The following is a 71,591-nucleotide window of genomic DNA, read 5'->3' on the forward strand; positions in this document are numbered from 1 at the left end:
GTTTCTATTGCGAGCACACTTGAAAAATGATGTTGTATTGGTGAACATCCCAAACGACAACGTCAAGCGACAGTTGATTCGTAATAGACTCTACGATAGGGAATGTGTATCAGAGTGTTGCTGTGTTTGTCCATTCGGTAAAACTGGAGATTGCACTAAGATAGGAGCAATCTACCAGATAAAATGCTTGACGTGCAATGCCATTTATGTTGCAGAAACTGGAAAGATGCTGAGTCTGCGTATCAAAGAACATTTGGCTGGTAAAAGGCGTGGAAACACGGTGACACCAGTGAGGCGCCACAAGAATAAGAAAGATGACGGGAATGAATTTAAAATAAAAAGTACGGTAGATTCTAGCTATTCTAGATTCACAAGAAAGAAATATCTGCTAGGAAGGTATCGGGAGCATTCTTAATTTTCTTCAGGAATCCATCTATGAATAACAAAAAAAAAGTGCTAATCAATTATTAATGGCTTTATGCCGTTCATAACACTGTCGATTATAAGATTGTCCCACATGCAGTTGCTTAACACTATTCAGTCATCAGTACTTAAGGACACTGCACAGTACGTACTTTCCCAGGTTGACAATTTGTAAGAACGTCGTTTTACATCAGCCCCACTAGTCGGTGAGACTGGTCAGTTGGTTTTCCTTCTGCTGTTCTCGGGTGATGTACTTCGAACGATATCGAGGCTTGGCAAGGAAAGAAGAGAAGTTTGATAAAATATGCAATAGAATAAAATCAAAAACCTCGAACTACTTTGTTTTGAATCCTTCGATAAAGACGAGTTTGTCGAGACGTCAGGCCAATAATAAAGTTTCACCAAAACCCCGTTGGGACAACAAGAGAATAGAAATCAAGCTATTCATGTTCCGCTCACACCAGAAGAAGCGTAGGAAAACCTTAGGCATGTTGCGACAGCGTTTTTTTTACGTTCGTAGAACATGGCATCAGAGCGCTATTTTTTGATCTCTCGTGTACAGCCACTCTTTGCTGAACCTACTCCACTATTGCTTCTGATGGGAGCACTTTTGCATAATGCTTTTCTTTTAATCGTTCTTGCTTGTATTCCTTCTACTGTGTAGTAGTGCATGAATAGGAAGTAACACGTGCGTAATTAGTTATTGTCTCATAAGCAATAAGGGACGGGTGTAGCGTAATCACTTAGAGGTTCCGTTGCTTGAACGATCGATCGGAGGTTCGAGTCGCCACTCACCAAGCCTTTCATCCTTCTGAGTTCGATAAATCATTACCAGACATGTCTTGGAGGACAAAAACACTGACTTGACCCATCGGAGAGCAGCCGCAAGTCATTGTATTGGTTAGTTGGTTCATCTCAAACGATTCTGAATTGAAGTGAACGCGGTGGCGCATCCCAAGCGGATTGATTAACTCCAGCTTAACAAGATTAACTTTATCCTTTATCCTCATAAGCAATGCATGAATGCATACAACCGAACTTTGAGTGGAGCTATGTCATCGTGAGTTGAGAATGAGTCGTCATGGTAAAATTGGAGCGTCACATCGCCGCTTGAGCACCGAACAACTTGTTTGATTGAGGTCCGAACCAGAGGAAATCCACAATCAAGGTACACTTCAGCAAATCGTCCGGCAAATCCGGCAAATTTCACCTCCCTACCCCTTCTCAACAACAAAACCAACAACAACATAACACCCAGGAATGGCGGAAAGACTCTTGATGCTCAGACATAAAGCTTGAATTTCGGTCAATGTCGCCTCTATTTCTTTAGGCGCCATTTCGAACATTTTCTTCCTCATTTCTTGGATTAGAAATGATTTTCACTTGATTTTTCTAAACAATTAAGACATAAGCAACTTTAGTTCTTATTCTCTTACATCCATGAATGTTGGGATGTCCTTTTGGATGTCACTCTTTCGTATCTTCTCTCCACCTATAGATATCGGGACTTACGTCTGCAAGGATAACCGTGACGCATAACTGATGAAAAGAAAAGCAAGAAAGAGCGGAAAAGTGTGTTCGGGCAAGGGTAAGGCTTTCCTTAGACGATATGTGGTTTCTCGGACAAACACAAATGACGGGGACTATTCACGAAACTTTCTTTGCAGAAACTTCCTTTTCTTGTTTAGCGCTCATTCTATAGGTTCGGTTGGATGTAACAAAGTCGGTAGTAGGTCCGGCTGTAGCTGTTCGATCACCCCAGTGCTAACCAAGCCCCTCATTCCTCCGGGGTCGATAAATTGGTACCAGGTTTCTCCGGGAGGCAAAAAGCAGTGACCTGACAAATTGGCAAGCCCCGCAAGTCATTCTTTAGGTTAAACACGCGTTCATGGACCTCAAACGATTCTGTATTTAAATCGGACACATAGACGAAACCCCGTATGGTTCAATCAACGTCGTGCACTTCATCCTTTATCCCATGACTTCGATTTTATCGTCTGCATTTCTATCCATGTTGCCCTTGATTATCTTTACTGCTATTGATGTTTACTGTGGAGCAGAGTTAAAGGACAATGGATAAAGTGCATGACGTTGATTCCCTCCCTCTCCCTATGGGAATACGCCTACGTGTTCGACTTCAATTCAGAATCCTTCGAGGTTTGTGAAGCTTCTGTGGACCCTATATAATGACTTGGAGCTAGCCGATAAGAAAAGACAATTTTGGAAGTTTGACGCCAATTTATCGAGAAGGATGGGGATGAAATGTTTGGTAGGCACTAGGTCGGTTTCGAACCATCGGTCGTTCAATCTCCCCCGAACTTCTTACCGACTGCGCTACGCCCTACCGAGATTGCGGTTTTTTTTTAGATGGTAGTGAAGAAAAATAGTCAAAAAGCGGTCGAGGACAGTGAGGAACGTTGATCACCCCATAAATACACACGACACCAATACCCATTAACTCCTCAAGATCCCTCGGTTCCCGGATAAAGGAGCCCACTCTGGGGATAAATTTGCATTTTTCAGTTTTGACGTTGATGAGAATATCTAATGTGTGTGTGTGTGTGAGTTTGTGTCCGACAGCAACTTGTCAAACGAGTGTGACAGAGCTATGAATGAATAAATTAAATGTTTATCAGACAGTTCTTTAAAGTCTTTTAATTTTTGACGTCGTCTATAATCTCTTAAGGTGTTCGCCAATTATCACATGGTGCGGAAGTCAATTCTTCTTCTTTTTTTTCTTTCATTCCATGACTTGAATAAGTGGTTGCTGGCATTAAAAACATCCATTAATGTATTTCTGTCAGAAGTTAGGGTATTCAGCATATTTTAATGGTTCACAATCGTTCAGAATTGCTTTTAAGGCATGGATTTGGCATTATTTATCGATATATGCAAGCAGAGGTCACAGTTTACACATCATTAGTCATTATACATATGTATCGCTTCAATTGTAAAATAATTCAGTGTCCACAAGAAAAAAACGAAACCACAATAAGGATAAACTGTAGAGAACTATGACGAAAATCTCCATTTAGAATATTTTTGGATGAAAGGAGAAAAATAGGAAGAAGAAAACGTCGAATGGGCGTGGTCGCTTTGTGTCACACTAGGAGACACATACGTTGTGGATTCATAGAACGTCTTCGGATATGAATTTTAAATTCATCCCTGGCTAATTTTCACCCCCGTCATACGTAGAATTTTTCCTTTCTTCATTACAAAAATGTTTTTTCTAAGCTCTATATGGCTTCCGTCGCAATATTCTGCACATATCATGCGCAAGCAGCTGAAATTTGTTTGTTTTGTCTGTGTAGCGGCGAAGAATATCCAGTAAATACAAATAGACGCACTTTGTGCTCGCTATTTTTATCGTTCAGAATGTTCACATGGAATTTTCTATTCGGGAGCTCAGCTCGTATTTCTATTGCTTCATATTATCTGCTTCCATTTACTTCGATTATCAGCACGTTTACAGCGAACATTCGCCATTCTATCGCTGAAAAATTCCTTTAAAAGCGTATGTCGTTGGGAAATCGGTGAAAATTTGCTTATTCTCTAAACTCAATCAGTTCTGCATAGCTTCTAAAGGTTCCATTAAGAGAACGAATCAAATAAGCTGCAGAACTAGGGGAAAACCTTCTCTGCACTTTGTTATTCCCCTTTACTTCTTTATCTAGCCTATAATATTAGTGCTTCCTTTTCTACTCACCGGTTAAGCGTGGTGAGCCAGTATACCCGCTTGCCGAACTGCCGGTGTTGTACCTATTAATTTTATGAGGGCATCTTGCTGGCTGATGTGATTGGAAGCTAATAATTTTTATAGCCTATCTTACTTTCTTATTTCCCAATAGTTTTATCCCCGCTCTGTCGAGTTTATGTGCTTTTTGAAAGTACTAAATTGTCCCCTGCTTTACTGTTCGCATGACTTATCCCTGCTTATTCTCATTCTACTCTTCTCGTTGCTAGATTTTCTATTGTTCATTTGTATTCATTCCTTGCCTCTTACTCTGGGCATGCCATTGAGCGTAATAAATAAATTAATAAGTAAATAAATAAATAAATATTTAATATTGAATATCTACATATGTAAAACGTCAACGCTAATAGTTTACTGCGTATCGGTTTCCAGATCTGAAAAAGTCTGGAAATTTTTCCACGCTCTTTTCTTCGAAAACTTCTAGGTATTGACGGATTTCAGGCGAGTCGTGTGAAATGAGAAAATTAGTCGTCTTTTCCCCATTTTTCAGTGAGATGCCGGACATTTTACTGTTATTTTCATGAAAATGCTCTCTTATTTGATGCAAGCTGCAGTCAGGTGCTTGCATATTTCTCACCAGGTTGCGGTTATCTTAATATCTGCCAATTTTCTTCGATAATTCGATTTTCTCTCTTTGATCGAACCTTTTTATTAGTTCCCTTCAAATTTGCATTTATTAATGTCGCTCTCACTATTTGATATGCAACCGTTTATGCGCATGCATAATTTTCTCTGATGATTTTCATGCATATCTTCTTTTCGTTACCTTTCTTTCTTTCTTTGGCCTCTCTCCTTTTTTTTTACTTTCGGGTGGAAAAAAATTTAGGAAAATTAGCTGCAGTTCATCCTTCTGATGTTATCGGTTAGGTCTTCGAAGAATTTTCTGAATAGAGTTACCTGATTATCGTGAATTATTTTGATATAATTATTATCACTATAATTGTTAAACTAGTGAAATATATTACTGTCTAAAACCTTTTCGAAATTCTTCGTAGAACGGAAGGAAGAGAGAAATTTTAAACGATTATATTTGTACTTTTCAATATTTTTCCTCAACAAAAACCACCATCATTTCGATGGATTTCGAATGAATTATGCTGGATGTCGTGCGACCATGAATTGTTTTCGTGCAAAGTTCCCGCATAAAATATGGATAAATCTTCGTTTGTGAAATATAAGCAGGATTGACTTCACCTAGAAATTTCCCACGCATTAACTTTTCACATTAGTGAAATCATTTTGTAGTTACGTAGTACAGTATACTTGGGAGCTCGTCACGAATACTAGAACTAACTGAATTCATTTCTTCTAAGATCCTGCAAAAAAAAAACGAAATGTCATAAAACATCCTTGTTCTTACAGACCTCCATTAGCTCCTTTGCTGAGCATTCAAAAATTTTCAATTTTTTTTCTAAATAAAATACAAATTTGTGGTGTTTTGCTTTCATACACTGTTTTTTTTTTGCTGTTTTCATCCAAGAATTGGTGAAAATGATAACCATCAACAACGTGTTTTGATGAGTTATTTTAAAATTTTCTGGAAAAAAACCTCAACCTGAACATGAAAAGAACTGCTGCTTCACTCGTCCATCATCTGATCAAACATCATTTATTTCCAAACCGGATCTCATTGCGTCTGCATGTTACATATTAGTCTCATTAAGATAATAATCGAACTTTGGTCCATCACGGCTCGAGTAATTATGTCATGTCTGTAAGCTCTAAAAATTCCCGTCATTTTTTTCGTTACGTGAACTTGCACAATTATGAGCGTAGACGTATGTGTAAATCTGCGTCAATTAGAGTGTTTACGCTAATACAATTAAGCAAAGATTAAAAATGTCATCAGTTCCTTGCATATCTATGGAAATATTCCTGTTTTTCTTCCCTACATACCGCAATTACGCGTTATTTTTTTATTGTACATTTCTAGAAAATTCCTTTCATATTTTAACAATTAATTCCAAGAGGCTTTGGACGAAAAGTGCTTGAAGAATGTTTGCTGCTTTTTTTCTCGAACTTTTAAGAACAGATTAGCTGGAAAAATTAGTTTAAAAGCCTGTACAAGTGGTTAGAGTAGGAATAGTTGAGGTTTTCTTCCCTGAGCATCAAAAATTTCGCATTTGACGTAGAAAAAAAGCAAGACGCTTCTCCTCACACCTTTAAAAAAAGAAATAACAAAAACCTTAACATTTAAGTTAGAATGATTTTTTATAGGCTGTGCACGAGGTTGTTAAATAATTTTATTGCGTAACGGTTCGGCAAAATCGCCTTCGTCAAAGCTCGATACGGTGGATTCAACTCGCGATTGAAGCGACCAATTTTCTCCACAAGTATACAAAAAACTCTAAGGCTCGTTTTTCAACTACTTAACTGGTGACTGTTCACTTTGGATGATTGGTTATTAATCCAAGATGAGGAGTCGATCCACGTCAATGGTGGAAAAACTAGGTTTAGAGTTCGTCTGCTTACTTGAGGAAAAGTTTGATCGCTTAGATTACGAATTGAATCCACAATTTTAGGCTCTGAAGAGGGCGATCTTTCCGAAAAATTAATCAATAAAATTATTTAACGTTTTTATTTAACAACCTCGTCTAAGATTTTTCAGAAATCAATCCAACATTTCACTATGCCGAGATTCATTGAAAATCGAATTCTTCAACACCTATGTTAGTTTTTCTCTCAAAAGTGTGCTCTCGTGCTTAAATCTGGATCGAAAATGAGGATTTCATCAACTTGTTTAATTTATTGCATTTTCCCGGAAATTTCCCGCATTTTCAATGCTTATTTCGCATAACTACATACCGCTTTTTTATTGCACATTTCCAGAAATTTTCCCTCATTATTCCAAATATTTTGCAGATTTAACATCACCCAAATGAGTGGAGAATTTGAATGGCCGGAGAGTTCTCTGCATGTATGGATGATGGTATCACGAGTACAGTTCTGGTTAATACTCATCATTATTTTCGTTTCGGTTGCCGTCATTGCCAGGGTATGTCAGAGTTTTTTTTTTTCCTATGCTCATGCATTTATCGCACAATCTTGCTTTCCTGACACTGATCCGCACCTATTCGGATGTGTTTTTCCGAATCTAACATTAACAAATAATCTGCTTGTTGTTTTCTTTAAAGGCATCACCCCACGAATCTGAGGTGGTGCAGATTTCATGTGGAGTATTCGTATACGGGATGGGAGACTACGGAGAGGGAGGTGATTCCGTCCATGTCTTGCTAATTGCCGTAAAAAACGGCCCGGAAGATGCGGCGTGGCACAAAACTGGCGCGCTCCAATCGAACCCCTTGTACAAAATGGTGCGCCAAAACGAATGAAGCCGTGTCTTCCGGGCCGTTTTTTACGGCAATTAGGAAGAAATGGACGGAATCACCTCCCTCTCCGTAGTCTCCCATCCCGTATACGAATACTCCACCTGAAATCTGCACCACCTCAGATTCGTGGGGTGATGCCTTTAACTTAATGATGACAGTGCGCTTCTTTTTTTTGCGTGTTTGGCGCCTGCAACAAACGCGTTCCAGGACATATCTAATCAAACGGCAGTGGTAAATGCTTGGAAGTTACGCGATGAGGTAGAAAATAAGACTGAGTGACTTCGAAATGAGTATTATCAAATAGGTTCAGGAAAATAAACGGGTCTACGTACCAGGAACGAACAATAATTTGGAGAAACTGGGCTCGGGGAAACCGGTAACTCGAAAAAGATGTATTGCCTGTTATAAATGACCATAGTCGGATACAAAGGCGTGAAGCTCGATACAGTTCCGTCGACTACTGTGCTCGCAGTGGAGCTAGCGGTTCGGATCTAGGTGGGACCAACATGAACTGCAGCGGCGAGTGGTGCAAGTAAGGGTCCCCACTTCATTATAACCACTATCCTGCTCCGCACCGCTTCGACCGCAACCGCCTACGTAACCACAACGTTCTTCGTGAAGTTTTCATTCGACTAAATTTCAAGACCACCAACGTGCTAACGCCTCCAGTAACAGAAGCTGTGTCCAAGCAACGTGCAGCAACTGTGAAAGCCATTTTTGCATTGAACTCTTCTGCAAAGATGTGTGATTTGCAATATAAAAGTGTACGGCTTCAATCAATCCGCTTCGGATGCGCCCCCACGTTCACTTCAACTCAGTATCGTTTGAGGTTCACGAAAGTGTAACTGGCGCATACATTGACTTGCGGTGATTAGCCGATGTGTAAAGTCAGTGCTTTTATCCTCCCAGACAAGTCTGGTACCAAATTGTCGACGCAGGAGCGATGAAAGGCTTGGTGCCTGAACATCTGATCGATTGTGCAGACAACGGAGCCTGTTACCGACTGCGCTACACCCGACCCCATTTGATTTCCCAAATAGTGCTTGAATTTGTTAGTTCCAAAAGAAAAATAACCACTTCTTTTCTGATTCGTGTTGTGTGTAGTATTGTTCGAGGATAATTAATCCATCAAATACAAGAAATTCCCCGAGAAATTGGAAAATCATAAAAGATAACCGTTGGAAGGTGCGCGGCGTACCGCTGAGCCGCGTTCTCGCATGCGACCAAAAAAAAAGCATGGTTCACCTTCGAGCTGCGGTGTCATCTAAGGACTAAACTCAGGATTTGCAATTGTGTACGTGGGTAGACCGGATTTTAATCTACTTTTGAACCTTATGTGCTTCCGATGTCCGATTTCTGTTCGGAAAAACTCCACAGTCGATTATCGACCTCGTTTTTCCTCATCATACGACTAAACAATGTCGTTACGACCGAACTATGCAATTCCATTGCAGTATACATGTTTTTGGCCCTCTTTAATGTTGCACTTTCCATTTCACGATCACTGCAGTTGTCCTTAAAATATATTCTGAATATGAGAGATGAACCATTAATTAATTTCTGGACCTATACAAAAAAAAGATTAAAAATAGGTTGAGGACTGTCAGAAAAGAAGAAGAAATTTGATCTATGACCTATCGTCGAAGTAGAATTTTGAAAATCACTACAAAATTTTTCCATATTTACGTAGTTCTTGAACAAGAAATGGTTATTTTAGGCTTTAATCACATTATTCCATCTGAAAAGATCGTATCACTTCCAATTCCTCATCTGGATCGTCTTCGCCGATCTTACCACGTTGCTCATCATCCTTATAGACATTATGTCACAATCACTTTTTATTTCTATGAAAGGTTAGTTCTCAAATAACTTATGTTTGCTTATTGGCGATATTTTATATGAAATAAAAACTGTCTATGTAAATGTTGAACGTTACGTGATGGGAATTTTTTGGTGGTCTTAAAAATTATATTTCTGTAGCACTAAGAATATGTTCGTGATTCTCCAAACGATATTTTCCCCTAATGTTAAATCAACAATACTGCAATAATCGTACATTACAGATTATCCCCACCGGTGAAAAAATCAGAAGTATTGCCCTTTAGTAAAAAAAATATCCTTGGAGAAAAAAAAAAGAACTAAACACTCTAGATGAGAAACAAAAGAATTCAGTGAAGAATATTGAAAATACAATAAAATAGTTCGAAAAAAATCCGCAAAAATCCAACTAAAATATAAAACTTTTCTTACTTTCCTTGTATCGACATTCTCTTCTTAAAATCTTCGTTTTTGTGAAGACCTCCCCCATTTCTGCCATTCGCTCGAAGTTGCAGCCTTTGAAGGCTTTTTTTTGGCGCAGTACGCATGAAATACTGTAGATATAGACATATTTTGCTTTCTGAAATCCATACTGTGCCTCAAATCCGCTTCTGATCAACGCTAATATTTTCCCCATCTCTCCATTGTTTCTCAGAAAAATATCAGGAGAAATGAAACCAAGGAATAAGATGGATCAGGATAAATATATTCTGCTAACTGAATGAATATGCAGAATTCTGGCAAATTTTCTTCCAGGAGCTGTAATAAAAAAAGACGCAAACGAAAAAAAAAGAAAGAAAGAAAAAACGCAAGAAAAACCTCTTTTATGGAGAAAATTTTTACATTTCTTGGATTTTATAAAATCGTTGTAAATGTACACATGGAAGCTTTAAGTTCTAAGCGAATAATACATATCTTATTTGGTATTTTACCAACTATTTAGTTAAGTTCATTTTCATTCTTTTTTTTCTGATGAAATTCCTAAGCAATAACTGGTGAGCTGGGTAACAAGATTTCTTCACAAAGATTAAAGTAGCAAAAGGTTTGAGTGTTTTCTTTTTCAAAAGAACCGCTATTATTTCCCTTTTTGCTTTTATTTTTGCAAATTATTATGCTTTATTATTATTAAGTAAAAAATTTTCAGGTCCTATTCTTTGTAAAGTTTTACTGTTCCTCTCAAACACTGCCGCGTGTTTCGTCAATTGGGTATGGTTTGTAATGTTCGTACAACGATGTGCAGCAATTTTATTCCCATTAAAAAGGTGAATTCTTTTCAAATATTCTTAGAAATCTCAAGCACAAAACATTATTAGCTTCATTTTAAACCTTCAACTCCTTCCTCACTTTGCTAGATCTTCGATCAGCAGCTGCAAATGCAAGAATTTTAGAACAAGAATTCGGAAATACTAAATTCTTTCTAAAAATAAAAATAATCTAAATAGTTTCACCTAAACCTTGTTGGCATATCAAGAAAACATAAATACACTAAATCCTTTCTTTCATCATTTCTGAAAAATTATCTCCGTTGACAACTTACAACTTTCTGTTACTATTTTGATGGAAACCTATGTACGGTTTTGCTGCAATTGAATTTTCAAGGATTAAGTTGAAAAAAGTGAAACAAATAGTTGGTCATCTATCATATAGTATGAATTATTGCATTAGATCATCCGTGAATAATGTGGTTTTCTTCTAGCTACATAAATAAAAATCTCAAAGGAATTCTGGCAGACAAGCACCAGAAATTCAGCAGATATATAGATAGAAAAGGATTGTAGTAACGAAGGAAGCAGAGTGGATTTCAAAATGAATGGAATTTTTTGAAAGTTCGACTTTCAATGATTCTCGGCATAGTTAGAAGTTTTGATTTTTGTTGAGCTGTACTCGAAGATGATAAATAATTTTATTGGCTAACGTTTCGGTAGAATTGCCTTCTTTGAAGCCTGGAATGGACGACTTAATTCACAATTTAAAGGCATCACCCCACGAATCCGAGGTGGTGCAGATTTCAGGTGGAGTATTCGTATACGGGATGGGAGACTATGAAGAGGTTGGTGATTCCGTCCATTTCTTCCTAATTGCCGTAAAAAAACGGCCCAGAAGATGCGGCGCCACACAAGGCTGGCGCGCTCCCTGTAGAAAACAGTCCCTGTAGAAACTCCCTGTAGAAAATAGTGCGCCAAAACGCCTGAAGCCGTATCTTCCGGGTCGTTTTTTACGGCAATTAGGAAGAAATGGACGGAATCACTCCCTCTACATAGTCTCCCATCCCGCATACGAATACTCCACCGGAAATCCATACCTCCTCAGATTCGTGGAGTGATGCCTTTAAATGACCAAATCTCTCTACAACTAAACTCCACGCTTACTTTTCTAATCGCCAACTTACTATTATGAAGCTTTGTTTTCTTAATTTTGGAAATTAAATTAAAGGGGAATAGCTCGTTATACGACCTCGTTATTATGAAGTCAGACTAGGAACACCCGACTCCGTGCTCACCTCTTCAACACCACCGTACTTCCTGCTTTGACCTCTGCTTCGGAAACCTGGGCACTTCGCAAGCAGGAAGAAAATGCGGTGATCATCATTGAACGCTCAACAGAAAAAGCAATGCTAAGAGTCTCGCGCTTCACACAAATGAGGGACGGGATTCGTAGTTCTATCCTACGTCAGCGATTGAAGATTACGGATGCCGCTGCGCTTGCCAAGGAAGGTAAAATAAGGTGGGACAGGCACGTGTTGCGCTTTAACGATAAAGATTGAAAAACGCGATATTAAGCACACTGCAGGAAGACGGCAGCCCTGCTGGTTACGCCTCTCACGAGGTCCTTCAGTGAAAAGTACGACTCTCTTTGAGTCCGTCGCGAAAAGAGATCCCATTGGGGAACACTTGAGCGCGATCGGGACATATGGAAGTATTACTGCGGCCCGCTCGAACAACCCTCTAAAGAGGTGTGACCGTTGGTCAGACAAGAGGTCCGTCAAGTTTCAAATTTGATGCTCCTTGTGCCCCACGCGAAAGGAAGAACCACTAGGAGACTCTCGCACGCGATCAGGATATATTGGCGCCCGCTCGAGTAAATCAAGAAGTACCACAAGAGTTAAAATGATCACGTGATTTTCTGTGAAATGACCACGTAGTTGACAGTAGCTTGTACCGTCCACATCTGTAGATTTTTCCATGAATACGGAAAAGTTTTCGAAATCTCCACATCTTACTGTAAAGTACCTAAAAAAAATTCATGAATTGCATGATGTGAGGTGAAGTGAATTTTGAAATGGTTCTTTTCATGAATGTAACGGGTGTTTCTTTTTGTTCAACTGACTCAAAAACAACAAAAATCAACATCAAGGATTTTTTTCCTCAATCCTATCCTATTGTTATATGACTTTGTGAGAATTCATTTTTTTCGGGTTAGTGATTATGGAACTCATTATTTTCACATTACAGAGATCATAGAGGATTTTTCGGGATCTTGCTCAATACTAAGAAACTAATCATTGGTACAGCCATTGTGGCTGTTATCACTCAGGTGAGTCAGTAGTCAAATTCTCATCATTTGTTTACATATGAACTATTTTGTTTACATATGGACGTTTACCGTGTTCGGACAAAGTGCTCGGACATATTTCTGCTATAAACAGCAAATTTGAACATCATGTATCACCAGGCACCAAGAAGTTTCGCCCGTAAGCCGGGCGCATTCCGCGCACAGACGGCGCACGGCTCACGATTTTTATACCAGCAAATTAGTTGTGAATAGTAATTCTCAACGCTAATAACTGCCCAACGCTACCATTTTTTCTGTATTATTTAAGTTAAATGAGAAAGTATTGGTTTAAAGTAGAAGGCTTTTGAGGTAATTTGAAATATCGAGCCCCATAAAAATTTTTATGCGCGTTCTTGCACTTCTTTTAAAATCTTGACCGATACGACGACAAAAGAGATATAAAATAACGAATTGTTAAAGTGATCTGGAGTAATAGGCACCAGAGAATTTCCCTTACGTCCCCTTACGCTTCTTAGCCTCGCAATGCTAAGAGAAATTCCAGAATTCATTTCGAACTTGCTCTCATCAAATCGTAATAAATCCAGAATAAATTCACTGAAAGTGTCAAAAATTGGGAAATCTATCGATTGATCCGACAAAAATTTCATTGTTTTCGAAACTTACGACTATGCCTGTTGCAAACCAACTAAATTTTTCTTACCAATTCAATTTTCTCCCGTAACCTTTTCTCGTTGAAGATATTAAAAGAATTCAAGTTTTTTTAAAGATAGTCTCAGTTGACCATCAACCGTTAAAAAAATTCCCATTACTTCTTTTAAAATGATGAAAAACCCTAAACAATTATTCTGCGCTAGTCGATGGATTAAATTTAATCCAAATTCAATAAAATAATTAAGTGCACAGCGATTACTTTACTTTAATGCTATTCAACCTCTTGGTTTTTATGTAGGAGGAACGGAGCTACACGAGAATTACGTATATACATTAAGTGTAGCCATGATTTGTTCAGGATCGTGGGGATTTTCCTAGCTGCACGCCTATTCCACGTGAATCCTGAAGAAATTGTAAACCTTGACCATTTTCTGACGATTCATTGATGATTCTTACGACGAATCCGCTGGGATTTGTTTTTTCTTTTTCATGACAGGGTTGTTTTTTTGGAGTTTTGTGTTCAATTCTATTACCTTAATAAAATCTCCTCCATTTTACCTCAACCCCATAAATTAAATTCAATGTGGCAGCAAACCAAAGAGCTGCGAATAGGCGACGTGAATAAAAAAAATCCGGAGGGATTTGAATTCTCTTTTTTTAGAACTATACAGATTCTCACGATAAATCTGCTGGGACTTCTTTTCTTCGCGTCCAAAACGTACGTACGGGTTGTTTTTTGGAGTCTGGTGTTCAATTCTATTACCTTAATAAAATTTCCTCCATTCCACCTCACCCTCATAAATTAAATTCAACGTGACAGCAAGCCAACAAAAAGCTGCGAATAGGCGCAGGAAAAAAATCTGGAGGGATTCGAATTCTTCTTTTTTTCATGGAGGGATTTAAATTCTTCTTTTTTTTTCATAGCAGTTGCGAAGCTGAAACAACTTCTTCACGCTATTATCTTTTGTACTTGAGAGCATGGGGGATATTAACACTCCAGAATTTTATGAATATTCATAGTAGAGCAATTTTTCCTTAATACCTCATTTTTAGCGCAGGCTGAGAACGTTGCAAATCTATCTGCATGCCCTTTTTTCCCAATCGAGTGCACTTCGATGAAGAAACTCGGGATTTTTTTCCCACTCAGCTGCTTCTAATTTCCGCTCATTAGACTAAGGGGATGTAATTCCAATCTATGGAGGAAGCAAAAAGCCCATGGAAAAAACAACTCGTTCTAATTTCAATCGCTTAATTTTCCTCTTTTCCTCTTTTTTTTCAGAATTTTCCTTCCTTTTTTTTCAGAGTTGGCCATTGGTGCTTGTTACGGAAAGGTATGTCTCAACTGGTGATGGCCTTATAGCGGTCACATGCGAGAGAGATACCAAAATAATGAGGTTTGCTCTACAATTTCTTGGAATTTACCTACAAAAACATAGCATTCAGGGGTAAATCCATAAAAATTTGTAAATTGTGAATCTGCTGACTTACAGAGAAAGGCAGTGATGGAAAAAATGTATTACATCACCTAATGCACTTTCGTCTACGAAACCTAGCGGTAAAAGAAACAAATTCAATCAGAAAATAAATTCTTTTTCATCACTTTCGGGAGCTATGTACATATATAAATGCTAAATTTGTATAACAAACGAAAACCTGGAGGCTGGGGCGGGAGCAGCAACGAACACGAGCGAAGAAATGGGGATAACATCGAAAGAAAAAAGAAAAGACTGATTTCAAGAAAAAAATGAAACTAGAAAACGAAGTATATATAGGGGAAACGGGACGCCCATTGTGTATTAGGGTCAAGGAGCATCTAGATGGACTCGCAAAATCAAAAACCTTCACCCCACTTGGAGCACACCGTAGAATATGTCATCCAAACTCCGAAGTAGAGGTAGAAGTTCGTATATTATCCTACGAGTCCGAAATCACAGCACGCAGAACGCTAGAGGTCTTTTGGATAACCGCCAAAAGTCCAAAAATGAACAAGAAGGATGAGTGCATTGCGATCACAAACGAGTTATCCCCGTATCAAGACTTATGCGGGTTCTGATCTACGGGGCGGGCCGTGAGGTCCCTATATAAAAACCCTTGTGACTCGTAGTTGTGGTACGTGGTGGTCTGCTGAGTTAACAAGTCTAGCTAATGAGGTAAGTACTAGCCTATGTGTTGCTGTTTGAGTTTGCTTACCGTTTGGGTGCTTTCTGTAGGGTGATGAGGCGCTTGAGGGGATAGGTCACTAATGGCTTTGAGTTTTCCAGGCTCTGACGACGGCGATATCGCCGAAACGTTAGCCGCTGTTTAATAAAGATCGATACCAATCTTGGCTACAGCTCAAGGAAATCAGTTAAAACTAAGAAAACGAAGTGTTTTTTGCATTTTCGAATGTTTTTTCTAGGATTTTAGAAGTGAAAAAACATGTGTGGCTATCATTTCACTTTAGATTTCTCTATCCCATTTCATTGCAGGAGTAGAAATCTATTTTATTATTTTTAGTATTTTCATAGCTGTGTAACGACTGTGATCCACAAGGTGGGGCATAGTCATATTTCACATTCTAATGCGCTACAAAAAACGAAAAGCATCTACATAGAAAAGTGAATGTATTTCTAAAAAGAGTATCACCTTGATCACCTTGACTCCCGTTGATCTTCGAACTGGTCGAGCGGGCGCCAGTAATTCTTCCATTTGTCCCGATCGCGTGCCAGAGTAGCCCAGTGGTTCCTCCCTTCGCGTGGGACACGAAGAGCATCATATTTTTCTTTCAAGGACTTCGTGAAGAAATCTGACCATCGGGTCGGCGGTCTTCCTGTAGTGCGCTTAATATCGCGGGGAACCCAGTCGCTCACGGCTCTGGTCCAACGGTTGCCATTAAAGCGCATCACGTGTCCGGCCCACCTTATTTTACTTTCCTTGGCAAACGCGGCGGCGTCTCTAATCTTCGATCGCTGACGTAGGAGGGAACTTCGAATCCCGTCCCTCGCTTGCGTGAAACGGGATACTCCTAGCATCACTCTCTCAATTGCGCGTTCAATGACGCTCACCGCGTTTTCTTCCTGCTTGCGAAATGCCCAGGTTTCCGAAGCATAGGTCAAAGCAGGAAGTACGGTGGTGTTGAAGAGGTGAGCACGGAGCCGAGTGTTCCTGGTCTTCTTCACTACATCCTCGATGCTCTTGTACGCTCCCCAAGCCGCTCGTCTCCTCCTGCCCAGCTCGGGGGTCAGGTCGTTCATCATGTTCAGTTCCCGACCCAGATAAACGTAGCTGGTGCATTCGGATATGTTCGTTCCGTTGAGCGTGAATGGGGCATCCGAGACCCATCCGTTCCGCATGAACATCGTCTTTTGTAGATTCAGCTGAAGACCGATGCATCCACATGTTTCGTCGAATTCGGTCAGCATTCGTTCCGCTTGGCTGATGCTAGGTGTTACCAGTACGATGTCATCAGCAAAGCGTAAATGGTGTAGCTGCCGACCATCAACCTTCACTCCCATGTCGTCCCATTCCAACTTTCGCATTGCGTTCTCGAGGGTGGCTGTGAATATTTTGGGTGAAATTGTATCACCCTGTCGGACCCCCCTCTTCACGTCAATGATGATGTTCTTGTAGAATGGCGAAATTCCGGTCGTGAAGTTACTGTACAACTCTCGAAGTACCTTAATATACTGAGTAGGGACGCCTTGGTTGTCCAAGGCTTCCACGACCGCTTCCGTCTCAACCGAGTCGAAAGCCTTCTTTAAGTCGATGAAGGTGAGACAGAGCGGCATCTTGTACTCTCGTGATACCTCGATGAGTTTCGAAACAGTGTGAATGTGGTCAATCGTGCTGAATCCTTTTCGAAACCCTGCTTGCTCGCATGGCTGTCCTTCATCCAAGACTTTTTCAATCCTATTAAGGATTACTCTTGTAAAGAGCTTGTAGATGACGGACAGTAGGCAGATTGGGCGATAGTTGCCGATGTCATGTGGATCTCCCTTTTTATACAACAACACGGTCTTACTGGTCTTCCACTGTTTAGGAACCTTGCATTCCGACAGATAACGTGTAAAGAGCCTCGCCAGGGTGTTGATGAGTACTGGCGGAAGGCTCTTCAGGTGTTCTGGTCTTATTCTGTCGGGACCGGGTGCCGTACGATTTCTTACCGACATGATAGCGGACGGGAGAACCTCTGGAATGACTTGTCCATCTTCCCTCAGATGGTGAGGAGGCAAGTGGACATGGCTGTCGAAGAGATCAGAGTAGAAGTCGTAGATGATTTTCTCCATTCCCCTTCTCGATGCAATGGCTGTTCCCTTTGGGTTCCGGAGAGCAGTCATCCTCGTCTTGCGACTGGCGAAGTCTCGACGGGCATAGCGGATGCTTTTCCCCGCCTCTGCAGCTTCAGCCAGCACTTCTGCTCTTCTCTCTTTAAGGTCTTCCTTTATCGCCTCTCGGCAAAGCCTTGCGAGCTCGGACGTGAGTTCTTGGTTCCCTGCGGCTCGTGCTGCTCCACGCTGGCGTATCAGCTCAAGAGTTTCAAGAGACAGGCGCCTCCTGGTGGTTTTAAAACTCTCAGCCTTCTTCGCGCAGTCGTGAAGGTGTTCGACAAGCCGGTCATATTCCTCGTCGATGTTGTCCATTGCAGAATCTTCCCAAAAGCCGGCCAGCGTAGCGAAGAGATCCCAGTTGATGGTAGTCCTGGGATTTCTCTCTCTGAACTTGGCGGCTTTCTCTGCTCTCCTTGTGAAGGGAAATCTTCCTCGGAGGAGGCGATGGTCCGATCCCGTATAGAACTTTGGTACAACACCGACGTCCGTCAGGCAGAACCTTTTATTGACGATGATGTGGTCTATTTCATTACGGTACCCTCCACCGGGTGACTCCCACGTCCAGCGTAAAGAAGAGGGCTTCTGAAATTGCGAGTTCCCATGGATGGTCTTAGTCGTCATGATGAACTCGGCGAGCCTCTCTCCCTGGTCATTCCATTGTAGGCCGTGGGTCCCGATGTGAAGTTCCTCCGGCGTTCTTCTTGGGCCAACCTTAGCGTTGAAATCGCCAACTATGACCTTGTAGAAGGCATGATCTTCTTGGTAGAACTTCTCCAGGTCCATATAGAAAGCTTCGACTTCTTCTTCTTCGTAGCTTGATGTTGGAGCGTAAACGACGAAGATAGTCAAAGCTGGTATTGGGCCACATCTTCTCATCCGCAGACGTCCGATTCGGGTCGTAAGTTGTTCAAAAGAGTCGATGTTCTTTGCCATACTCGTGTTGACGAGGACGCCAACTCCACCAACACCTCTACTGTCGCATGTTCCTAAGAACAGTTCTTCTCCAGTTTCATATACGGCGTTGAGAGGGTGACGTCGTCTCGTCTCGGTCAGTCCGATGACGTCGTACTTGATCTTCTTGGCTTGCATCATCAGATCTTCGATGGCCGCTTCCGATGCAAGCGTACGTGCGTTATAAGTACAGATCGCCATCCTAGTCCTTTTCCGTTTTGGTAGCCTACATGACTCCTGCAACCCCCGTCCTACCTGGCGCTACCGTACCAGGCTTTCCTCCGGAATCAGGAGACTCTTTTCTATTACTGTGTTTTGCTTAGAAATTTTAAAACCCATGGGCAGGTTGCAAGCCTCTAGTCCCATGAGTTTCTGGGAGAACTTCCGTTCTCCCGGAGTGGACATGTGGAGCTTATTTGTTGGAGGCGACTCCAAACCGCCTCCCTTGCACCTCCCAGTCACTTGATTGCAGGCTTTTGGCCGGACCGACGTGCGGGATTCAAGGATGTCATGAGTCAGTCCTGGCTCAGCAGAAACAGGGAGTCCATCCCCTGAATCCACCTGCGTCTCTGGGCAAGCGCAAGGTCGCTTTTGGTCCGCGATTTGCCCCCTATCCGCCACCCGGGGACGCGCCACGTAGCCTCGCGACTAACCGGCTGTGATCCCTCTAGTGAGGGAGATCCGTGGAAAAAGAGTATAAAATGTCATTTTATTTGTTGAACTTTGAAAATTATGCGTAACAGATGGCGGCCGAAATTGTCAAAACATTGCTGATCGTGTTCCCGAAAGTTTTGTTCAAGGTGAACTCAAGCGGAATGACGTTGATTTCCTGACGGATTCTGTCCTTCAAATCCTTAAAAGGGATTGTGGACAATGTTTGAAAACAAAAACCTTGGAGTGTCCTCAAAGGAAAATGTTACAAAATAAAATTAGAAGAAATTAAACAAAAAGTGGTCGCTGCGCTGCCCCAACAGGCGTCTTCTCCCAGAGCAATCAAACCCTCGGAGAACATTTCTCTTAACATTCCTGGTGAACGTCGCGCAGTGGAGCTGTGGCTGGCACCGTCCTGTTTAAATCACGCATGCTTGTAACCCAAATCGGCTACTCCGGAGGTCCTGAAAAGTCCCCAGAGTGTCAGCCATCAGTTACAGTTGCCTTTGTTCCCTCTGCCAGAAAAGTATGGACCAATCAGACTAGTTTTTAGAACTCAGCAAATAAAATGGTATTTTATGCACATTTCAGAAAACTACTCAGTTTTTTTTTCGTTCGTAGAGTAAGAAATAAAGTATAAAAATAAATAAAAATAATAAATGAGAATATTTGTTTTTTATAGTGCTTTAAACTGTAGGAGAACTTTATGAGGCGAGTGGAACTTATAAGAAATTTGTGATTATTTTTGCACAGTTCATTTCAACAATCCAAAATAAGATATTTGTGATTATTTTTGCACAGTTCATTTCAACAATCCAAACCTTAGTAAAATTTATCCTCCTTTTTTGTTACAACAGAAATATTTTACAATTCAAATTTAATTTGGCCTTTTGTTTCAATTTTCATCCTCGTCTACATCGGATTTTCAGTGATCAAGGCTATAAATGGGTGGCATTGTTCGAAGCGCTGGTCACTTACGTTTGTCCGTTCGTATGTACTCTGATCGCTGATCTACTCGTACTTTGTTGGGGACAAAAAAGCAATAAGTAAGTGACTTTCACTGCCTCTCTTCTAGTAAATTTTTTCCTTTCAATGACATATCGCATGATGTAGAGAAACGTGTTATTACGATACAAAAAAAAAACTAAAATTCCTGGATTAGTTATAGTAACTTGGAAATTTGAAAATTTGTACAGCTCTGTCTTGCACAAAGAATCCCAACCTCTAAAACCTGGTGTCCACCTAGGAGTATAATAAAAATTAGGTTGAGTCAAAAATAATCACGGAGCATGTCAATATTGCCCATTCCAGAAAGTCTAGATAAGTGAGTGTTGTTTAAGTTCCTACAACTTCCCAGCTCTACTCAATGTGATTACTTTTCTCCATCATCGAAAATTTCTTTTTTTTTTATTCTTTATGCTTGTTATTCATATGTAAATCCAAGTTGAGTCATAAATAACTTACTTTCATCCAGTTACATGGTTCCTACTGGTGTTTTTCACACATACAGTGGGTTATCCAAACAAACAGTTTTTGTTATTGCTAACCAAAAAGAACTTATTCTTTAGACAGCAGTCCAACGTTCTGCACGTTACGTTTAATTTTTTTTTTGTTCACCTTGAAAATGGGAATCCCCCTTCGGACTTCGATGGTGGTGTTTTGAAGTGAATATTGGAACCAAATTTACAAACAAACAAGGAGAGGTTTACCAGAAAAACTCAATACGTCGCAATCTACTTCTTTATTGTTTTTTTTTTAATGTTTTATGAAAAATAAATGCGTAAAAAACAAAACGGAGGTTCATTGTAACAAACATAATATTTATACGACGTTTCTGACCACTATATTACCAGGACGAAATGCACCGTTCCTCTTCCATTCCTTGATTTCAGTCCGTTCATACACCAATCTTCGTATATACCTTCTCAAAATCCTCAATCCTCAAAACCATTTGCAACCTTATTTGCATTTCCTGCGTTCAGTGTAAGTGAGAGATGGGGAAATTCTCCGAAGCTCACTCAAGAAAAAAAATGATATATTTCTAAATCGAGTTACTGTACGTATGGAAAGGATGGACCACCACAGCTATTCATGTAGCTCCAGCGGCATTGATCACACTTTACATTGACTCATTGGCAGCGATGAGAAACGAAAATTCCAGAATTACCACGATACGAAAATCGTTATCGGACGAATTTCTACTGATTTATTCCATTTTTATGTCTATTAATTTCTCAGAATTTAGTCGGTTAAGAATTTGCAGTTCTTAATTTGTTTACTAGGAGTGGCTTATTCAGACGGCCAACCTTTATGCATCTTAGAGACTATAAATTGGTGCCAAACTTGTTTGCGAGGATAAAAACTCTGTACTTCGGCAGCCCTCACAAATCTCTGTCACACGCCTATATAAACCTTCGACGATTCTGAGTTGAAACTGAACTTGTAGTGGCGCTTCACTCAGATATATAATTCGTATACGCGATATATCTTTTTTATATAAATACAACACTATATATTGACACGTTTTTTGGCCGATAAGCACGAGTTAATTGCACAAACTCAAACTTTGAAAACAAGATCGAAGAAGAAATTAAAGGTATTACAAACGTTAAAGAAATGCTTACTTAAATGTTAAAACAAATGATAAAACTGACCGTTAAGTGTGTTGAGGCGCTCATGTCTACTGTCGTGCCCGGGTCCGCTCCAAGGAGCAGCGGCAGGCAACGGTGGGCAGGATACGGAAGCCCTCCATCTCCCACTGCAGGGGCCTCAAACCTGCCCCCTGTTCTCATGTCCCAACCCTTATGGTGTCCTGACTAAGTGGTGCGGATGTAGAGCAGCCGGTAAGATGTTCTGATGTCTACACGATCGATCGGAGGTTTAAATTCGTCCTAGTGCTCACCCCACCTTTCATCCCTCCGGGGTCGACAAATTGGTACCAGACATGTCTGAGGGGATAAAAACACTGGCTTGACACATCAGCTGGCCCCCGCAAATCATTGTATAAGGCAGTTACACGTTCGTAAATCTCAAATGATTCTGAGTTGAAATGAACGTGGTGGCCCATCCCAAGCGGATTGATCAGCGCCAAACACTTTATCCTTTTTACTTCATTTGGCATATGCAAATTACAGAAGTGTTTTATTGTTATGACATCAATACACGGCAAAAACAATACATACACGACATAGCAGATGGATAAATGGTATCGATCAGGGCTGTCAGATGGTTACGTGGTGGTGGCTCTTGGCTTCAAGATGGATAGCGGTATGCGGTTCGGACCCGGTATCAGCCAGAGATGGTATTGCGGTTATAGATGGTGAGTAGGGAGCGATCGAATATAACGAAATACGAGAACGCGCACCGCAAAAGGTAAGAAAAGGAAACTGGACCCCGAGTGCTCGGAGCCAGATCTTATATACTGCGGCTGGCGCGGGAAAACTACCGCAATACTTTGTCATTGGCAAGGTTCCCCGCGCCGCGCATGTGTGCCAGCTGGCTGGGAATGTCATCCCGGGCATAACATCTACGCAGCTGGAATGTACACCACATCTTTACCCTAGCGCAATAGGTTGCAAGAATGAGTTACAATAACAATGAACTGCTATAATTGCAGGTTACAGTTACAATAGAACGCATCGGTGCATCTGAAGGTTTGATTAACGTCATCTTCATCCACTTTCCCTCGACCTCAACGAAGCATGATTCCTGGGATTTAAGGGCTGTAATTTCGTGTAAGTGCTATAGACAGTACGTTCGAGCGATTTGGGCGTGTATTTGAGCGAAATGTTGCAAATTCACACTTATAGGTCCGTTTAATTAATTTCAAAGAAAAATGTTTAACTAGGTACTAGCCTGCAGTATAACGGTAACGGCCGAGTGGATTCCCCGCTTTTGTTCCATTCAATAACAAAAACCTGTATTTACAGGTTTACAGTACTGTCAAGCGATTCTGTATGTAAACATACGTGCTCACATGAATTAGCCCACGGACTAAAGATACAATCCAGAGAAAGTCTACAGGTAAGCAAAACACCGTGACCTTTCCTTTGTAATTCACTAAATCCAATGAGTATAGTCTTGTCGCAGTCTTTTTTGTTTCTAACCAAATTCTTCTCTCATTCCTACTGCTCTAAGTCGTGAATAAATTGTTTAACATTCTTCAAATAACGTGGTTTTCCCCCATAGCACCGTACATGTTCAACCAAGCAGTCGCAACGCCACCACGTCGAAGGCGAGTGCTGTCCTCTACGTGACTAACTTACCGGTCAATCGATGCGCGTGTGGAGACGACAAGAGTCAAGACACGTGCGCGGCCGCAGCGCGTAGTCCTGCACAGCTATTAAAATGCGGCGACCAAAGGAAATGCAGGCTACCTATTTACGTTTAGCTTCTCCTTTGCTCGTGTTCTTCTCGTTGTTTTCTTTCAACCACTTCTTGTTGTGTACGCTTCAGGCTTAACAATTCGCGGCGCGTGCCGCGCCACAAGCATTTGCAAGCCGGGCACCATCGATCAATCACAGCAGAGGCTGCCTTCATTTTTTCTCGCAGGGCCAATCGATAAGACATGTCGCTGCTTCGCAGCGTACACGTTGCGACAGCTTGGTTGAACACATCTGGGGAGAAGTATATTTGCATATCCCTACAACGTTTAAAAATTGAGAAGAGCAGTACTAGCGTATTTAATCGAGTAATACATTCTTCTTTTCCACTTAGAAAGATAAGTTTGATTTTTCTAGCTTACTCATCTCCGACGACAACGAGCAATTCGACGATGTCTTTTCATGGCAACTATTCAAATGATTCTGAATGCTCCTTACTACACGCTGCAACTCATCGATGAGATCTATTCATTACAGTGAGTTTTTGTTTACATCAAAATAGAACGATGTTCATATTCCATTCATTGCATAAATAGTACAAAATACGTCCAGAAAAGTCTATTTCAATCACTTCTGAGCCCTACTCATAGTTGAAATTATCCAAGTGTGGTCATAAACCATTTTAGTTTTCTTTTCATTGATACGTAAATGGAATAATTTGAAAGTTGTTCAGTTCTTCTCTATATTTCTCGCTCTAAATCAACGTTGTTTAAAAAACTGAAGAAAACTTTTCTCTAAATGTACTCACAATTTTGCTGCTTTTTAAGTTTGAAGGCATCACCCCACGAATCCGGGGTGGTGTGGGTTTCAGGTGGGTTATGCCTGTACTTGGTCGTAGATTGTGGAGAGAAGGGTGATTCCGCCCATTTCTTAATAATTGTCGTAAAAAAAAGGTCCAGAAGATGCGGCGCGTGCACAAGGCTGGCGCGCTCCAATCGAACACGTTGTAGAAAATAGCGCGCTGAAACGTTTGAAGCCGTAATTTCCGGGCCGTTTTTTACGGCAAATAGGAAGAGATGGACGGAATCTCCCTTCTCTCCATAATCTACGACTATGTATAAGCATAACCAACCTGAAACCCGCACCACCTTAGATTTGTGGGGTGATGCCTTTAACTTCTATTGATTTCTTTGATCAATCTTCTTTTGCATTAAAAAAAGGTTTTCTATCTTGGACAACTCACTTAAACTGAATTTTCAGATCAACGCCATCCGGTCTTGTTTCTTATTTGTACATGGATGCGGTGCTATATCTTTTGTATTTGTGCCAATTTCCATTCGTCTCGCTCTACATTGGGAATCTTCATTCGGATATGAAAGCTTCGGAACGGTACGCAAATTCAGCCTACAGTTTAAAACAGAGAAAAAAGGTTCCTGCATCCTTTAATGCATGGAACGAACTAGAAGAATATGCCCTTTCCTATCCAGGGTTTCATATCAAAGGTATTCAGTCGCGAAGTTAAATCACATAATTCTTTTAAGTTTCGACCAAATAACAAAAAAGTAGGGATGATTTTTGAGCATTTATTCTCTCTCAAATAACTGTAACAGTTGAACTGTGTACTACTTTCGAGCAGAACCAAGATTGTTATCGATCTTTATTCTGGCTAACGTTCCGGCGTAGTCGCGTACTTGAGATCTTTTTTGTGGTTTCTTGTGGTGGTGTATATTTTTAATTACCGTCACCTTTGTTATAATTGTTTTATGGACGTTGATAGTACCTTTGTTGTGTTGTTGGCTACCTCTTACTATAGGCCTCTTTAGTATGGTGGGTGTGGATCTGTGCTTGATTTTTAAAGGTTGTGGTCTGTTGTTGTTTGATGTACTGGAGGTTGGTGGCTGCTGTTACCTGTGTTGAACGTGTTTTATATTTTGGCTTGCATCGGTATTTTTATTAAAGGGTTACGTTTGGTAGCCGAGTCTGAAACTCAAGCCATTGTGACAACCCTGGCCTCTACCTCGAGCACTCACGGGAAACTAAACAGCAACACATAGTTGTACTACCCATTGTAGACTTGTTAACTGGCCCCGTACCGCACTACAGTAGGGTTTTTATAGGGACCTACGGCCCCCTTAGATCAAAACCCGTGGTCTTATAGGGGATAACTCGTTTGTGATGAATGCACTATTTGTTATTTTTTTGGGCCATAAGGATTGGTCTGCGTGCTGTTTTGACTGTGGATATATACAACTCTACCTCTACGTTTGGATGACATATACGGTGGCAGTGGGGTGGTTGTTTTGGCTTGTGTTGACCTAATAACATGGGCGTCCGTTTCCCTATAATGTGTCTGCACGTGATACGAACACACTCCCGATATATGCAATACTTCTGCATAGGGCAACCACGAGCTGGGGTTGTGCGGAAAGGTGGCTACCCTTGATTGTGGACCCTGATTGACGCTGTGTTGCGGGTGCGTAGATTTCACTGCATGTGATTGTTTTCGGACGGGAGAACCTCTGAATACTCCCTGGTGACATGGTGTAATGTGAGGTGATATTCTCTTTATGGCCGTTTTGGCTGCTCTGGGGAGACCGCGGCGATAGGTCTGTGGTGCCTGGCTGGGTGGAAGGGCTGGGCTAAACTGCCTGTGTGGTTTAGGTTTTGTTGTGGTCAGCGTGGGAATCGTTTGGTGCTAACGGGGTTAAAACTGGGCTGGCACCGATATTGAACCAGGTGGCAGACCTTTATTGAGTGTGTGGTCTTTCCCCGTCTGGGTAGAGGGGGCTTATGGTTTGGTTGTGTAGCCCTGTGTGGCGTGGCTGGGGGTTTTGCCACCTGGCCGAAAAGTCAAGGTATAATTGGCGTTGAATCGCCATTATGACCTGTGGTATGGTTTTCGGTGGAATTTTATTGTTGGAGACGGGCGTATCGGGTCGTAAGTTGTTGAAAAGGGTGATGTTCTTTTACCAACGAAAATTGAAATTTAACAACCTCCTAATTGCCGTAGAAAACGGCTCGGAAGATACGGCTTCGAGCGTTCGGGCGCATTATTTTCTACAATGAGTTCGATTGGAGCGCGCCAGCCTTGTGCACGCGCCGCACCTTCCGAGCCGTTTTTTTACGGCAATTAGAAAGAAATGGAAGGACCCTCACATCCCTCTCCATAATCTACTGCCCTGTATACGAATATTCCACCTGAAATCCGTACCACCTCAGATTCCTGGGGTGATGCCTTTAATGATGTTTTAGCAAGCAGATACTCAAAGATAACGTCAGCGAAGCGGACCACAATAGCGCTCATCTTGATAGCCACAAAACTGTTAACTAAAATGTTAGCGGACTACATTTCCTTAGAGCTTCGCCGCTAATATACAGTAACTAATAACGGTGCCCCTGGTCCCGTAGGTGAAAACCTACGGAAAGATCTTGTTATGGCACCGGCTCGTTGATCACAGCAAAGCGTTCTTCTTTACGATTCATGGTTGGACTTTTGGCCGTGATATAAAGCGTTTCTAATGTTTTTTTCTACTTTCCAAATACTTTTATAATTGTAAATTGTAATTGTAATTGTCAATTTTATTTTGTTTATTTTTATTTTACAATTGTGAATATAGTGTTACCAATGTCGGATACTAAGGTTAAGAATTTCCCCAAAAAATACTTTTTTCAGGCTAAGACGTGCGAATAGCTCCGTTTCTACTCGCCAAGACAGTCTACGGCATCCACTTACAAGTGCACGTAGTGTCGATCCATGCTAACAAAGCTAAGATCCATGCTAGTAATAGAAGTTGTTCCACAAATCTGTCATACGTATCGGAAATGTTGCTGTTCACTACCACAGCAATACAATGAAGCGCCTCCAAATGAAGAACAATATTATTCAGGCTATAGAATCGAATATTTTTTTTAAACTTACCATTCATATATTGCAAATATTTCAATTGTTTCATAGCTGCAAAATTCGGGTAATTAATAAAACAAAATTGTAATTACAGTATGTATAATTAAAGTTTCATTTGAAAAATTAATTTGTACATTGGAAAATCAATCAATATGCACATATAGATATCTTTTGTCTTCATAGAAGACGACGCAATAGGAGAGGAGGAGGAGAAGGAGGAGCTTAAACACGTCCTCATTGATCCATTTCGGCGAGAGTTCGGTCAAGGGCGTTGATCGTCTGGAAACAGCATCAATAATGTTTCAGGATCAGACATGAAAAACGTTTTGTTATCATTTTACCCAGAAGTATTTCCTGCAGATATGATGTCCTGATTTTTTTTCTAAGAAAAAGAACAGCGCAGAAACGGTACACTGCCTTTTTCTTCTCAAACACTTCCCCCAATAGCTTAGGAAAAATTCGATAATTTTGTTCAAAAAATCCTTATCCTTAAGGAGAAGATCCTTTGATATCGAAGAATTAAACTGGAAAGATCAGCAGCTAAGTGTTCTCAGGAGCAGAAGGAAGAATATACGATAAGTTCCAGAAAACATTTTGGGATTGTAGGCAAAAAAAAAATGGAGATTTCGTGAATTTCAAAAATTCTGTAGAACTTTCTCTTAGCACTCTAGATTAAAGAGGCTCTAACTTTTAAAGGTCTGAGCAATTTTTTGACTTCCTCAGTGCCCCAAAAAATAAATTCTTGCGATTTTTCTCGTATTGGCACCTAAGCCAAAATTCCCCTTAAAAATTTCCCTCCCTAACTCCCCAAGCAGAAATCTTCAGACCATTCCAATCACTTACATCAATTAAATTCTGCTTGTTAAAGCATAGCGGTGGCTTGATTTTCAGGATATTACTGTAGGGACCGTCGGCGTTCAGTAGAATTCCACGTTCTCGTCGAAGCTTTAGTATCAAGGCTAGCGCTAGTTTCTGATCAGGTTCACGAGTAGCACGATCCTTGACGATGTCGATTCCCCAGAAGAGACCCACTCCTCTGGAAAAAAAAGTGTGCATTTACGTTATTCTTGGTTCTCTTCGAAAAGAAAAAATTGAAATCTTGTGTGGTTCAATTTTTGCATTTCGTGAGAAATTTTATTTGTTGCAAAAAAAAAAACGGTAGAGTGAACGATCATAAACTCACCTAACATCTCCTATACATTTGTATTTTTTCTTTAATTGATTTAACTCCTTCTCAAATTCTTCGCCCATTTCTTGGCTGTGTTCCAACAGGTGTTCATCCCGAATCACTTTCATCACACTAAGAACGGCCGCACAAGCTACGGGATTTCCGCCATACTGAAATAACGAACGGTATTCGATCTACCGTACTTCAACCATAAATGGGATCGATCAAATCCTAATCCTTACCGTATTGAAGTATCCAACACTTCCACCGAGAGTATCAGCGATCTTTTTCGTGGTAACCACCGCTGAAACTGGGAATCCGTTTCCCATTGGCTTACCCATAGTGACGATATCTGGGCAAAAACCTGGAAAACTACTCGTTTAGTCGGAATTTTCCTTTCTTACTGTGTAGAAAGGATATTGAAAAGTTAGGGGTGGGCTCACCATCGTCGTAGAGTTGATGAGCCCAATATTTCTTTCCAACTCGACCGAATCCGGTTTGTACCTCATCGATCACCACCACGCCACCATGCGTCCGAACGTGTCTGGAAGAAACAAATTTTTTAAGCTGAAAATCCTGAAAAATTCAAGTTTTCCTGGATTTTCAATCTACATCTAGCTAGATTACAAGTGAACTATCATTTATTGAGTTTAAACTCACTTTGCTACATCCAAGAAATATCCAGCCGGAGGAATCACTTGACCACCGCACGATTGCAACGCTTCAGCGAAGTAGGCAGCCACCGTGCGACCGTTTGATTCGGCCTAAAAAAATTAAATAAGTAGCAGATTTTCAGGGGATCTGTAGAAAAGTTGGACAAATCGAGTACGGAAAAAAAAATCGTGTATTTTCGATCTAACCGTAAACACTGCATGGAGTGAGTCAAACTAAAACATTGAAACATCAATAAACTAATTTTATAGGACCTCAAAGGAATTTCTTCCAATCAAATCCATGAAGGAAATTTTTCAGCGAGAAATTCCTTTCTTCACTATTCCTAGAATCTTACCAAGAGGAGCCAGCACCAAAATTTGTATTTGATGCAACAAATGATTTTTAAAAGCATTTTGTTGCAACCAATGACTTTTTAAAACTCTTCTTTCATAAAAAAAAAGCTTTCATTCAGAGATTTCTGAAGTTTTCCAATAATTCCATTTGAAAAAATTTATTGATCCCTTGCAGACTTTCGACTCATATTGGTTCCTAGAGTCTATGTAATGTTAACCTATAAAATGATTTTCTCGGCAATTTAGGGACCACCTATCCTTTTTTTCCATTAAAAAAATTCAACAGTCGAGCAATTTTCATCGGGTTAATTTCATTCGACTGTGAAAATAATTTTTTCGGACGTTTTTTTCCCCGAGTTTTTCGCTTTCTTCAAATATTTTACTCTCCGCAGGGGTTTATGAACAGCGGACAGGTGATTTTTCATACATTAAATTCCTGGATGTTTCAAAATTCATCAGGAATGGTTATTTATCCAGATACGAAGACAACTCAGCAAAAAAAATACCTTTTCGATGATATTTCTCACAGCATTTGAGTAATGAACTCCAGCTTTTACCAGTTTTTCAGGATTGTTTAGTTCCTCATCCGTAAGTCGATACTCCCCACGGTAAACATCTGGGCATGGTGCCTGAAATAGTACTGATGTGATAGAAAATTATTCAAACTTTTCCAGGAAGGAATCAGTAGGTTTCTCAGAAAAAAAATAATTCCAACACCAACCACGTGAACCCATTCCGGTTGCGGTAACGATGATCCATGATCGAATTTGTACGGTGACATTTGCATGGTTGTCGTCACATGTCCATGATACGCACTGAACTTTTGTTTTCCAAAAATCATCTGACCAGAAAGGAAAACGTTCAGAAGCGTAATTCTATTTTGACAAGGAAAATTTTGAAAAATTCTCTAATGATCCGCTTCCTTTCAGCCGAATTAGGGGTCTTAATTGGGATTTTGCTAAGTCACATAGTCGCTCCCGTGAACGTCAAATAGTCACTTTATAGAGTTTGTTATTCAGAAGAAAATTAATAACTGAATGCAGATCAAAACTCACTGATCAATAACGATAGCATCCGTGTGTCCGGTATAATCACGTGCCAATCGAAGAGCCAAATCATTTGCTTCTGATCTGAAATTCCACACGAACTTTTCCCAAAGACTATAAGCAGCATCAAAAAACCATTTGCGTTTTATCTTTGCCAGGAAATCATAAAGATAAGGGAATATGATGACCAACTCTGGATATCGGACACAGTTCCCATGCTGAATAGGCAGAAAATTACACTTAATCTTTGATTTTAGATCCGGTTCATAGGTTTTTTATGGCCGTAAACTTGCTGCTTACAGGAACAACCGGAGAAGAGCAGAGATACTATATGATTGTTTATATTTATTTATTTTATGTTTTGTTCATAAATTTATTGATATAAATGAAAGAATGTTATGAATTATTTCCATGTACAATTTCTTCATGTACTTCTAGTCGCTCTATCAAAAATACTTCGCACAAAAAAAAAGTCATGGAAAATTCAAAGCATAAACATACCCGGAATTGCAGAAAAGAACCGTATCAAGTCCTGGAAGCGTTTTGAGGATCTCTTCAGCGCAATCGGTGAGTTTTTGGCTGACAAATCGTACGTTGCAAGTGGATGTGCTCAGCTGCTTGGTGATCGCCTCCACTACTTGTGGATGACAGTGACCAACTGAAAATTTTGATTGAAGTACTTCAGCCCTTTTCTAACTAAAGAAAACCTTGATGTAGATATCCTTTTTTTTTAAAAAAAAAGGTTTTCTAGAAATCTAAAAGTGACAGGAAAAGTAAAACGAATTTAGAAGGTTTCTAGAAATGGAAAGGGAGTATATGTTTGTAAAAATGAGACAACCATTCTCATTAGTAAGTTATTTAAAATCTAACTGAAATTAGATAAAATTTCATTTATTGAGGGTATAAACACAATTCTTAAGGGATCCACAGGTGATGGTGTAACTAGCATTAAATCGCATCAGGTCATCTCATGACTATCTGCATTTTAAAGCGTCATAATTTCCCTCTAAAAATCAGCATGTGTCATTTCGCGGGCAGGTGTCGTGTAACGGTAAGAGGTTCCGCTGGTACCAGATTGGTACCAGACTTGTCTGAGGGGATAAAAACACTGGTTTGACACATCAGCTGCCCCCCGCAAGTCATTGTATAGGCCAGTTACACGTTCGTAAACTTCAATTGATTCTGAATTGAAGTGAACGTGAAGGCGCATCCCATGCGGATTGATTAACGCCAGACACTTTACACTTACTTTATGTGATTTCGCTGAAAAATAAAAATCATACTTTCTTTCTGCTCGAACTTTTGTCAACCTTTGCGCCACTGGTTCCTGCGTCTTAAAAGTGACGATTTTGACACCAGCGACAAGGTACGCGAATAAAGAGCATCTGGTGGGATCAGCTCGGAGTGAGCCACTATGACCCACACCAGCCTAACGAAGCCATCACCGGGGAACGTCACCAGCAACAATTGATGCAAGTGAACCAAGAATTGAAGCTCAAACGTCCTCAGCATCCCAAAGAATCATGACAATGTGATCTCGGGGAACGGTAAAGAGGGTCCCGGCGGATTCTCCGCGAATCCCTCCGAGACATAACGTCCCCAGGGATATGCCGGCGGATACGCGAACATACTTCGATGAGGTCACGCTTCAGTCGTTCATGAACACGCAGACAACCGTCATAGATGGTCTTTTAGTCACAGAGACGCAGAAAACTACGCGGAAATATGAGCTAGAATGTTCTGTTTTAACGGAAATTTTTATGCACCTAATTTGAAGCAATAAGATACATCCTTATCTCATATTGTGTGTCTGATTCTCCAAAACAATTTATTACGTAGTGAATTATATCCTAGTCGGTCATGCATGATTAGCGGTAGGTAAGCAGGGTCAACTATTTAGGTACTAACGAAAGTGAATCTCCTTAGGACACGCACCATCGCTAATTACTCTGACGAGGCATGACCATCAGGACATGCTCGAAATTCCGCCGGGATCCTCTTTACACGCACCCGTCCTTCACCGCGACAACGACGACTTCGGTCACACATGTTGCCAAAATCGTCAAGGAAACTTTGGAGGCGCTCGAGTGAGATATCCTACTCCACCCACCGTATTGACCAGAAATTCCCCTTTTCGATTACCATTTGTACCGGTCGATGACTCATCCTTTGGCCGAGTTGTACTTAACTTCTTACAAAGATTCCATTGGAACGCCTCAAAAGACGAGGAATTTTTTCAATGTGAAATTCGTATGCTGCCGGAAAGGTGCAGAAAAGTCGTAGCTAACGATGGACAATACTTTGAATAAAAAAACCATTTGTTCCAAATTATTCTAAATAAGGCTTCAAAGTTACAAAAAAAAACTCAAAACTTATTCGTCCCCTTAATAAAATTAAGAGTGCGACAGAGGATAAAATTCCTCAGTAAAAATTCAAATAATTGCATCGCAGGTAGGAAAAAAGAAAAACTTATCCTTATTTCATATCCCATTATATAAAAAAGCTATACATTTATATTTATTATCTACTTATTATTTATATATTATTTAACTACTATTTCTTGTATTAAAAATTATTTTTATTGCATTTCTACTATATTCTGTTGTATTTCTTATATTAAAAAAAACCTTATTGTGGAAAATAACAGGGGCTTCAAAATAGTGCTAGGTCAGTAGAAGCTGATAAATTTGATATTTTTAGATTATTTTCTCGATTGTTTCGTCCTGTGAGGGGTTACGGTAACTTTCTCTGGGCGAACTCTCTCATAACTCACCATGTTGGACGTTGCTGATACAATCCACATACTGTTTCCCTGCTTCATCGTACAAATATTGCATGGAAGCTCTGGACACCATGAACGGATCGTCTTGATAGAAAATTTGACATTTTGATCTGAAAAACACAGATTTTTTTTTTTTGCCGTACGTTCCGAATAGTTCCTTGTGTTTTATAATGACCATCGCAATAGTTCTTATTACACTGTCTAGCGACTATCGTTGATAAACATTTAGTTCCGGATAACAAATAAACGATAAGAGAACAAAGTGGGACGAGCAGCTGTTATGAGTGAATGCCTCGAGCAGTTGTGTGCTGTTATGTCATCGGAAAAATCCGAGAAAAAGAGAAATCTAGAGTAATAATGTAAGTCTATGAGTCTATCGCTCAGCATATTTTCTGGTCATTTCAATCTAGGTGATAAAAATGGGTGATTTTTTGAAATTTAAAACTCGGCGACTTTTATTTTTGATTTTTTTTCAATGCCTTATTTTCTGACTCTGACTAGAAACCCCAACGTTAGTGGCAAGAAATTCATGAATTGATAATCCGTGATTTTCCAAAAAAAAATCCCCTGGAAAATACGGAAAATTCTAGGAATAAGCCCTTATTAAACTTTGTCGTGCTATCAGAAATGTTTTTCGTTTACTACTTTTACTATTTTTCCTCTTTTTTCTTACTACTTACTTTCCTTGAATTTTTCAAAATTGAATGGGTGGAATGACATTCACAATACATATTTGTTTATTAGTTGTTCCAAGCATACCCAACCCATTTCTTTTTATCTATCATTCTCCACCTTTTTCTTTCTCTCTGCACTCCTCCTCTCCCTATCTTTTCCTTCTGAGCACCTAAAAGCACTACTTGTCCAAGAAATAGAGCCATAAGTTCATTTCTTGGAGTTTTTTCGTTATTCTAATAAAAACAAATAAATTAATAATAATTTTTTCTTCGCAAATTGTAAAAGTTCTAATAAATTCCCCCAAACAATCTTTCTCAGTTGACTTTGTCTGGAATTTTTCTTTCTTATTGTTCTCATGCCCTACTTTGAATAAATCGAAACTCACCCTATCATATTCTTTCTCTTCGTCAACACCTCTTCCTTTGAGCGGAGTTCTTCCGCGACATCCAGCTTTGTGCCGAAGCTAAAGTAGCCGAAAGCATGCAAAAGACGGTCCATTATCCTGAAATTTGGAAAAAAAAATCAGTTAAGGAACATTTAGTGACACTTCGAAAGGAAAACGTTTCGACAAGGAGCAAAGGAAGTGGGGAAGAGCTGCGATTTCAGGAAATTTTCGGATAAGCGGAGTATGGGTCGAGTGGAATTCGTGGACAGTTGGGCGCTTCCTTTTTTCGCTTTTTTATGGAATATCTATCATACAACATCTTTATGCATGCGTACAGCATTACTCTTGGTCCAGTTGGGGTTAGAAATGGTTAGAGAGGTTAACCTAGGGGTTAGGAGAGTTATTCAGTTTGCAAACGGTGTTAAGACTCACTCAACCTCTCACACTCAATATTATCCTAGAAAATATTCTAGCAGAAAGAGGAAAAAGATAAAGAAAACATCTGAACATCACGTGAACTCTTTAAAAAGTCGGCAAAAATCTCATGAAACTACGAATCAACGCAGGGACACAGATGGGAGGCCTTTAGGAGGTCTTGAGAGGCCTATATGGGTGCCTAATAAGGTCAATATATCTATACTAAAATTCTGCCCATACACGAACACACACACATAAAAGTACTTCAGAAGCAACTCAGCTGTCCGCCGCCTTTTCTACCCCCAGTAGGCGTGTCGTCGTTTCTCTACCGTCTCCACATCTCACATACTCTTTCACCTTCTAACACATCTACCCGCACGTATTCGCATTTCAGCGTTTGCTCGCATATTTCTTGGACAAACGTCGTCACTACATGGAATTAGCAAGAATACGGAGAAAGAGTACGTGGATTATGGAGAGCCGAAGGATGGAGAGGTAATCGACTGAGCCAAGACGAAGAAAGGGCAGTAGATAAAGTAAATTATGAGGAATATGATCGCAAGTAGTCCGAGAATCGATACAATACAACAATGCCTTCGAGAAAATTTCTCCAGCATGGGAAAGTTTGCGAAATTCCTCAGTTTAGGCACGTGGGACGAATTTCAAAACGGTTTTACATCGGAACGGAAACGAATAAGTAGTCCGAGAATCGATACAATACAACAATGCCTTCCAGAAAATTCCTCCAGTACGGGAAAGTTTGCGAAATTCCTCAGTTCAGGCACGTGGAACGAATTTCAAAACGGTTTTACATCGGAACGGAAACGAATAAAGGAGCAGCCATTATCGAAAACTAATTCATCAACGATTAAGAAGAATATAAAACTTTTCTCGATTCAATTCATGAAGGTCAAATCTCTCTCTCCCGTTGATCCGATTGTTGGTCTTTTCGCGAGGAAGAAGATTTCTTGACTCGCAACATTTTTACGGTTTCCTCAAAATGCACTAGTGATAGATGATTTCTTAGAAAAAATTTCTACATTAAAATGAAATAAAATAATCCGAAACGTGAAGTTCCAGAAAAGAAGAAAAAGTGTCTTCATTTTCATAATGGGTCGAGAAATATGGAATTGAAGAAGTTTTCCACACGTTTTCTTGCAAGGTTACTGTAAAATCGAAAAAATTGAAACTGAAATTCTTGCACCCAGCTATTTCAGGTCCAATTCGTTCAAGAAAAAAAAAACGGATCCTTAATTCTAGGTAAAAAATTTTATATATGAATGACATGTGCCTCCGTTCCCTTGACTGTTAAATTTTTGTTAAAAATTCTCAGGAAAATTTTGTGAATTCCTTTAAAGTGTTCAAAATTTTAACCAAACCAAGCCACCCAAAAGTACTTCGTGTTGGGTCACATTAAAAAAAACCGCTTAACCTTTCCAGGTTTTTTTTCTCTAAAACATTAAGCTTGGTCAGATTTTCTTTTCATTGTACAGGATGTAATTAATGATTAATGATTAATTGTTTTAAAAAAAACTATTGGAGATATAAAGACAAGAAGTATTTTTCTATTATTTTTCTATTTTATTTTCACCTGTTTTTCCTCCTTTCAACACTTTCTAACATTCTAAGAACGTCACAACAGAAATGAAGTTGGAATGTCATTGAAAACGCACGCTCTGCGACGATTTTTTCTCAGCTACATTTGTTTTTTTTTTCGAAAATTCCGAAATTTTTTCGAAGCATTATTCCAGTTGATTTTTGCTAACGTTCCTATCCTCATAACATTTACAGGAATATCACAGCGGAAATCAAGTTGATCTGTCATTGAAAACGCATCGCATTGCTCTGCGACGATCGCGTTTGTAATCCACGTGAATCGCATCGCCACAGCTGTAAGAATGCAGTCGCATATCGGTGTAATGTCACATATGAAATCGGTCATTAGTATAGTTTCGTATTAAAATGCTTTCAATAAAGGTATCATACGGTATAAGGGCTGTGGATATGAAATTTTGATCAAATTCACCGCATTTTCTGGTTTTCCTGTTTTACAGTAGAATCCAGCTGTTGTGGATGACGTAAAAAGACCAGAAAGAATAGCCATTGCCGTAAAATGTTGATCATAGAGCCGTGGATATGGAATGTTTACTGGATTTCCCAGTCTTTCTGGTTCACAGAATCCAGCTAAAGCTTTACAGCGTAAAAAGACGTAACGTAACGTAACATGACGTAAAAGGACCGAAAAGAATAGCTATGGACATGGAATGTTCGTCACATTTGCTGCAGTTTTTGGTCTTTCTGGCCTACAGAATTAGAACAAAGTCGATTTATTGGGGTTGGCGCGCGGCCAACTGCGTTTATCAATAACCGATGTCCATGAAAAAGACGATTTTGGCACGGCCAGCGCCCGAACACATCCAAAAATATTTTATTCACCACATAGAATCCAGATAAAATAAATGTATTGACAAGATCGTCATAATTGAATATAGAAGTAATTAATTATTTGTGCACAAACAAGAACATTGCAGATTTTTTTTTTTGATGTTTCGGGATCTTCTTTTCTTAAATTCTATGTAATAATACACTACACACGTTTATTAAAATAACTTATCAATTAATTATTGATCAATTAATCAATTAAATACTTTAATAACAACTAAAAGTAATTAGTCAAATTGAAACCAACTAATTTTGTTTTCAAAATTCTCATGACACTCCAAGGGAGGAAGAATCTTCCGACCTCACAAACTTAAATTCATATAAAAAATTATTCATGGCTAATTAGAAACAAAATAATTACGCGTTGAAAATTTCGTCAGAAAAAAATCGCACATGTATGTATTTTAAAAATAATAAATATAGAAACTAAGAAAAATTAATAAGATTATTATCTTCTCAGAAGCGATTATATCGCTGCTTATTGTCGGATTAATCGTTCCACGTGAAATCCTCGCGTTCTATGAGCGCACGAAAATGAAAAATCAACATTCGTCGCTAGCAAGTCAACAAATACGTGACACAGTTTGAAAATCGTGCCGCAGCGAAGTCGGCGACTTCCTGCAATCCTGGGAAAACAAAAGACGTCGAACAAAGTTTATGTGAACTCGTCATTTTCGGGTGGGTGTCCGTCCGGATAACGGTAGTTTTATCGCTGCACACAATTGATTCGTTGCTGTTTCTTATCGGAGACTAACGGTTAAATTGACAAATCCAGAACGGAACGTAGTACTCATCACGGGCAAAGGTCATCATAAAAGTGATAACAAAAAAGGAGTCCTTCAACTCGGAAATGTCCAGGAAATTTTTTGGCGATTCAAAGGATTGCCCCATTTATCAACCCTCGGAAAAAGCGAAAGGACATCGATATTGGGAGTGACGTCGAGGCAGCGCGAGATCCTAGAGATAGGCGACCTTCAAAGATTGTTCAGGTGATCACGATAACTAGGCTATTACAGCAATGAACGCGGTTCTAATTATTGTGTCACTGCTACGGTCACCGAACAAAAGATCAAAGAAGAAGTGACAAGAAAGGCTGACCTTCAATGGGGATTTTTTAAAAAATAAACTAGATTCTTATATTTTTTCAGAGATAAAATATCTCATGGGAATCGAGAAATATTTGATGGTCAGTAGGAAAATGAAATTGCAATAATCTGCGCCAAAAAATTCCTCGAATATGATTTTCAAGAAACTTTTATATACACAAGAACCTAAAGCCAATAATTACTTTGTTCCGATTACTGATTTTGAGATTTGTAATCACTCTATTATTACTATTATTACTAACACTATTGCTTATTTATTTATTTATTTACTTGTTTATTTATTTATTTATCTATTTATTTATTTATTTATTTATTTATTTATTTATTTATTTATTTATTTATTTATACAGGTACCTAATAGGTACCTCCGATTAATATCGACTATAAAGAGAAGCGTAAGCTAAGAGAACCAACAAATAAAAGTTGCTTTGGCAGAAAATATTCAGATCGAACCTAGTACTAAGTGGTCAGATTTTTTTAAACTCCAAACTCTGCATATAATAAAATTAAAATTGCACAGATCCATAGTTCAATGAGCCGAGTAGAACAAATTATTATAATTCCTCCCCGTATAAATAGAAGAGACCAGCGAAAATTTCAAATTTTTCGTTCATCCAAAAGAAAAAAACTCTTTTTATAAACCTCATCGGAGCAAAATTAGTTTATTTTCCTCTAATTCACGAACTATACCGCATACTTGTAATGTTATTGTGGAAATCGAAGGTGACCAGTAAATCGTCGTGGTTTTGTGTTTACTGTTTACTGTATTGCAGATGTATCGACGTTGTAATCAGTATTGGCGGTCACGTTTTCTCGTTAGCAACGGATTCCTATCATTTGTGTACAAGCACCAATACCTTCCGCTTCCTGTATACAGCTGCAGTCCACACTTTGTAAACAACTTCATGCACTGAGATGTTCATAGTACAGTATAACGACACAGAAGTGGAATTGTACCAGAAAGGTTCAAAATGTCGAGGGATTTTTAGGCAATTGAATAGGAATGTCACGAACTTTTAGGTCACATTTAAACCCTTTAGTTAAATTTTTAATAATTTTGAATATTTTTATTGAAGACTTTTTTTTAAAGTAACTTTATATGATTTTTCGAACGCGGGTGTGGCACAGTCGGTTAGAGGCCCGCTATAGCCACAGGGTCGAGGTTCCGCTTCCTGCACGATCGATCGGAGGTTCGAAACCGCCCTAGTGGAAACTAAGCTTCATACCTCCGGAGTCGATAAATTGGTGCCAGAGTTGTCTGGGAGGATAAAAACAGTGACTTGATCACCGACTGGCCCCGCAAGTCATTCTGTAGGCCAACACCGGTTCCAAAACCTCAACGATTACGAATTCCAGTAAAAGGAGTTGGCGCATCCAAAGTGGGTTGATACGTCAGTGACTTTATCCTTTTTTATCTGATTTTTCACTTAATTTCAGTTCTAAAAATTATGAAGACTTGATAGAAAGAGCAAAGACCGCAAAAGTAGCCGTTCTGTCTAATAATTTTAATAATTTTCAATTCTTTTATTAATGACTTTTCACTAACTTTTCATAATTTTTCACCTAATTTTAGTTCTAAAAAATTGTGAAGATTTGATAAAAATAAGAAAGATCCCAAAAGTAGCGGTTTCACCAAATAATTTTAATAATTTTTAGTACTTCTATTAATAACTTTTCACTAACGTCTTCTAATTTTTCATTTAGTTTCAGCTATAAAGAGTTATGAACATTTGATAGGAAAGACCGCAAAAGTAGGGCTCCTTTTTCGAAAATATGAGACAGATCTCCTTAAAAAAATATTAGTAACTAGAACTTCCATACAAAAATTCCAGCACACCTTCTTCCTCCGTGAAATTCGTTGGTCGCTCGAATGATCGCAGCTGAAAAAGGAGCGTCTCCTCGTTTGTTCCATCCAGTATTGAGGAAGATAAGATAAGCGATCTTATAGTGTCCCAGAAAACAACAACAAAAGGAAACATGTACCACCTTAGTATGAAAATTCACCTGTGTTGTGGTTTAACATTGTTCGGAAGAGACTTTGATTAAAATCGGCGAAGCACACTGCTCCTCTCCACAGAACTGCAACTACAATTTAAAAAATTGATGTTTGTTTTCAAAAAAATAAGGCCTTATTTCTTCAAAAAAAGCAACGTTTCATTTTTTCAAAAATTCGCTCTATTTCCATCAAATTTCAAAATTCAAACAATAGTGCTATTTAATTACACAATGTGTTTCATACGTACGGATACAAAAATTCAAAATCTTTTAGAAACAACGAAATTCTGTGAAAAAAAAAACTGGTGAGTAAGTAATAAGAATAATGATTGGAACTTTGCAGTCTTCCTTGACGCTTTTCCCCATCGATCAGAACGTGTCTTTCGATTATCAGCGATAAAAATCCCATGAAATTTTGTGTGTTGGCAATTAAACAAAGCAAAGTACCCAATAAAATCTTCAATAGCGAGCTGAGGAAAATAAACTTGGAGTTTTAAATATCCTTTTCGAGCAAAACTTTCGAACGTGATTTTTTTGCTGAAAAGCATATAAATTTCCAGTACAAGAGCTTATGAAGGGAGGTATAAAGAAACAGTGATTTATGCCGTGGAAATTTCTGGAGCATAGGAAATTTCAAAGAAAGAAACTGCTGAAAAAAAAACCAATAACTCTCTTAAAAAAATAAGCTAGGTGAGGTGATGTCACAGAAAGTGAGGACTTTTTTTAGCGAAAATTTCACTAACTTTAGAGAGTCTTTATCCAATTTATCTCTTCGGGAGAAAACCCCTAGTTGGCGACGGTTGTGTTCGACTGGTGGTTGAACGCGTTGCGTCTTCGATTGCGGCACGGCGGAGCGCGGAACCGTCTGCGCTGCGCTAACCCCAGTTGAACACACCTGTAACCGACTATGTACGACTTATTTCAATCAAGAAAAAAAATCCGATTTAAATATGTTATTACGAATTTTTCTCGATATGCCATTTTTAGCGGTTAAGAGTCTGTCGTCAGATCAGTGGTGGATCGGTGATATTTTGTGTACGTGCACCATATCGTAATTTACTTTGTTAATTCATCAAGTAAAATTTTTTAATTGAAAGAATTCTTTGTTTTTGTTTGTTTCGGTCATACTTAGGTTGCAGCGATCGTAAATCACAAACTGTTTAAAAAAAGAAAATAAAAAACAAGAAAAACTATGATTCGCTGTGGAACCTTTCTGACCTATACAATGAAAAAAATCTTACTTCGCAGTCGTAGTTTCTATGAGGTCTAGAACAATTAATCAGTGCATTACTGCTCATTCAAAAAATTAACTACAGTACTAACTGCTCGTTTACAAAAAAAAACAAGCGAGAGATGATCTACTGAAGATGGGACATTTGATCTTCTAATCCAAAACTCACAGATAGCGAATAAGTGAAGTGGAAATAAGTCTGAGCGGGTCGCAGTCCGCAGAAGTCGCCAGGCACGTATTCATGTCCACTTATCAAGGACGAGAGCGTTTCCACTTTTTTCACTTTTTCTGCAAACTTTGCACTTTCAACTAATTCTGATTTTGAAGACTTTTCAAGACTCAGAAAATTCATCACTACACTACTGTTCAGAGGGAATCTGTTATTTACAATGCTACCGAAATTTGCGATTACAGTCGGTGCTCATACATTATAGGGACTGATCGAACTGTTCCATTGAGTTTCGAGTGCTTTCACTCATGAGGTGAACGGTCAAACGAACACAAAAGGAAAGAACTATTCGTATTGTTGTTTAGAAGCAACGCATCACGAAATTGACGGGATACGAAAACTTTGGGGAAAACGTAGAGCTCAGATTGTGGAATACGGAAACAAACGTGACCCCGCTCAATTCACAATAGTCGTCCTAAAAAACAGCGTGGGAACCACTTTAGTCCCTACGAAGTGCGTTAGAACGCGCAACCTTGCACACGCTCTGCCCCTTTGCAGCCTATTCATTAGCTTTACTCGAACAGGTTGGTGAGGGAATCCAATTGTCTTCGACCCCAATCAATAATCGTAGACGCTTTGGGTGCACAATGGTCGCGCGTTGCAACTTATTTCGTAGGAAATAACGCCGCCTTTCTCTACTCTTTTGATGACGATTAGGCAAAGATGAGCTAATCAACGCTGATTCCCGTACAACCCCAACTTTACGTTGTCTCTGAGGTTTTCGTACCGGGCCGGTCTAGTCCCTTTCACGAGTGACAAAAGATTCAAACAAACGATTCGAACAGGAGAGCAACGTTGTTGTAGATGGAAACGCTCGAAACGTGTTCAGCCAGTCTGACGCGACGTCGAAGACGGTCGGCGGCGCTCCGCCTCCGATGAACCCACCGACCGATAGTGTAGCATCGTTGCTGATTGGTTTCTTGGAACACTATTGCCGCTGTAGTTCCAGACGCGTAATGTTACTCCAGTTGAATTGCTCGCGTCATCTAGCAGGAATATGCGTTGCTTCAGGCGCGTTGCGGTTGCCGTTGAGCGTTCGCGTGCACATATTTAACGATGAAAAGATTGGCCATTACAAATGGAGCAGTGGTAATACTTATTTCCGAACCTAACTCTTGGTTTACGACATGGAAATGAAATCCTAATTAGTTACTGGTTCTTTGGATGTAGATGTTCGAATGTTTGCTGGCATTATGCCTTAGCACTACCCAAGGTGCGGTGACTCTCGAGATCCTTTACACCATTTTCGCTTCTTATTCGGGTCAGCGGTGGAATTAGCAGTTAGGATTAGCGTGAGACCATCATTAGCTTCACTGGTACTGCCGCAATAAGAGGCGCTAATGATGGTCCCACCCCGATCATATTCGCTAGCTCCTCAGGGCCGCTACGAAAGCAGCAGCTTATGCGCATCGAGCTTCAAGTCGTTCTGATCCGTACGGTAGCTCTCGCCCTACGCTGGCTTGATTGATCTCAGGACAAATGCAAATTGATCATATTGTAGGTAAGTCTGTTAAGTCCGATACATTGTGAGTTCCTCCTATATTATTGTTAACTAATAGGCGGCAATACCACATTTACTTATAGTTCAATATGGAACCAGAATTGCTTCAAGAAATTAGATTCGAGCCTTGTAGACTGCAGATCATTAGGCAACAACCGAAATGTCTGCTAGAAATCTTGCTGGTCTACGATCTAGTCTTACACCTTACTTTTTGTATTTGTCTTTTGTTTTTTTGGTTTTTTTTTGCTTGGGTAATGTAGGAGATTTACAGGACTCGCCTAAAAAACGTTAATCGGTAATTGGGCAAAAGATGGTTGGCGAGCGCAAAAATCGTTCCCAGACTACTAGGACCATTCGCAGCGACACATCGACGGCGGTGCTGATCTTAACGATAGCACGTCAATCCACGTCTACATGTAATTATTTCTACTCGAGAATCTTTCTCTGACTATCTGCTGTAGATGTGTGCTTTGTATAGATTACATTTATGCGACTGTCCGGAGCATGCAGAGGATAACCAAATGTCGATATTCGGTTTTTTGGACATCTCTTCATTTAAGTCCGGACACGTGCACCTACCGTACCCTTCGGGTGGTTACGCCATGCCCATATCTCCATTCGGATAAATAGCCGATCCCGTTTTTCTTGCATTCCTGTAATTAAAGAAGAAAGCGGAGGATGTGCTTATTACACAAAGAAGTCGCGGAAGATACAATGGACATTTAAGAAAGGATAACGGACAGCGGTTAAGAAAAATCCCACAGTTTATGCTTAGAATTTCATTGTGCTCTTGGCGGATCTATAGTAAACATCTGTGCGATAGGATCTCTGTCTGATTCCATTCTGGAGGTGGAAGCTAGCCACTACCTGCGTAGTTTACAATTAATTGCCGCTTTTTACGTAACCGCTTACGGCATATTGCGGAGTAGACCAGTAGGCTGCGTCAGACTGTATGTAGAAAAAAATACGACCATAGCGCCTCAGATTGCTACATAAAGCGGTGTCAAAAGGGCGTGTATGAGTCAATTTTGACAGTTATACCTCACACATTCTTTAATCACAATGCTTTACACTTTTCGCATCACCTTCTTAGTCACTATCGTTTTCCAATAGAAACAAAATTGAACCAACACAAGACACAATTTCTGAATCATCCGCTGCATTGTTTCAGAACACTCGTCATTGTTCATTGTCCTTTATAAGTCCAGAACAAGCTGACGTCGAGTCAGAGCAGCACATTCGCGGCAACTGAAACCATTAATTCATGTTGTTCCGCTCCCTCTCGTTATTCGTATTCGTGGCAGTTTTCATCCACTTCAGCACGATAACGACTTGCATGTCAAAAGTGAGTTGTTGCATTGCTATTCCAGGATGAAGAATTATGCATTCCACAGAAGAAAGCTTGTTTTCCAGCGTTCGTTTTGCTATGATTCATATCCGCGCTGCTATATGATTCCTGTGACGATGGTCTGCGTTAGCCCGATTTGGAGGCGACGATGCCGAAGAACTTGTCGTTTGTGCTAGCAAGCAGCGCAACTTTCTTCGAAACTCCTCTTGTGCTGAAAATCAAATTTGTTGTGGAAGAATATAGTCTGATCAAAACGACCTGAAGCCTGATGCAGTAGCGTAAGCGGCCGCAGTTGATGCGCGCAGGACGATGTAGCCAATTATCACGATCGTCGTGGGACCATCGTTATCTCAATCACTTCGAATGGAGCTAATGGTGCGCCCATTTCAATCGAAACCGCTGGTTAAATCGCGCCTCTTCAAGGATAGCCGCCTACGCAACCCACCAGGCTTGAGATCGTTTTGACCCGACTATATGATTATGTAGCACAATGCATTGTATTAGTTGTAAGAGTTATCATGTTGGAGAATCGATCCACCCGTACGTTGGTAAATATAATTTTAAGCGAAGTAAATATTACTAAAAAAATCTCTTCTGGATTCCTCACGTCTACGCTGCTCGAGTAAATATAAATAACCCAACTGCACATACGTTAGATCTCTGCAGTCACTCATTACTTCAGCAACTCTCAGTGCATCGATTCGCGGACGCTGTATATCAAAATATGGCATGCATAGATTAAAACCATCCGACAAACATGTTGGTTGAAGTTTTTTTTTTGAAAAACGAACGAGTTATTCTTCAGAAGATTTTCAACCAACATGTTCGCTCGTACCAAGAGATAAGAATTTAACGAGTAGCACTCCAATTTACAAATGATTCTGTGGTGGGTAGCTGCACTTCTTCCTTCAGTAACCTCAGTGAGTTTCCCGGAAATCAAGAGACCAAAGAATGCTATGCAGCGGTCGTTAAAAAAGTACCCTTTAACCGAGAATCAATTTGATGAACAATCATTGTAATGTGCAGATCAATGCTGACTTGAAAAAACAATATGAAGACTATCGTGAGTGTATAAAGCGGAGGGAGAGCGTCTTATCTGACAGTAACTATGTTCAGGTGAGTATTCACACGTTCTTTTGTTACTCATCACTTCCCAAACGACTACGAAAAGCTCATATTGGTGCAAGTGACGTATCGTTTCCACCACAACAAAGATTTCCAAGAAACACATCACGAAGTCGAGTGTTTAGGTATCGTTCTAGGTAGGATCAGGGTTGTAGTTTACTGATATGGACGAGATCGTGCACGATTCTCTCTACAATGAACTCCCTTGTGAGATGAAATCCTTGGTAAAACTCTCCGTTTCGTTACGCTGAGCTGTTGGACATTGTCGACCTGAAATATTCGGATCCATCGGTATGAATAGGCATTTTAGGGGAAAACTCTTGCAAAATATGAAACAGGAGCGAATGTGACGCGGATTCTGCGCCAGATCCTGTAGTAGATCGGAAAGGTTTGGGCAGAGCTGTGTTCAAGGAAGATACGCCTCAGCGAGGATGCGGTCAACCATGTTAGGCAGTAACACCAGCCTGCCGTTGAAGTGGCTAAGTCAAGACTTATTGAAAAAGTGCTGAAGCATGAAAATCAATCAAGAACGGTAACATACGTCAGATTGCATCATTGTTCTTCTCAGAATCCTTCGTCGAGCTTTTTGAGTAGGTTGTAGGTCTTTCCAGTGCTCATCATGCACATACAGTTGAGTCAAAGAAATGTGATATTAGGTAGAGAGTGAGTAATGTCCCACACTGTGTTCAGGCGGAGTTAAACATTTGACAGTCACAATGAGCTTGATTCTGCTCTATACTACACCAGTTGGGACGGAAGCAGTCATGTGGGCCTTGGACGGACAGGGTTTCCTTACTCAGTACACAAAGGTACACCGAGAGTTGTACAGTAATTTCACAACCAGAATTTTGCCATTCTACAAGAACATCACAGTTAACGTGAAGAGAGAGCTCCGGCACGGTGATAAAATCTTACTTGAGATATTCACGGCCACTCTCGAGAACGCAGTGCGAAAACTGGAATGGAATGACATGGAAGTGAAGGTTGATGGTCGGCAACTACACCATTTGCGCATTGCTGATGACATCGTTCTGATAACATCTAGTATCAGTCAAGGTGAACGAATTCCGACTGAGTTCGACGAAACATGTTGATGCATCGGTCTTCACCTGCGTCTGCGAAAGACGATGTTTATGCGCAATGGTAGGGTCTCGGATCCTCCATTCATGCTCAACAAAACGAACATATCCGAATGCGCCAGAAACGTTTATCTGAATCGTGAAATATACATGAAGAACACCCTGACCTTCGAGCTGGGCAGAACGAATGAAGCGGTTTGGGGAGCTTATTAGAGCGGCGAGACTGTAGGGAAGACCAGAACTCCCGGCTCAGTGCTCACATTTTCAACACCGCAGTATTTCCTGTTTGACTTATACTACAGAAACCTGAGCACTTCGCGTGCAGGAAGAAAATACAGTGAGTGTCATTGAACGCGGAATTGAACGTGTGGTACCAGGAGTATCCCGCTTCACACAAGTGAGGGAGAGATTCAAAATTCTCTTCTATATCAGCGTTCAATGATCCGTTTTTTCCAAGGGATGTCAAATAGGGTGGCCCGCACCAGTGATGCGCATCAAGATCAACCGTTGGACCTGAGCCGTGAGCAACTGGGTTCCGCGATATTAAACGCACTACAGGAGGACCCGATGGTCAGACATCTTCACGAATTCCTTCGAAGAAACTTTTGATGCTTCTCCTGTCTTACGCGACCATTGGACGGATTAGGAGAAACCACTGGGCGAGTCTGGCGCGCGATGGGACAAATGGAAAGATTACTGGCGCCCGCTCGACCAGTTATAACAGCAACGGGAGTCGAGATGATCAATGTGATGTCTTCAATTTTCGACTCGACTGTAATTTTTGTCCTGTCATCTAGCTCATACTCGTTTTCCATGAGAATTTTTCTCACAGAACGCTGACATTGTGGAAATAGAAGAAGGAGAAAAAATTAGCTCCTTCATTTCGTTGTCACATGCAGAAAAACTAGTTTTCTAGAGAAGAAACTATGCTTCCTTTAAAGATTGCATGTGGTTTTAATCATCGTTACCAAAGAAGCAAGCTTAAAGTACAATAGAAAGCAATTCTCTATAAAACTCGTTGGTCAATTCCATTAAGGTTATTACGGTTGGAAAAGGAGCAGACGTAACTATGCCATGCTTTTCGTGGTGAGTTATTTGTTGCTAACTTTCGACAGAATGAAGAATTTTTTCGCAACACTGTTCGAGCATCCTCAGCTAATTGTTATTACATTATTATCTTTTCACGTTGTTTTTTTTATTGTATTACTATTTTTATGATTGAAAAAAATATTACTAACCTAATTTCCTCAACTATTCCAAGAAGTTTAAAGCATTCTTTTCTAGTGTATCACCCGAAAATGCGGTTGAGATAGAGTCCACCTACAAGCCGTCAGCAGGAACGATAGGAAGAGTATTTCTGAAGGCTATTGATTTTTTCAAAGAGGTTTGTTTTGTGCACGAATATGTTACGTTTGTATATCTTCTAATGTTTTTACTATTTCCCTTTCACAGAGACTCCTTCATGCTTCACATCGTGTAGTAGACTTAAATATGTGGAAATACGATTGGCAACGTGCTGTCATGGGTCAGGATTGGCGTCCACTTACAAAAATGCATGAGACTGGAATGAGAATGGAAAAAATCGCTGATAAAGTGAAACGGTAGATTGTCACAGATCTAACCTTCATATTCATCCCGAAGCTCACATGTCGTCGACCCCACATTTGTTCATCCTGATGAGCGTGATGCGTCTAATACAGCGCTGTTTCTCTGCTTGGGACACACACACTCTCTCTCACCCTCTGTTTCTTCATTCGGTGCAACTGAGGAGGCTGAGTTTTACTAGGAATGAAGACGAACTGGAGAATGTGATGGAATAAGACGAATTTGAAATATACCTGTTTTTCAAAGTGGGACCCATGTAAACGTTCAATTTTGATTTGTTCTTGCTCTTCACCAGCACTTCTATCCATTAATTTTAGAATCCTTTGTAGTGAGTTTCGCTCCTTGCATTTTTTTTCTTCTATTCAGTCTACTTTCGATTGTTTACTATTCTACATAAATCCAGCTAAAATATAGCAACTTTCCGTTTTTCCTGATAAAATGCGAAGAATAATGCCGTATTTTCCGACTACTTGAAAAGGTGACCGAAAGAAAAGCTATTGTAGAATTCATTTTTTTTTTCATACTGCGATACGTTGAGACTTAACTAAATCGCTTCGAAATAGTCCGAACGATTTCCAAGTGAACAAACAAACAAACAAACAAATGTGTAGATGAATGAACAATTGTGTACACTGAGAGTTGATTGCAGATTCCTTGCTCGTGATCGCGCAAAAATCCGCGTTGGTGATCGATATGAACTGAGGTTAACGTCGGTTGACCGCAATGCTACTGGATACTATCGTTGTTTGAATAAACATGGGAAACATCGAGTTGTTTCGACAATGTATTATTTGGATGTTATAAGCAGAGTGAAAATTGAAATGGTACGCAATTTTTCCTCAGGTTAAATTTACATATTTGCCAGTTGAAAAGTTCGACCTTCAATGAACCTCGGCATGTGAATGTAGTATCGAGTTTGATAAACTGTATACGAGGTTGTTAAATAAATTTATTGGCTAACGTTGACTGATAACTGATAAACTCCACGCCTACTTTCAATCACCAATTTAGCGACTATACTGAATGCTTACTTTAGATCGGAGACGCCTAGCATGGACCGCTGACTGATCGATCACGAGGGCGAATGGTTCGAATGTCACATTCGGATCGGAAGAACCATTCGAGATATGTCGCGAGTTCCTGCGTTATCGACAGACATTCACCCTTGCGGTTCATTTTAGGGTTTTTGGCTTGGATCCAAAATGCCTCCAGCGATTTTCGAGCCAACGTTTTAGATTCGTGCGCTGAGATTTGGACCCTGATTTCAAGATCGGCTCCGTCGTGTTTTTGTGTTCTATAGGCGCCTAATATTACATATTTACCTTCCCGAGATATTATTTACTTTTCTAGTTCTAATTTCTTGCTTTGCTAAGCATCATTGGTTTGTTACATGATTTCTTAGCGTTTTTAAAGTCCTACTTTGTTTCTTAAAAATTTAACTTAAGAATTCTAAGCAAATTGATTAAATTTTTTCTTTATATCGAGCGTATTCTTTCCCGGCCATCACATCATGCATAATGCGCAGTGTTATAGCCGCGTAAGCGACTGCACTCGATGTGACGCGGTAAAGCGAACGGTTGAAATCGTGGCGGGACCTTTGCTAGCTCCATTCATCGCTGCAGATCAAATCTCATCCTTTTCGGGCAAGATGGAAATTCAATGGTTAAAACAAACTACATTTAAGGTGAAATCCAAACTTGACGTTATTCCACTCTCAATACCCGTATGGAATAAGAAACTCAGTGGAAATTTGATAGCAAAGTCAGTGGTAAGTTAATTTTTTTTTTGTTCACCTAACTGGAAGTGCTGAACATTTTTCACTACAAGGCAAATTTTTAATGATCATAATAATTAATAATTAGTGATATAATTAATTAATTGACTGAAATATTTGCTTCTGTCCAGAATTCAGCATTCAGCAATTAGGACAAGGACTTAACAAAAGGAATTTAATTTAAATTTAATTGAATTAATTATTTTATTTAATTAAGAAACGACACTCGTACTCAATTTTTTCACGGTGTATTCATAGCTGAAACCTCATTGTACTAAGTAAAATTGATTTATGACCGCATTAGGTTCGTTAACCTCTGCCTTATGAGCTTGATTTTTGTTTTGCTTTTCCATCGTTCCTTTCTATGGATTAATAGAAATAATTCTTAAATAATTATGACGTGAATGTTATACTATTGTTGTAAGAACTACTTCATTTAATTTAGGCTTCACCTTGGAGCGAATGTAGCAAATGTGGCATTGAAATCGGAGAACAAGCGAGAAGTGTTCAATGTATGATCGAAGTAGGTCCTGAACGGTTTGGTGCAAATACCTCTAAATGTTTCTTAAACTGTGCGAAAAGACAGGGAGATGAAGAAATGTGCTCTGTTTTAGACAAATTACTACGCAGAATTCAGATCGCGGATTACGGGAACGAGCGGGGTCTCCTCGATCTCCGCCAATCGTCCCGAAAAACGGCGTGGGAATGGTGTTTATTCATATGAAGTTCGTTAAAACGCGCTTGTCGCGCCGCGTTCGAGCAGTCGAAGATTGATGGAGTCTCCTTACCATCCTATTCAAGTAAAACGAATGAATAAGCTGTTAAGGGGACGTGGTGGAGTACAAGGGTGGGCGTTCTAACGTATCTCGTTGGAACTAAAGCGGTTCCCACAGAATTTTTAGGACGACTAGGAGAAACTGAGGGGGTCTACGGGATGATCTACAACTCGAACTTTACGTTCTCCTTCGGGTGTGGTTACACCTTCACCTATGCTTGCAAGGCTCTCAGTCTAAGGATCGTTATCGGTATTTACCTTTACATTTATTAACCGGAACACATACGTATTCCCAAATTTTCTCTACTGCTCCCCAACCGATGAAACACCAGAAGTGGCTGAGCTAACTTAGGATTGAAAATGGTTATTGAAAAATAGATCCCATTTAAAAAAAATCCCATAGATCCCACAAGCTCCCATAAAGAGGTTTAATTGCCAGAATGAACGCAAAGTGAATATTGAAGGTATCTCCTCACGAAGCTGAGGTGGTACGGATTTCAAGTGGAGTATTCGTATACGGCATAGTAGATTTCCTAATTGCCGTAAAAAACGGCCCAGAAGATGCGGCGCATGCACAAGGCTGGCGCGCTCCAATCGAACCTGTTGTAGAAAGAGCGCGCCGGAGCGCTCGAAGCCGTATCTTCCGGGTCATTTTTTTTATGGTAATTAGAAAGAAATGGACAATGGAGTCCCCTATAATCTACGATCCCGTATACGAATATTTCACCTGAAATCCGTACCACTTCAGATTGGTGGGGTGATGCTTTTAAGAAGAGATTGTTTCACACGTCGTTCCCCGGGATTCAATTTATTCAGGATTCTATCGAAACTTGAAAAATATGGAAATAAAGAAGAAACTATTAGAAATTGATAACTGAATCCGATAATTGCATATTCAGTCACTTGTGCCTCTTTCGCATCTTCCGGCAGAATCATCGTGGATACAATTGTTTGGCACTGTGCCATGTTACTCCACGCTAGTACCATTGGATTTACGCTATCAATTTTCTTCAATCACCAACTACATACAGTATAGACCATGCTGGGTTAGTTAGGATCCACTAATTATTGTTGGCTTAGATTTAATTTGAATGTAATTTTTTTTTAATTTTAGCGTCAATGCACCACACAAACAGCACAAGACCGCAATTTAACTTCAGTCGATGAATTAGGAGAGCGGAGAGTCCTCGATTACATCCCGAAAGGAGAATTTCTTTTTGGAGAAATCCTTCCACGTCTAATGGCACCAGTAGTCCGAAGAGGTTACTTGGTGAGATTTAGCTAGGTGGTTCTATTTTTAGGAGCATACTTTTAATAATATAGGTTACGGAAGGGGACCCCATAGTGTTCACTTGCGAAATGCCTGTTGATGAACCGATCGGAATCCAATGGTTTTCCAAGAAAAAAGGTGCAATTCAATACAAAACTATTACCAAACAGTTTCAGGTAAGAGTAAATTTTAATATTATATTCATATTAATTTTTTCGCTAGTCTTCTGCCTCTACTGCACACCTATAAGTTTACCAGTTGTTAATAAATAAATAAGCATTGGAAAAACGGTGGAAAAACGGTCTCGGTACGAGCACGCGGGAAAAATCACAAAAAAATGAAATTGTCTTTAAAAGTCGCTGAATAAAATTGAAAATAAGTTCAAATTATTCGAAATGTCCACTGAATACCACTTCCTCGGTCACCTTAAAGAATCTTCTGAATAGTGTTCAGCCTACTTCCAGCGATCACTGCCCCTCAGACGGGTCCATGACTGATATGGAGCTGTTTGTAAGCAAAAAACTGCGCTTCGGTTTTTTCAGGAAAAAAAAACCCTATCGCCAAAGCCACATTTATATCATCTGAAAACACGTGAATGTGCACTACGTGGTCAAAATGATATGAAGCTCGGTGCGTAAGCTGCTGCGCTCGAAGGGATGCATCTGGACTCGAGGTGCGACCGTGGCGAACTGCAACGATGAGTAGTGCTAACAAAGGTCTCTCCTCGATTCTAACCGCTACGCTCCACCGCACCGCTTCTAGCGCCGACGCGTACGCAATTTCACCAGGGTTCATATGGTTTTGACCCAACTATAAAACTTAGTGGTTGTTGACGAAAAAGTTAACAGTGAACGTATAGATAGTTCGAACGGTTTGTAGGAATCGGACTAGGAGAATGACTTATTCGTTTTCCTCCATTCGAATAAGTAAGCATAAGGATAAAGGATAAAGTGACTGGCATTAATCAATCCGCTTGGGGTGTGCCACCGCTTTCAGTTCAATTCAGAATCGTTTGAGGTTCACGAACGAGGCCTATACAATGGTTTGTGGGGCTACCTGATGTGTCAGGTCAGTGTTTTATTCTCCAAAACAAGCCTAGTACCAATTTATCGACCCCGAAGGGATGAAAGGCTTCGTTTGCACTAAGGCGGATTCGAACGTCGAATCAATCGTCGAATCAATCAATCAAGCGGAACCTCTAACCGACTGCGCCACACCCGTCCCTCGAATAAGCATACTGTATAGTATTGAAAATGAATAATAGCGTTGTCACTGATTTACAGGGTCGGTTCTCGTTTGATGAAATGTCTCGTCTCTATATATCGAAAATTGAACTCGAAGATAGTGATGAATATTTGTAGGTTTTCAACCTTATCCGACTATAAATGACTCAGCAAACGATACTTTAAAAAAAAAGTGTGTTTCAGCTGCTACACTGCTGAAAAAGTGCTGATGGGTGCGCATGTTCTACGAGTCTTGGAAAACGATCGAACGAAAGAAATTGTGGCGAATCTTGAAATGTTCTTCCGATTTGCTGCATTCACATTTATATTTGTTTTAATTGTAGGACAAGTGATGAAATAATGAGATTCTAGACTAGAGAGTGCACTAGAGAATTCAACAAGTACTATTACCAGTATTGTTTCTTGAAATGATTTCAATTGATTTAAATACCTCAGACTTTAATTAAAGTTTCCATTAATTCAGCGTCAGTTCAACAATAAAAGCCTCATAGAGTTAAACATGAGGATCAAGACACATCGAATGACAAACACTTTCAACATATAATCGGGTCAAAACAACAGTTCGGTGCAGTTGCTTAAAGGCATCACCCCACGAATCTGAGGTGGTACGGATTTCAGGTGGACTAATCGTATACGGGATCGTAGATTATGGAGAGAGGGGTGATCTCGTCCATTTCTTCCTAATTGCCATAAAAAATGGCCCAGAAGATACGGCTTCGAGCGTTCCGGCGCGCTATTTTCTACAAGGAGCTTGGTTGGAGCGCGCCAACCTTGTGCATGCGCCGCATCTTTCGGGCCGTTTCTTACGGCAATTAGGAAGAAATGGACGGAATCACCCCCTCTCCATAGTCTCCCATCCCGTATACGAATACTCCACCTGAGATCCGAACCACCCTAGATTCGTGGGGGTGATGCCTTTAAACGGCTACGTTCGAAGCAACGCAGTAGAACTGGCGGTTGGAATCGAGGTGGGACCATCACGATGAGTGGTGCTAGCAGAGGTGTCGAGAAAAAGGCATGTTGAACAGCCCGAACCCCGTCTCCAACGCTGCAACTGATTACAGTTGATGGAACGCAGGCAATATGCAACGCGTCGGCGTTTGTGCATATGGAAGAACTTCCGATACTTATTTGAAATATGCTAGTTGGATAGTTGGATTGCTCACGTAAGACTAGGGTAGAATTGCCTACTTTCCAAAACATAATAAGTCCTGTCATTGAGACACACAGGGCTATTTCTCACGTTCTTTTCTTGAGAACTAGAAGGGTTTAAGCGTAGGATCATCCTCAAAGTCGTGAACTGCACCTTTAACTGTACCTGTTTGCTGGAAGATCCAATTTTTTTTTTGGTACGACGTCTCTATTGAGGAGCTATACGCCGCTGTTGGACAGTATTTCGAATGAAAGAGGAAATATCTTTCTCCTTGGTGAACTTTTGCTCTGTTTGTCTCTGTTTAAGCACTACTATATTAAATTGTTGTAATCCAGAACTTGTCATTTAGATGTATTTAAGTGCCATTTAACGCAACTTTTTCTTACGAATATTCATTTATTCTCAAATTTATATCACCAAGTAACATCACAAATTGTGTCTACTGTTGTTCTTACTAGGTCTTTCCCGTCTTTCGTGTGATTCACCTTCCGATCTTTCCATATAATGACGATCGTCAGGGAAGAAACTGTGGAAGAATGGCGTATGGTCACGTCGAGCACGATCCTGAATGATCGTCGATGAACAGATTTGGGAAACGTTACTCTATTTTTGCACAATGGTAGAAGAAAATTGTTCCGATAAGGGGTGGTAAATTTAAATTAAGTTCAAAGCTAGGAAGTGACTTTTTTCCGCAGTATGTTATATTATGTTATATTATTATGTTATGTTAGTATATTCTATAGATCGTCGCAGATCATTGTGTTGCACTCGATGCGCTCCGGAGCGGGTTAACACTCCCTTGGTCCTTGCCGTTGTATGTCTACCGTTGATTACTTTCAAAGTTGTTTGTTGAACTATGGAATCCTTCCCACTTCTCTTAGATTTAATTGTTAATCTTGTTTTGAAGATCCAGCAGCATAACATTGTAACAGTTAATTGCAATATCATAGTGGAGTTGTGGAGAAATTTGGCCGCTTCAGTTGTGGATCGAATCGCCTATTTCTCCAAAAAAAGGGAATTTGCCGAAGGCAACTCACCTAATAAAGTTGTGTTACATCCTCGTGTACAGCCCACCAAACATCAATACAATACTATATCATGGCAAGGTTTATCGGAAGTGGAACATCCCGATGATAAGTCAACTTTTTTTCCAATTTTAATCCAGAGACGGTAGATCGCGAGGAGGATTGATTGCTGTAACTTATTTTGCCTAGATGACAATCGAAGTGCTGCCGCCCATAACGTTGGACACGTACAAGGCCCAACTATCGTCTTGACAAGAACATCACAAGAATGAACGATTACACCATGGAAAGAGAGACATGTAAATCATCACGACTCAGTTATCCTCGATGGGTCGTATACAATATCACAGTGTGGTGAATCTCCTCAACAATGCAGCGATGGCACCGCAAAGTTTGTGACCATAAGGTGTTGGCAGCGCTGTTAAAAACTATTCCAATTGGTTCAGCATCACTTACTAATGTAGTGGAACAATCACGTGGACCAACGATCTTCACAACGGGATGAGTTCACTGTCGCGGAGGTTCACTACAGGGTCATGATTACCCTCTGCTACAATTTCTCCTTCTCTTTTTTCTTTAGCCTGGTTTGATCGCCCTTATGTCTCTGCCGGCCAACGCGTTTCTCTGTTCTTCGGCTCTCTACATTTGAAAACGTAGCCGCGAACTTTGGTCAGCTTACCTTTACGTTATATGGATCCTTTTTCTTGAGATTAGTTTATTTTGTCTCTGTAGTTTATGCTTGTAAAGCCGTCACTGTTCCAAAAACATTGCATTTGGATGGGCACTGTGGTCATCTCTCAAAGTTGCGAAATTTTTTTTTGGAATCCAAAGTGGTTCCACTTTTGATTATTACCGCAGATAACACATCTGCAGATCCGTATCTCACCTGCAGCACTTTCGTAGCACCCCCTGCGTCCCACATGCAAAATTTCTGCACGTGGCATGCACTTTGCATTTATTCAACTCTACATTGTTAAAGGCAGTATAGCACAAATCTGAGGTGGTGTGGCTTTCAGGTAGAGTATCCGTATACGGGGTTGTAGATTATGGAGACGGAGGTAGTTCCGCTAATCTCTCCCTGCATCACTGCAAACGACCACCTCCAGAATGCTGTTTTGTATGACACCATCTATTGCAACGCTCCACCCCTTGCGCCGTCTCCGCCCTGCGATTCGTCGAAAATGAATTCGGACTGCCCCGATAGGCAGTAACGGAAGCTACGCATGCAAGGGTGGCGCGCTGCAATAGAAGGCATCGTACAAAACAGCATTCAGGCGTCGGCTGCTTGCAGTGATTCAGGGAAAGATGAGCGGAACCACCCCGGTCTCCATAATCTACGACCACGTATACGAGTACTCCACCTGAAATCCGTACCAACCCAGATTCGTGGTATGCTGCCTTAGAGCATACAGCTGTCCGCGGGAGGTGCACATCCCGCTATTTCGTACGTAACAGCCCATATTTAAATTTATATTTCGTCCTAGAAATCTGATTCTTTCAGCCCGAACTGTACATAATAACGGAATCAAAAGAAACCGCTAATAAATTGGTAAAGCAGTTGTTTTGTGCCATTGGATATTTCCTATACTTCTTTGTATTTATCACGCTACTTCGATTTACTGCTAAATTCTTTATTTCATCGAATTATTGTTGTTTTGCAAAACCCTTCATCACTATCTCAAGTTTAAAAAGAACAATTGATTACAACCTAGCTTAAAGAAAGGTACTATTAGGTAACTGCTAAGGTACTTAGAATCGTCACAGCTGTGTTTGCAGAACCTAATGTTCCAAAAAAGTAGAACAAATAAACAGTATCTTCTTTATAGTATCTCGCGTTTTCTTTCGAATCGCTTATATTTAACTGCGTAAGGAATCCAAAAACTTACAAGCGCTTCGAAAAAGCTATCGCGGTCGATTTCATCGCGTCGATGTTCGTCGTCTACACGTTTATAGAAGGCATCGTATTCTGCACGTGACACAACGCCGTCTCCTAAAAATATTCAGTTATGTAGTTTCTAATGCAGTGTCAACAGTCTTTATGGGATTTCAGTAGCCCCTAGTTCGAAAGAGTTTGTCAGACGCCAATGCGATTACTGTAACGAATCTGTGGTGAGAGTACAGTCGTTGTGTATCCCACAGTAAAGGATAATCATTGCATAGAGATAAGTGAGTTATTTGGACTGCGAAACTTTCGAAAAAGTTGCTGCAATTCTGCGAATAATCATAAGAGAAACGCGGTTTCTGTTTTCCAGTATGTGCAGTTTTTGCAGTATTCTTCAAAGAGTTTTTAGACATCAATTTACTTGCTCATATTGCATATCAAATAGGAAAATACCATCAGTTTTCTATTTTACAGTTGATGTGCAGTGATACGCAACTATACTGTAGCTTTCCAAGAAAAATTTGCGAAACAAAGTAGATATAAAGTGCACTCTTATTGTGATTTTCAGGAGTATTCGTCCATCTCAGACGAACTTTGAGAAATCTTTGAGCCGGTTTAGCCCAAGTAGCAAGTCTGGTAAAGGTGGCTAATCTAGAACTATCTTCTCATTGCTCCTTTTCCTGAGCAGCGCTTTTAGTACATGGTTCTCCTTATCGTAAAACTCACCATCCTCGTCTAGTTTATGAAAAGCGGCTGATTTTCTTTCTATGTAGTGCGTGTCGCCAAGAATAAATTCAGTGAAGCTGATCTGTTCATTTCCATCTGTGTCGAGACGCCGAAATTCTGAAGAGTCATATTTTAGTGCCTTATATTGGTATACATCTAAAATGGTATTTCTTTAATTGTGGTATGCAGTTACTGCTTGTGGTGATTCCACCTCGACCCCTTATCGATTTCTTTGGCTTAAATGCAGCATACCACGAATCTGAGGTGGTACGGATTTCAGGTAGAGTATCCATATACGGGGTCGTAGATTATGGGGACATCATCTCTTATGGTTCCGCTCATCTCTCCCTGAATCACTGCAAGCAGCCGGCCCCTGAATGCTGTTTTGTTCGATGCTTTCTATTGCAGCGCGCCACCCTTGCACGCGTAGCATCCCTTACTGCCTATCGGGGAAGTCCGAATTGGTTTTTGACGAATCGCAGGGCGGAGGCGGCGCAAGGGGTGGAGCGTTGCAATAGATGGTGTCATACAAAACAGCATTCTGGAGGTGGCCGTCTGCAGTGATGCAGGGAGAGATTAGCGGAACTACCTCCGTCTCCATAATCTACAACCCCGTATACGGATGCTCCACCTGAAATCCGCATCGGATTCGTGGTATGCTGCCTTTAAATTTGAATTGTACCGGGCAGTCACGTGGGCATCAGTCATACAATATCACGGGGGAAATCACTCTGTATAAAGTGCTCGCTCACGGGTTGTCAGTTCGTCTAGCCTACACCTCGTTGTGAAGAGCAAGGTGCTAGTACGATAAGTCCGATCGACGAGGTAGTGTATCTAAGTAGTTTTTGCAGAAGTAGGGGGTATCGTAGCTGAACCGACGTAAGCCGATGAAGTAAGCGACGGACTGTTTAATGTTATCTCAGAGCCCCTTCGGGCTTTCAACGTGAAGATCCGAGACCAAGCGATTGAAGGGGTGCTAATGGTGCCAGGGCGATAGGTTTAGGAGGAACTGCTCGCAACAGAGGTGCAGGACCATTCTGAGCGGCAACGCTGCATCAAATGAGGTGCTCGAAAAAACAAGTAGTTTTATTTAGTGTTGAGGATAGAAATTTGGAGGATGGAGGAGCATTCCACATTCCTGAACTTAAGTTGGAGATGAAGCTCCAAAGCCTTTACTCTTCTGTGCTGATATTGGTCACTGTATGAAGGGAATGCTGCTCAAGTATATGCTCATAATTGTCATTGTATTTTACAGGTGGAGACAGAGAGTCGAAAGTTTTGAAAAAGTTGGGAATGACCACTCTAAACCGTTGGATAGCTGACGGATAAACACAGGATTTAACCTTCTGCTTGTATTGGCTACCAACAGTTGCTTGCAGAACCGAAGGATTTTGCTTAGATATTAGTACTGGTTAGAAGAATGTCCTAGTCTAATCCTACACCAATGAATATTTCTCATTAACCATTACGTCAATGGACGTTAAGGAGGAGCTTGACAATATCAAAGTCCTGGACACTTCCTGCTGCTTCCAAAGTAGGCGGCCGATCCTAAAGGACAAGAATTTTCGTTAATCAATGAGGTTATCGCAGTCGTAGACACATATTTTTTGCATGCTGTCTACTATTTTTTTTAAATGGGGTAGGATAGCCGGAGCAACAAACATAGCAGTTCAGAAGGAGATCGTTTCAAAAACCGGACTTAGCACAGACGTATGTTACATCCTGAAAAGAATTGGAGCCGAGCCGAGTGGCCGAGTGACCGCGATGCGCATTCAGTTGAAGATGCGTTGCGGTTAAAGCGATGCGTTCATACAGATGAACACGTTTTACACCGGCTATACATGTGCATTCAATTATTCTATCAATTTCATTCATAGGTAATTTTTTCTACTAATTTCCACATACAACGAGTGGTGTCTACAAAGAAAAGAAAGGAAATTACAAACAATCTCCAAACGAACCATTTGCTCGCGGATTGATTTTATCGAAAGGTATTGGTGTGATTCCATCTGCGTTTGGATTGCGTTGCTTGGTAGCCATATCTGCTAACTCGAATAAAGATAGTATAAAAATTATAAGAAGAACCATTTCCTGAAAAACGTAACTGACAGTGCTTAGATTTCCAAAATTGATCCAGATATATATTTGTCACTAAAGTCATATGAAACCGCATTGCTTGACACAACAAAAGCTATATTTTCTGATGAAACCAGAACCAATGATGAAACGTACATGTATTATTTTGCTCCAGAATGTGAACACAAAGCAAAGGAACAGAGAATGAATGAATAACTAGACCAGTAGCGTATTGCGGCAATTTATACTAGGTCGGCGTTTTTCAGCGGCGAAAACGATGCAGGCGCTGATCCATACCAGATGCTGGCTGGATGATCAACAATATTAGAGTAATAGACACGTCTTCAGAATGACAATCGCATGTCATCGAATCAAATGATCTGTACCAGATGTTTGGAGTTTTTCTTACCCTTGTACCCCTAGGATAAAAAGAAGTGTCTCATCCTCTTCCAAGTACTATGTTGGCGAATGTTTTTTATTATACCTGATCTGCATACGTAAGACTTCTTTTCGTTGTTGTGGCATTTTTGCAGTTCAGCTAGATGCAGTTACCAAAATCACTTCGAAATTGTTCTATTTTTGATTTCTTTAATTGAGCCGGACACGAGGTTGTTACAATCCTTTATTCGTGGCTAATGTCTCGGCAACATCGCCTTCTTCAAAACCTGAAAGGATGAAATCGAACGTGTTTAATCCGATCAAACGCCTTATCAGCACAAGAAAGAAAGTCCTACGTTTACTGTTGGGCCTCATAGCTACCAGTAGAAGAGAACATCGTACCTTAGGATCAGCTGACTATCCTGCCACTGCTAGATAACTGTTGTGAGGTGACTAGCGCAATCAAATATCAGCTTTAAATAGAGGGAGTTCCCGCGTAATGCAGAGGCATTCCTCTTTGCGATTCATCTTTGGGCCCTTGGAGTGGATCCAAAAAGCCTCCGGTGCCTTGCGCGCCGCAATACGAGGTTCGCGCGCCAAAATCGTGATCTTAACTTCAAAATCTTCTCCGTTATGACGTCGTACCCTATGAGCACCTAATGCAGTGGAGTCACATGAGTCACATGTTTTATTTTTTTCGCTCAACAAAGATTATAAACCAGTTTCAGTGACAGGCAAAGTGTTAAAGACTTGATTTCCAGCATTGAATGGTGATAAGAAGAGTCCTTACTCGATGGTGACCGTCACGCTCCACCGCGCCGCTTCGAACGCAATCGCTCACGCAACTGCGCCGTGTCGTCTTGACTCTACTATATCTGAGTAAGTAGGTGTCTAGGGAAACGAGGGAAAATTCCCCGAGTGTAGAGCTGCAATTGCTTTTTGCAAACTTTCCACCGAGTATTTTTAAAATGCTATCTCATCTATCTACTAGAAAAGAGGTATTTGTTAATATAAATATTTCGACGTGTTTTAAACGATTAAAATCATTTAACTTTCAGAAATCCTTCAAAGCCTGCAAAATTCACTATTACAAATCTGTATAAAATTGATGAACCGTAAAAAAAGAGCTAAATTAACAACAGTGTAAGGATTAACACTTTCAGTTAAATAGAAAGTAGTGCACTGTGGAGGATCCTAGTTATTTCAGTGATAAAACCGGTCGACGTGAGTGTGACGATCCAGGTATTCAAGCGACAACTTTCAGACTGTTCTTGTTTTCAGCGACTTGCATGTTTTTTTTAGAAAGGCATTGCTACAGCGTAATAATACGCAAACCCACCTCTCTTCAATTTTTCCTAACCCAGCAATAAAAATGTGACATCGTGTAGCGTGTAGTCAGAACAAAAGAACCTACTTATCTCTGCAGTCAAATTACAGGAAATGAGGCTCTCGTCTCGACCGCAGCCGTTTACGCAACTACACAAGGCTTCAGTACCTTTCCACCCGACTATTTGCATTTCAAAACAGGATTGAATAGAAACCACAGCTAAATAAGAGAGAGTTGATAGGTCTATCGTGAAATTTTGCTGCCTCAGAGCACCTGAGAACTTGAATTTTTGCTTTCCGGAAAGTAACTGACTCTTCGGTTTTAATAAAGAGAACACCATTTTCACGGACACGGTATCTCTCATGAAGAAGTTGATATTTTACAACAGATAAGATCGGGAAGTCTTCACAGTGTTTCTTGTACTATTCCACTACACTTGGCGCAGTAATTCAGAGTAGCTATCAGCGTTGATTACGGAGTGTAATCTACTCTGCGCATGCGGTAGAACCACATACATTTACAACATTTACATTTATACACCATTTTCACGGACGCGGTATCATCCAATCACACTACAGGACAGGTACTTTCCCAAAATATGCAGAAGAAAAAACCAAACAAAATGATAAAGGATAAAGTGTCTGGTGTTAATCATTCCGCTTGAGACCACATTCGCTTTAATTCATAATCGTTTAAGGTTTATTATGTCTGGCCCATGAAATGACTTACGGGGGCTGGCCGATGTTTTGCCGACACTTGAAGTACGAATGGCTTTGTTGACACTAGGACGGTCTCAAACCATCGACCGATCGTGCAGACACATTTGATTCTCTTACCGACTGTGCTAGACCAATCCCAAAACAAAATAAATGATGGAATAATTCGCTTAAACTTGCCAGAAGTCTATCTCCGTATTTGTAGAGAGAAAACAATTACATACTTTCTTATTTGAAATGAAGAGAACTAAACCAGGGTTATGGAAATTTTACTGTCTGTAAGTTGTACATACATGTTTGCATTAGGAAACAATGCTCTCAGCAAATTTATTGAACATCGTCCGGAAATAAATAACATTTGGAATGCTGTTGAAGATAATAAATATAACAGGATGAGAGCACACTTTTGAAGTGAATATTATAATGGCAGAACTCGCAAAATTGAGAAATTCACAGGTAACTTTCGAAACGGATATCATCAAGAAACGTATTTACATATAAAATGCCTCCCATTCCTCAAAGAGTGCTTCGGGATCCTCAGTCGCCTTCTCCTAGAATTTATACATCATTTCAACAACATGGAACAATTGTGTTATGAAAAAACCGTATTTGCCGACATAGCCCCTTCCGCCATTAAAGATACCGTTCAAAAACAAATCACTTTTAAATTCACGAAGAAAGAAAAGTAGAAAGAAGTGAAGGACAAAGAAATAGTGAAATTTCACAGGAAATCAACGTTTCGTTTGATTCTTGTTAACTTCAGTCCAATAAAAAGTGCTTACCATTCGTTAAAAAAAAAGGATGAATGGTCCAGGTACGAAGATTTTAGAAAGTTCGTGTTAGTTTTTTTTTTCAAACTTTTAAACTCTGTAATCTGCGAAACTAACATGAAAAAAAAACTAAACTAAAGCCGTTATACCTGGATTTCTTGGCGCGCATCTTTCACCACAACGGTACCGTCCGGTTTGATAACCCTCATGCCAGGAATTGTCCTAGCTTCATACTTCTCCAATAATTCCCTAGAGAATACCAAAATCTCAATACAGCACTATTATACCGTTCAAATACCTAACCGCTAAAAAACTTACTCGATCTTCGGATCCCCAAACGGAATGAAAGTCCAATCACCCATATGTTCATCGTAATATTCAAAAAGTTCGTCAGCTTCCTTGTCACGAGAGACTAGTACGATCTCGAATTCTGGATGTGTTTCCTTGACCGCTTCATAGAATCTCTAAAAAATAGTCTGATATTCCTCAAACTTCACCCAGAATGTCTTTTCGGACCTCTAAAAGGTACGTTGCCATCAAGTAACCGCCTCGAGCTTTTTTTCAAGTTTCATCTTTTTGCTCTTCATTTTACTTTACGATAGTCCATTAAGAAACAGACTTTCGGGCTGAAGACGTCTCACCTTCCCCTAATAAGAGACTCTGGCAGAAATAACGAAATTGAGGGGTTTTTATGTCTTCCCGGTTAAGAAAGACTATTCATTGTTTCTATAAGGTACGAAATGATCAAATGATCAAATCGAATTCACAACATATCTTAGTAGAATTAGTCCACACGTTACGGATCCTCTAAGACCAATGCTTAAGTTTAGGGCCCGATCTTAGTAGCTTTACATCACACCTTGGTAGCGTTATGCCGCACGTTAGTGTTTTTTTTTTCTTAGGAGAACTGATTCTACCTCACTCCAGCAGTAAACTGCGTCGAAATATCACTTACCTTCAATTTGGGAGTGAAAGCACGACAAGGAGGACACCAGCTAGCGGAAAAATAGAGACCAACCATCTAAACATCAAATGTAACAGTTAATGTCGACACAAACAGAATTTTAAAGCCTCATCACTTTTGAAAAAAGAGGAACGGGAAAAGGAAAAAAGGAAAAATATCATCCTGAGATATGTAGATAACCGTAAATACTAGTAGTGGATGGGCTTCTCACCTTCCCCTTGAGATAATCTCCTGCATCCACTTGACTACCATCTTTTAGTTGAATCTTGACGCCAGAAAGCAGTTCAGCCATGTCTCTCTAGAAAAATATCGGGCAAAATGTAGTTGGGGAGGGCCACTCAGTGGAGCTCCTATTTTTCGAAACAATTAAATCACTATAGGCTCCTAGGCCTGAGCAATATTTCTAGAGGATCTATGAGAATCTATGATGTACGCTAAACTTACTAAGAGAAAAAGAAAGATAGAGCATCCACAAATAAGGGCGCCACAGAGTGCCCTCCCACTAAATTTCCCACGAAATATGTCTACAGAGGGTATTGACACATTTGGACTATGAGCAGAAGAGAAACAAATGAAACAGCACAAAACCACCGCAAAAAAGGAAGCAATTCAATCCCAGTGCCAGCATTTTGAACATTAAAGTTTCGCGCCCGATTCGTTTTGGAGCGCGAGATCTCTTCACATGATTGCCATGGGGTGACCTCGGGGCATTTTTTGTACACTAAATGATTTGTGATTGTACCTGAAGGTCCATTGATTGTGATGTATGGAAGCAAAGAGAAGATAAAACGTTACTTTTACGAGGCCAGCAACGATTCAGGTCACGACCTTGTGATCAGGGAGCTGTAAGGTGCTAAATTCGTTGAGATGAAAGCCGGCAAAAGCGAGGAAGCGAATGAGTTGAAGTGCAAATCATACCTAATGTCTTAGTTTTTCGTTTCTACGGCTCAAAATACAGAATGTCACTCCGTCTGCGGAAAAAAAATCTGGGGGGAGAAACTGTGGATATTTGGAATCGACGGGAACTAACGATGACGAAACAAATGAATGATGACAAAGGATCCCTTAACATTACATGTGTTTTCTATTTCTACACCACTGATGTTTTTCGTTTCATTTTTCCTTTGTTTTTCATTTTCTTTCCTTCTTCTTTTTTTTTCGTTCTATTGATTTTCGTTTGTTTATGTTGACAAAAAGACAAATTACTGAACAGACGAATAATCAGTGGTGATTCTTAAAACGATGATTAAAGGCGTCACCCCAAGAATCTGAGGTGGTGCAGATTTCAGGTGGAGTATTCTTATATGGGATAGTGGATTATGGAGAGGGGAGGTGATTCCGTCCATTTCTTCCTAATTGCCGTAAAAAAACGGCCTGGAAGATGCGGCGCGTGCACAAGGCTGGCGCGCTCCAATCGAACTCCTCGTAGAAAATAGCGCGCCGGGACGCCCAAAGCCGTATCTTCCAGGCTGTTTTTTACGGCAATTAGGAAGAAATGGACGGGATCACCCCTTTCTCCATAATCTATAATCCATATTCATAATCCCGTATACGAATACTCCACCTGAAATCCGTACCACCTCAGATTGGTGGGGGTGATGCCTTTAATTACCCCTACAACTACTAATTTTGCTATCTTTGCGCTTTTATTTAGGAAAGCCTGAAAATTATAGTACATTCGTATTTCGTGTTCACTAGTATTTTGTTCATGACCGTTTCATGGAGATCATCATGGGGATGCGTTTTTTGCGTGCTAACCAGCTTTCACACTTCATTTCACTTCCGGTAATCATCCCTTTAATTGCATTTCGTACTTTATACATATGAATGAGTTTGTGTGTGGCTATCATTGGATATATGTAACTAACTTATTTCTTTACTATTTTTTATTATTTATTTCTAAAAAAAAATTACTATTTTTTATTTAACATTACCATAATCTAATCTATAAAATTTCACTATTTTTTTTTATTCAACATTACAATAATCTTTTTTATCCAGTTCATTTACAACGTAATATTTTTTTGCGTATATATGCTACTCAAACTTCGCAAATATATACTAAAGCAATGAAATATCTTCAAAAATTCACGAAAAAAAAATTCAAGAAAAGAGAAGAGTAATTTCTAGGAGGAGATTTATTGGGCTCTGTTGGGGACGTTTGTTTGGGACGGACATAGCGCAGTCGTAAGAGGTTCCACTGTGACTGCACGATCGATGGGATGGCTCGAAACCTCGCTATTGCTAACCAGGCCTTTCACGAATCCATGGTATGAATAAATTGGCATCAGAATTGTTCTGATGTCTGCGATGATAAAAACATTGACTTGACTACTACCAGCTAGCCCCTGACCCCCTTTCCCCTGCTCTTCTCTTCCCTCCTTTCCCCTCAAGCCATTGTATCGGCTAAGCACGCGTTCGTAAACCTCCTGTCAACTACATTACCCTCATCCCTATAAATAATGTATTAGAAATTGTGAAATTTTATTAGCTTTTCAGAAATCGCCGACACATCAGATTTCGTTGGCTAATCTCAGCGGGAGAAATCATCGGAAACAGTGATGGTGGCTGGGGTAGTAAAAAGTAGGAAATCTATTCTTTCCCTACCGTGATCCCCACTGTTTGACTTCACGTGTATCACTTATTGTCCATTTTCAAATGCTCTGCTCGATTTGATCTACACCCACTGTCGAGATTGTACAATCGTGCGAGTGCAATACGCTCACGATGAAGGTAAAACTTGCGCGATAGGGGATATCGGTGGAACAGGAAGAGTATGTGTTCCGGGCACACGTCACGTTTACCCCATTGAAATTAATGTCCATAGGCTAAATTTACATTAAGGACGGGCGTAGTGCAGTCGGCTGAAGGTTCACTGTGCCACAATGGTTTGAATGGTTCGAAACCGCACTAGTGCTAACCATGCATTATCTTTGCTTCAGAGTGGAACGGATTGCTACCAGACTTATCTGAGAGGATAAAAACACTGATTTGATACATTGGCTCACCACTACATGTCACTCTATATGCTAAGATTCGTTCTAAACCTGCCCTAAACCTAAAACCTAGTCTAAACCCTCAGAGTACTTTCCTTAGGGACGCCATAGAGAAAAAGGGGAAGTTTTTGATTCCAAATCAACAACCTCCTAACAAGGAAGTGAGAACCATTTTTCTTTTCGAGGAAAAAAGCCCAAGCGGATCGCGGAGGCTTCTTCCCCATAAAAACCGCTTCTGGATTCCATTGAACCATAGAAATTGCGGTGTCAATTAAAAACGGCACAGACACACAATTAACTAGGCTTTATTAGTACACACAGCAGTAGGCGCACAGGAGATCACTGGACAGAACGAAGAGTGGCGAGAACATCGCTGGATAGGTCAAAGAGTATGGCTAGAGCAGTCTGAAATGGATAGAATTTGAGGTTAATGATGGAAAGAAGAAGGAAATATTTATCAAAGAAAAATCTGTAGCAAAGTAGTCACATTCGTAACCATGTGTTTACTCAAAAATAAGACAAAAAGACTAAAAAATCAATTTGTTCGCTGTCCTCGGAAGGCTATAAATTCTCCACAAACAATAACCGCGTTGAATAATATTTTTTCTTCTGAATTTTTTCTTTTTTTTTCTTCTTTCTGATGAATCTTTTCTTCTGTTTTTTGATTTTTTTCTTCGCTTTCCCAACTATCAGTCGGTGATATTAACAGGCAAACATCCAGATAAATAATGGAGAGAGGAATCCATGCCAAGTATCCACATTAGCTCCAACGTTTTGCAAAAAAAAGTAGCGTAACCTCTTTTTGATCTTATTCCTTGTCAGGTCGCTCCAAAAGTTTTTCGTTTTCGGAATTTTTTTCTGATTTTTGATTTATTTCTATCTTTGATTCAGAAATAAAAATATTTCAATCAACAGTGTGATGCTCAGCAAAATAATCATGGATCTTCGTCCACTGATTTGATGAATTATTGGTTCAAAACATTTGGTACAAAACTCAGGGGACCATGAATTGCGAAAAAAAAAACTGATGATAGTGGAATTTTTTTCTCAATTATTGTGAATTGGATAAAGAGTTTTTCTTTTTTTTTTTCTGACGCACCATTGGTGTACGTAAATAAACAAATAAATAAACTTATAAACTTAATCTAATATAATGTGATATGAGCTCAAATTTCCGTTGATTTTTGGTTAAGAGAAATATTAGAATTAGAAGAACGTTTTTTTTCTACGAGAATATCTCAGATTACAATTGCGGATTAATAAACTACGATGCTTCAGATGTAGATGGCTATGTACACCAGTTTTTAAGGATGTTAATCTTAATCCAAGACCTTGTTCTTGTGTATTTCAAATGTTCAAACAATCACTAAAAAAAACTTTTCACCTGTCCTGATGCAGATGCAATTTTTTCCGGTGACAAGAGCTCGCAGTTTTGCTATTATTCGATTACGAACACGATTTCGAGAGCAATTATATAATTTTGCAAAGACGTTTTTTAATGGTATAATTAAAAAAAAAGTGAAACTCACCAAACACTCCTCCTAAACTTTGGTTTGAGATTTTGTAGCAGTTGGTGGAGGTAGGCGTTTTGTCCTCCGAATGAAAGTGGATCGCGACGTAGTCTATGAGTGGAAATAAATGAGCGCTTTCATTTATGTTTTTTTTTAAATTTTTTAAAACCTTTCCTTTCTATTTATATTTTTATTTCTATTTTTCTATTGCAGTAGTCTACTAATCAAGCAGGCGAATTATTTATTTTTTTTTATGAAATTAGGAAAAAGATTTCGATTGAAGTAATGGTGTAAGGAATTCATGTGAAACAGAGTGCATCCTTAAAAATTTGAGGTATAAATAAACTTATGTACCTTGGCGATAAGTAGAAGAAGTTGTCAAGTGATCCATAATCCACGGGCGGATTATTTTCCTCAATAGGTAGAGCATGGCATAACGCCAATACCACGGCAACTACCAAAATCACAAGTGTAGCTCGGAGTGACATGTCTGCTGAAAAAAAAAGACGGTTTTAATGATAAACAAACGGAAATGACCGAATGTCGCCGAAATATCGCCGAATATGTTGAAGTGCGAAGAATAAATATACTCAAAGAATCTACTGTAATAGGTGATGATCCAGGATTTACGATAAATTGATAGCAATAATTCATACGTATAATTAGTTAAGAACGTAGAATAGGTGAACGTTGATGAAACTGCAGGAAAAAAAGAGAAGGAAGCGTCTTTTTGAGAAGCGGGTCCCGGTTGAGGACGGGGATTTTCATTAACATCTGGTAGGAGCCTGTTGTCTGCAATAAAATACTTGGAAAAATGAAAATTTTGGTTAAGAGCCAGTGAAAACCTGTAGTGAACTCTAAAATAGTTACAAAAGCAGGATTAAAAGAACAAGAATCCAGAGACGACTTTTCTAGAAAAAAAATATGAAAGAGTGTATAAAAAAGTTTGAGTTTGAGTTTTGAGTTTAAGTAATTAATTTTAGTAAATTTCTTTAAAAAAAAACATAATGCTCAGAAAATGTGGACACAAAAAAGCTGGAATGAGCATGATAACGAGTTTTTTTCAAAGAAAAAATCCACCAGCGCTGTAGAAAAAGTTTTAAATCTGTACTCGGAAGAAGTAGGAGGTGTACATCGCATCAGTTCTCCTCCTGCTCCGTATCGCCGCTGAAACAGCTTTGTAAACAGGAAGTGTGAGGTCATTTATATGAGTTATTAGGGTGTGTGGGTAAGTTATTATAGTTTTTGAGGACATTAAAATGTGGAAAAATATGGAGGAGCTGAAGTACACCGAAGGGACTTGTACGAGCTTGATAATGTATCATTGGCATTGTCTTCAGTCAGTTGATTCATCCATAAGCGGAATTTTAGTGGTATGAGGTCAAAATGGCTATGGAGAATAAAGGATAAAGTGACCGGGGTTAATTATTCCGCTTAGGACACGCAAACAATTCATAATTGTTTTGGGTTTATGAACTAGCCTATACAATGACTTGCGGTGGGAGGGGGTTAGCCGATGTCTCAGCTCGGTGTTTTTATCCTCTTACATAGATCTGGTAACAATTTGTCCATCCGGATTTGGTTGATCCTAAGGCGGATTCGAACCGAATCGATCGATCGTGCTATCACAGCGGAATCTCCTACCGATTGCGCTATCTCCGTCTTTGCGCAGCACACGTGCCATCGTACGATGAGAAGAGGTAAATGTCGAAGAGTCTTCATTCTAGAGCTCTTAAAAAGAGCTGAACAGGGAGAGGGGAAGTTTCGCCGAAGTGGATGTGAGAGATGAGTTTATTTTAGGGAATAATTCAGCCATTAACTGCTAGAGGTAGCTTCATACGATCGGTCTATCGGCAAAATTAGCGAGGACTGCGTTTTGGCACATTTTTCCGAGATCAACGTGGTCCTTCAACTTCTAAAACAAATTTTATAAGAATTTGCAATGAAGGGAAACTTGATAACTCATTCCAGAAATAAAAAAAAATACAAAACTCGCAAGCACATTATTAGAAAACATAGAAACTACAAGCTTTTCAAGAGCACATTTTAATTTTTTTGTACCCATTGAATTCCAGCAGATCTTTTTAGTCCGAGAAATTTCGCCTACGACTCCACAGAAGATATTATGATGATAGTTTTTAGATACTGTATGTAAGTATTTGAATAACAAAAACAACAACAAAACAGTCTCTTCCTAATTATTTCACACATCCAAATCGATTTCTCAAATATAAATA

General features: G+C 39.9%; 8 protein-coding genes across 12 annotated transcripts; 4 read left to right on the forward strand and 4 right to left on the reverse strand.

Annotated features, from left to right (window-relative positions):
• Positions 1-7,058: 7,058 nt before the first annotated feature.
• On the forward strand, positions 7,059-14,965 carry RB195_003494 (uncharacterized protein; the record flags this gene model as incomplete). 2 transcript variants are annotated; one of them, XM_013451014.2, is made up of 6 exons in its annotated part: positions 7,059-7,175; positions 9,227-9,362; positions 10,472-10,589; positions 12,780-12,861; positions 14,794-14,885; positions 14,935-14,965. In XM_013451014.2, 6 exons carry the CDS (start codon positions 7,059-7,061, stop codon positions 14,963-14,965), a joined length of 576 nt encoding a protein of 191 aa, XP_013306468.2. The 2 variants fall into 2 exon arrangements, with proteins under 2 accessions (XP_013306468.2, XP_064057053.1); XM_064201172.1 differs by having other exon boundaries at positions 14,794-14,940.
• A 1,156-nt stretch (positions 14,966-16,121) lies between these two features.
• On the reverse strand, positions 16,122-18,950 carry RB195_003495 (uncharacterized protein; the record flags this gene model as incomplete). The annotated part of the gene is made up of 1 exon (XM_064201173.1): positions 16,122-18,950. One exon carries the CDS (start codon positions 18,948-18,950, stop codon positions 16,122-16,124), a length of 2,829 nt encoding a protein of 942 aa, XP_064057054.1.
• Positions 18,951-19,086: 136 nt separating this feature from the next.
• Positions 19,087-27,483, forward strand: RB195_003496 (uncharacterized protein; the record flags this gene model as incomplete). Of its 2 annotated transcripts, XM_064201175.1 has the most annotated exons (7): positions 19,087-19,154; positions 19,222-19,407; positions 20,330-20,446; positions 23,330-23,423; positions 24,140-24,258; positions 24,983-25,111; positions 27,396-27,483. In XM_064201175.1, the coding sequence occupies 7 exons, from the start codon at positions 19,087-19,089 to the stop codon at positions 27,481-27,483; spliced, it is 801 nt and encodes a 266-aa protein (XP_064057055.1). The 2 variants fall into 2 exon arrangements, with proteins under 2 accessions (XP_064057055.1, XP_064057056.1); XM_064201174.1 differs by lacking the exon at positions 19,222-19,407 and having other exon boundaries at positions 19,087-19,094.
• A 377-nt stretch (positions 27,484-27,860) lies between these two features.
• On the reverse strand, positions 27,861-40,677 carry RB195_003497 (uncharacterized protein; the record flags this gene model as incomplete). Its single annotated transcript, XM_064201176.1, has 14 exons — positions 27,861-27,905; positions 28,470-28,662; positions 28,810-28,964; positions 29,037-29,158; positions 29,238-29,338; positions 29,455-29,558; positions 30,308-30,430; positions 30,523-30,616; positions 30,857-30,931; positions 31,349-31,505; positions 33,621-33,739; positions 34,690-34,806; positions 40,492-40,534; positions 40,659-40,677. 14 exons carry the CDS (start codon positions 40,675-40,677, stop codon positions 27,861-27,863), a joined length of 1,467 nt encoding a protein of 488 aa, XP_064057057.1.
• A 5,156-nt stretch (positions 40,678-45,833) lies between these two features.
• Positions 45,834-54,170, forward strand: RB195_003498 (uncharacterized protein; the record flags this gene model as incomplete). The annotated part of the gene is made up of 13 exons (XM_064201177.1): positions 45,834-45,878; positions 45,985-46,074; positions 48,199-48,248; positions 48,447-48,546; positions 48,615-48,763; positions 49,417-49,591; positions 50,452-50,535; positions 50,987-51,064; positions 52,216-52,362; positions 52,431-52,586; positions 52,640-52,762; positions 53,870-53,943; positions 54,014-54,170. 13 exons carry the CDS (start codon positions 45,834-45,836, stop codon positions 54,168-54,170), a joined length of 1,428 nt encoding a protein of 475 aa, XP_064057058.1.
• On the forward strand, positions 46,800-47,177 carry RB195_003499 (uncharacterized protein; the record flags this gene model as incomplete). The annotated part of the gene is made up of 1 exon (XM_064201178.1): positions 46,800-47,177. One exon carries the CDS (start codon positions 46,800-46,802, stop codon positions 47,175-47,177), a length of 378 nt encoding a protein of 125 aa, XP_064057059.1.
• A 1,239-nt stretch (positions 54,171-55,409) lies between the features above and the next one.
• On the reverse strand, positions 55,410-60,704 carry RB195_003500 (uncharacterized protein; the record flags this gene model as incomplete). Of its 2 annotated transcripts, none has more annotated exons than XM_064201179.1 (4): positions 55,410-55,547; positions 57,895-57,998; positions 58,617-58,733; positions 60,578-60,704. In XM_064201179.1, 4 exons carry the CDS (start codon positions 60,702-60,704, stop codon positions 55,410-55,412), a joined length of 486 nt encoding a protein of 161 aa, XP_064057060.1. The 2 variants fall into 2 exon arrangements, with proteins under 2 accessions (XP_064057060.1, XP_064057061.1); XM_064201180.1 differs by having other exon boundaries at positions 60,578-60,656.
• A 2,900-nt stretch (positions 60,705-63,604) lies between these two features.
• On the reverse strand, positions 63,605-67,847 carry RB195_003501 (uncharacterized protein; the record flags this gene model as incomplete). Of its 2 annotated transcripts, XM_064201182.1 has the most annotated exons (7): positions 63,605-63,664; positions 64,033-64,132; positions 64,202-64,347; positions 64,839-64,904; positions 65,059-65,145; positions 65,292-65,371; positions 67,769-67,847. In XM_064201182.1, 7 exons carry the CDS (start codon positions 67,845-67,847, stop codon positions 63,605-63,607), a joined length of 618 nt encoding a protein of 205 aa, XP_064057062.1. The 2 variants fall into 2 exon arrangements, with proteins under 2 accessions (XP_064057062.1, XP_064057063.1); XM_064201181.1 differs by lacking the exons at positions 65,292-65,371; positions 67,769-67,847 and having other exon boundaries at positions 65,059-65,139.
• Between the last annotated feature and the right edge of the window lie 3,744 nt (positions 67,848-71,591).

This window comes from Necator americanus, chromosome IV (assembly GCF_031761385.1).
Source record: "Necator americanus strain Aroian chromosome IV, whole genome shotgun sequence".
In the NCBI taxonomy this organism is placed as follows: domain Eukaryota; kingdom Metazoa; phylum Nematoda; class Chromadorea; order Rhabditida; family Ancylostomatidae; genus Necator; species Necator americanus.